The sequence below is a fragment of the Nycticebus coucang genome, chromosome 2 (genome assembly GCF_027406575.1).
Source record: "Nycticebus coucang isolate mNycCou1 chromosome 2, mNycCou1.pri, whole genome shotgun sequence".
NCBI lineage: Eukaryota > Metazoa > Chordata > Mammalia > Primates > Lorisidae > Nycticebus > Nycticebus coucang.
Window position 1 is genome coordinate 180,744,563 of NC_069781.1, and position 69,407 is coordinate 180,813,969.

General features: G+C 49.1%; 2 protein-coding genes and 1 pseudogene across 2 annotated transcripts; 1 reads left to right on the forward strand and 2 right to left on the reverse strand.

Annotated features, from left to right (window-relative positions):
- Positions 1–1,429: 1,429 nt before the first annotated feature.
- LOC128560099 (spliceosome-associated protein CWC15 homolog) lies at positions 1,430–2,236 on the reverse strand. The gene has a single exon (XM_053553598.1). The coding sequence runs from the start codon at positions 2,148–2,150 to the stop codon at positions 1,506–1,508; it is 645 nt and encodes a 214-aa protein (XP_053409573.1). The 5' UTR covers positions 2,151–2,236; the 3' UTR covers positions 1,430–1,505.
- A 12,660-nt stretch (positions 2,237–14,896) lies between these two features.
- COTL1 (coactosin like F-actin binding protein 1) lies at positions 14,897–56,903 on the reverse strand. The gene is made up of 4 exons (XM_053553674.1): positions 56,640–56,903; positions 56,326–56,408; positions 35,281–35,438; positions 14,897–16,236 (listed from the first exon to the last, which is right to left on the reverse strand). The coding sequence occupies exons 1-4, from the start codon at positions 56,714–56,716 to the stop codon at positions 16,126–16,128; spliced, it is 429 nt and encodes a 142-aa protein (XP_053409649.1). The 5' UTR covers positions 56,717–56,903; the 3' UTR covers positions 14,897–16,125.
- A 7,170-nt stretch (positions 56,904–64,073) lies between these two features.
- Positions 64,074–65,534, forward strand: LOC128560138 (ATP-dependent RNA helicase DDX39A-like; annotated as a pseudogene).
- Positions 65,535–69,407: the final 3,873 nt, after the last annotated feature.

Consider the following 69,407-nt stretch of genomic DNA (forward strand, 5'->3'; position numbering starts at 1 on the left):
GTAGTCCCCAGCTGCTCAGGAGGCTGAGGCAAGAGGCTCACTTGAGCCCAAGAGTTTGAGGTTGCTGTGATCTGTGACACCACAGTACTCTAGGGGGGTGACAGAGTGAGGAGACTCAGTCTCAAAAAAAAAAGTCAGCATGCCTCGTAACATGCCCTAATCAGGGTGTCGTCCCCCCATACTTACCGGTTCCTCCTACACCTAAGGGAAGGGGATCATACAAGGTGGGGTCACTGGGGCCATCATGGAAATTTGATGGCAGCAATGTCTGGCCATGAGTAAGTGAATGGAATAAACTATGATACCGTCATAGCCTCAAACACTAGAGCTCGTTCAAAGAAAATGAGATGCGTCTATACGAGCATTTCCCTTGATGCACTGTTGATTACCTTCAGTTAGTCCCTGCACTCACAATTATATCAATTTCCTTGGTGTGGTTGCAAAACTACGCCTACGTACACATATCGACATATATGATTTCACATATATATGTGTCTATACAAAATTTTATCAAGAGAATATAGCTACACGTGCCCGTATATGTGTATGTGTTTGTCCACAGACAAAGAAGACAGTCTGGAAGAGTTCAGACCAAGCAGTTAATATAAACAGTGAGCACCTCCAAGGAGTGGGGAGGTGGGGAGGGAAATCTTCACGGCCTGTTTTATATATAATTCTGCATTATGAAAATTAGTTACATTGACTATGTATTACTTTTACAGCTAAAAATATATTAAAACATTAAACAAGGAAAAGCTCACAATGTAACAACTACATTTGTAAGGTACATCAAGGACCTCACAGATAATGACATTGAGAGCTGTTTTCAAGCCAGACTCGTTATTTATTTATTTTTTTTATTTTGAGATAGAGTCTCAGTATGTCACCCTGGGTAGAGTGCCGTGGTGTCACAGCTCACAGCTACTTCAAACTCTTGGGCTTAAGCGATTTTCTTGCCTTAGCCTCCCAAGTAGCAGACTCGTTATTTTTAGTTTTAAAATGTTTCTTAATGACTTTTGAACTTCCTCATTGCCAAGTACAAGGTCTAGAAATCAGAGTGTGGTGAGACCCTGGAACCTGCCCCTGTGCAGCCAGCTGCAGTGTACACTGGGTTGTCTACACTGGCGGTGAGACCTGAGTCAGGCAGGCCAAGGTGCAAGTGGGGAGGGGTGGGGTGGGAGGCGCCGGGCAGGCACACACCAGAGGGCCAGCAGGCACTGGCCCAGGGAGGTGGCACTTGGGAAGCTCAGTCCAGAAAGTGGAAGCCGTTCATTTCTGCTGGAAAGTAGCAACTAGACCACCCCAAGACGTGCCATTTTGGCATAAGGATTATTTGGAGCTGAAGATAGTTGAGAAGGAATACAAAAAAAGCTCCACCCTCCCCCATTTGCCTAAAAACAGGACATGCATTTCTTTTTTTTTTTTCACATTTTACAGTCTTTAATTAAGCACATAAAACTGCACTACTTAATATATTTCTCCATGAACTTTTTGTGAAACTCAGATCACAGTGTATCATTTACAAATCTTTTGTCTTTCTTCTGATCATCTACACCTTTTGCACAGTTCTTGAAGACAACATCGTCATCCCACCTTCTTTTAACTTTGAAGTTGGCCTGAGGCTGGGATGGGCCCGTGAGATTTAAGAGAGGATTTCCACTCAGAATATTCTCCATAAGAATCCTTTCTTCTTCGGCTTTTTGCTCTTGTTCCTTCCTGGCTTGCTCCTCAGCTCTTTCTTTTTTAATTTTTTCCAGTTCTGCAAGAAGAGCTGCAGTATCATCATCATCACTTTCTTCAAAATCTGCACCTTCTTCATCTGTTAGAGGGTCATCTGCATCAAGGTTGGCAGCAGGAATCTGGTCTAACCGAGGCTTTTTGGACACTGAAGAGGAGGTTGCATGTTCTCGGGTTGGACGATCTCTTTTTTTCTCTCTTGCAGCAGCTCTCTCTCTTTCTTCCAACTCTCTCCTCAAGTCACGGTTGCGCACCTCTTCAGGAGCATCCTGAGTTGTCTGTCTGTATTTTATCTTTGTATGAGAGGGTAGGTCTCTGCTTGAATACTGCTTCGAGGGTTGGCTCAAATCACCTTCTCCTTTTCCTCTTCCACCTCTGGCAGGTTCAAAAGTTGGCCTGGCTGCTGTGGTCATCTTTTACGTTTAGCCGAGGTCCGACGCTGCAGCCCCCGCAGACCATCCAGACACAATTACCGCTTTCCAGGACATGCATTTCTAAATGTTCCCCACCACTACACCACTATCTTTCTACCAAGAAGGACAGCAATTAGTCACCAGAGACAACCCTATTAGCCCACAAGAGGAATCTACATAAACTTTGCTAACCAGCCCTTAATCATCATTAGTTTCCCAACCTAGAAACACACAGTCCTTGGTCACTTCTCTGCAGATGTATTATTCTTTTGTTAAGATGCAATATGAACCCAAGTTCTTACTTCCCCTTGAGTTACCCATCTGTGCGTGCTCCTGGGTATACTTGCAATACTCACATAAATAAATTTCTATTTGTTTTTCTCTTGTTAATATGTCTTCCATTAGTGCAATTTATAGAGCATCCGCCAAGGATCCTAAGATAAGAAAAGGAAAAAGAAAAATTCTCCTCCCCTACCTTGGTATTTCAGGCAGAAAGCAATTTAATACAGGATACCAGGTGCTTGCAAAACTGATGGGCTGACTGGGGACAGCTCCAGGCTGTGGTAATGACCCCCAGATGCTACAGAACTGACACAGCAGGGGGGCCGCCACAGTCAGGAAGGCAGAGACTCAGAAAGCTTCCTCTGGGACTGCTGAGCAAGAGCACAGGCTCAGGTGCAACCCACGGGTCAAAACCCCAACCCACGGGAGGCTGAGGCAAGAGAGTCGCTTAAGCCCAGGAGCTGGAGGTTGCTGTGAGCTGTGTGAGGCCACAGCACTCTACCAAGGGGCATAAAGTGAGACTCTGTCTCTACAAAAAGAAAAAAAAAAAAAACTCCAACCCAGGGGTCAGAGCCCTCGTGGCAGCCTCTATACCTGCCTATAGAAAGAGACTGGACACCAGTATCCCCATGATCTTACGTGCCGAGAGAAAACAGACCACGGGGAGATGGCTTCTGCCTCCCTCCTGTCTTCCAAATCTCACTTGAACTCATTTAATTGGCTCCACCAAATCTGCACCCAGCACCCCAACTCCAGGAGAGTTTGGGTAATTCATTTTTAACTTTTCAGCATTGGCAGCACTAAAAGGAGTTGGGAATGAATGCTGAGTACCAAGAGTCATTGCCCAGGACAGCAACTACACTGCAAGATGCAGACAGGGCTTGAGAGATGCAGAATCAGGCCACGAGCCCTGACACCACACCCACAGGCCCAACCATGACCCCAGGCAGAGGTCAAGGGTCTCTACTTTCACCTCCGTGCAGCCATATAACTTCACTCCTGCAAGGCTCATGCTGGGATTATTACTGATAATCAAACTGTAGTAACCCTTCTGCATAGACGGGCTGCTGTTTGCCATGCATGCTGCTGGGTACTTCATCATTACATGCATTAGATATTTTGCAGCAACCTTATAAGACGCAGGCTGTTGTTCTTATAATTATTTAACAGGTGCTACCAAGGCTCAGAGAGCCTTTGCAACTTGCCCAAGATCACACAGCAAACGAACCCTATGACTTTGGCTGACTCCCTTCACTTCGGTTTTCTTTTTACATGAAGAGACAAATCTGTGCTTCCTAAACGCAGTTTGTTTGGCAGGCAATTGTTCCAGAATATAGAATGCATGGGGAGGTGAATAAGAAAAGAAATCATTTGCGGGGGAGGAACCAGAACCTAGGGTACTAAATGAGCCCCGTGCTCCCTCTCAGAGCTAACATTCTGTTCTGCAAGCATGTCTGCTCACTCCCTAGTCAACCGAAGCTGGGAGGACACCCAGGCGGGAAGTTACTACGGGCCCAGGAGTAGGGAGTGCCGGCTGGGGTGGGGGAGGGGTGCTGCTGCTTGGAGGATGCTCTGCCATCTTCCCCAAAGCAATCTGCAATATGGTCCCAGAGTTGCCATAGCAACTCCCCATCTGGGCTATTTAAATGAAATACAGGCAGCATCCTCTGTCTCCAGACTATTGTGACTTTGGAGAATGATTCCTTCAACAAATATTTAACAGTGTCACTGAGGGGTGACAAGCTCCCATGCTTACAGGAACCAGGCAGTGAACATAAAGGACCTAATGGCAGGATGAGGGTGAGATTAAGTGCATCACTGGGGGCCAGAGGGCCCTGGAGCGTGCACCCTCCTCACCCACCGTCTGTGCAGGCAGCCATAACTCAGCCTTACCCTCTTGTTCCTCTGCAGGAAGGCAAAGCACAGGCCGGTGGATCTTCAGATTTACCAAGAATAATTGAAAGGTGGACTTTTATGTGAAAATATTTCCATCTTTGAATGTTGCAAACCAATTCAAAATTTGGGGTGGGGGTTCTGGGCACTGTTGTGCAGGTGCTGCACTGCACAACTCTGGGGTACCAGTTGCCTGTTTAATCGAGCAGCTCCCTACACTAGTGTGCAGTCCTGTCCCATCCAAAGGCCAAACCCAGCTTGCATGTCACCAGCTTGCCAATCCCAACTTTCTAAATATACAGCCATAGAGGTGTGGCTAAATAAATTATTGTATAATATGAGCCATCCAATATGAGCCAAAAAAAAAAAAAGGCAAATAGTATTCATCGATGTACAAAAGTATTCACCATACATTGCTGAGTGAAAAGAGCAGGCACAAAAATAGAGTACAATCTTGATTTTTAAAAATAAAAATGTATATACTGCATTTAAAAGTCTGCCAGGCAGGCGGTGCCTGTGGCTCAGTGGGTACGGCGCTGGCCCCATATACTGAGGGTGGCGGGTTCAAACCCAGCCCCCGCCAAACTGCAACCAAAAAAATATCCGGGAGTTGTGGTGGGCACCTGTAGTCCCAGCTACTCTGGAGGCTGAGGCAAGAGAATCGCCTAAGCCCAGGAATTCAGATTGCTGTAAGCTATGTGACGCCACGGCACTCTACCGAGGGCAATAAAGTAAGACTCTGTCTCCATAAAAAAAAAAAAAGAAAGAAACCAGAAAAGTCTTCCAGGCTGTGATGGCAGTTACCTCTGAGAGCTGGAAGATAAGATCATTTTTTACCTCCCTCTTCTTTATTTCTATTTTCTCAATATTTTTATGACGTCATGTAACACTTATTTAAAAAATTAGGCCAGCGCAGGGGTTCATGCCTGTAATCCCAGCACTTGGGAGGCCGAGGTGGTGGATTGCCTGAGCTCACAGGTTTGAGACCAGCCTGAGCCAGAGAGCGAACCCCGTCTCTAGCTGGGCTTTGTTGCGGGCACCTGTAGTCCCAACTACTTGGGAGGCTGAGGAAAGAGGATCACTTGAGCCCAAGAGTTTGAGGTTGCTGTGAGCTGTGATGCCACAGCATTCTACCAAGGGTGACCAAAAAAAAAAATTATTAAAAAAATTAAGTTCAGGGCTTAGCACCCATAGCATAGTGGTTACAGTGCAGGCCAGATGCACTGAGGGTGGCGAGTTCAAACCTGGCCCTGGCCTGCTAAACAACAATGACAACTGCAACAATAAATAAAAATAATAACTGGGCATTGTGGCGGGTGCCTGTAGTCCCAGCTACTCAGGAGGCTGAGGCAAGAGGATGGCTTGAGCCCAAGAGTTTGAGGTTGCTGGGAGCTGTGATGCCACATCACTCTACCTAGGGCAGCAAAGTAAGACTCTGTCTCAAAAAAAAAAAAAAAAACACCTAATAAAATGGAATCAAAGTTTCATTTCTATCAAGAAGGAAGAGGGTGGGGCTGTGGTCAAAAGGAAAGGTTCTCAAACATTAGCATCATCTGAGCGTGTTTTCACTACCCACCCTCCTGAGTCACCAGAGTCACGCGCTCTCCGTCCCAGGTGCACCTGGCCTAGGGTGGGACTGGTGGATTTGCCTTTCAAACAAGCTTCCATGGTGGGAATGCTGGGCCCCTCAGACTACACACTGGAGAAAGCGTGATTAGGCTCCATCATTAGAGGACCTAAGACTCCCCTGGCAAACTTGCTAATCGTGCAGATTCTGGGACCTGTCCCCAAAGATGGTGACTCACTCACTGGGTCTGGAGTGGGGCCCAGGAAATCTGCATTTTGGTAAATATGGGGGGTGGTTTGCTGCAGGAGTTCTGGGAAGAGGCTTTGAGAAGCACAGCTCTAGAAGTTATGCTGGGTTGTTGTGTTCATGGCTTTGTGGCGCGAGCCCGTTTAGGTGGCATCTACTTGTTATTTGAGCAGTAACTGGGCTTCTACCTTTGGAAGGAGCTGGGGAGCAGGACAGATGTGTGAGACATGTGCCTGTCCCCCGGCTTTCCACAGGGATGTCGGGGATCAAGGTGAGGGGCATCTGAGGAGGCCCGGGAGCTGGGTACAGGGAAGAAGGAGATGAGGGCCCCGGGCGTGGGCCCCAGGTCCTGAGGAAAGCAGGCTGGGGCCCTGGGCACCCTTGGGGACATCCTTCCTCTTGGTCTTTCAAACCAGCACTTTCGTTTACAGCAGCAACCAGCTGCATGTCAGTGTATGAATCTTCAAACACAAACCCTGCGCTGCTGAGCAGTGCCCATCCTGTCTCCTTGACTGCACTGCTGGGAGAAGCCATGTTCCTCTTTTTTTTTTTGCAGTTTTTGGCTGGGGCTGGGTTTGAACCCACCACCTCTGGCATATGGGGCCCATGCCCTGCTCCTTTGAGCCACAGGTGCTGCCCCCATGTTACCTTTAGTTTTAGCTTCCCCCGACTCTTCCACCAGCTTACTTTATTTCTTTTTCTTTTTCTTTTTCTTTTTTTTAGAGACAGAGTCTCACTTTATCACCCTTGGTAGAGTGCTGTGGTATCTTAGCTCACAGCAATCTCCAGCGCTTGGGCTTAGGCGATTTCTCTTGCCTCAGTCTCCTGAGTAGCTGGGACTACAGGCGCCCGCCACAACACCCAGCTATTTTTTGTTGCGGTTTGGCCAGGGCCGGGTTTGAACCTGCCACCCTCGGTATATGGGACCGGCACCCTACCCACTGAGCTACAGGCACCGCCCCCCACCGGATTACTTTAAATCAAGTCACCTACTCCAGGTGGGCTGGGTGCACTATGTAAATTCCCTGTTTGTCTGTTTAAAAAACATCATTTCTGTTGTGTTCTTATTTTTTTGAGGCAGAGTCTCACTTTGTCCCCCTGAGTAGAATGCTGTGGCATCATAGCTCACAGCAACCTCAAACTCCTTGGCTTAAGCAATCCTCTTGCCTCAGCCTCCAGGGCAGCTAGGGCTACAGGCACCCACCACCACACCTGGCTATTTTTTCTTTTTTTTTTTTTTTGTAGAGACAGAGTTTCACCTTATTGCCCTCGGTAGAGTGCCGTGGCGTCACACAGCTCACAGCAACCTTCAACTCCTGGGCCTAGGCAATTCTCCTGCCTCAGCCTCCCCAGTAGCGGGGACTACAGGCGCCCGCCACAACGCCCGGCTATTTTCCTGTTGCAGTTTGGCCAGGGCCGGGCCCGAACCCGCCACCCTCGGTACATGGGGCCGGCACCCCGCTCACTGAGCCACAGGCACCGCCCACCTGGCTATTTTTTAAAGATGGGGTCTTGCACTTGCTCAGGCTTGTCTCAAACTCATAAGCTCAAGCAATCCACCCACCTCAGCCTCCCACCGTGCTAGAATTACAGGTGTGAGCCACCACACCTGGCCTAAAAAAGCATTTCTAAACTTCTGTATTCCAGACAGAAGATCCTGTAATAAAATCCCACCTACTCATTACACAGACACAAACCTTTTATGGTTTCTATTTCCTTCAGCTCTTTTAAAAGTGAGTGAGCCCAGGGACACGGAAGCCCCACTGAGTGCCTGCCCACTGTCCCTCCCGAGCTCACTCGATGGACTTCTGCTCACATGTGTAAGTTCATGACCAGTATTGCGAGATCGTGTTTGAAAATTTAACCCAAGTGCTATCACTGTGCCCTTGTCGTTGTGAAAGTCTCCTTCACGGCTACCTTTATGCCTGGGACTTATCAGAAGCATCTCCACCTGTCTTGCCTGTGCACACCCTCCCTGTCTTGGCACGTCCTTGGCAGTCACCACAGACACAGGAACCGCTGGGGACAAGCCAAGGAGCAAAGAACAGCCTGTCGATGTCTACTGAGTTCTCTGGACTTACCCAACGTAACCCAGGCCAGGTTCCAGCTCCCAGCTCAAAGGGGACTGTTGATTCTCTCAGCCCCGTCCCCAGCACAGGTAGACAAGACAGCCCTCACCAGGCCCACAGGGGGCAGGGGATCCTCTCAGCACAGCCCTATGTGCCCTGAGCCTCAAGGCAGCGCCTGTCTCTCCTGCCCCGCCTGGAAGGAGCCAAAGTCCCACGCCTGCCACCTGAAGAGAGCATGGCAGAGCTCAGCCCCGCAGCATACACCGGCTTCCCCAGCCCCCCTCCTGGTGGCATCTTAAGACTTCTAGAGATGATTAAAAGAGAGGAGGAGTCAGACTAAGAGGTTCAAGCTCCCAGGGGTGGAGGAGCTGGACAGGTGGCTGCCCTCCAGGGGCAGGACTAAGGACAGAGCCTTAGGACTAAGGACAGAGGTGGGAACCTCCTGACCTCCGCCTGGTTCAGGGTATACCAGATCTGACTTCTGTCTGAGCAGGTCTGGATTCTGTGTGTGCCTTGGAGAGCTAGGCCAGGCCCCACTTCCTCCCTGCTCAGGGAAGGGGAGGAAGGAAAGCCCAACTCAGCCACCACTTAGTGAGCACCTATGACATGTGCGGCCCCATGCCAGGCACTGGGGACATGGCTCCTGCCCTGCAAAGGTGCACAGCAGTGGGGGAGGGGAGGAAGCAATGGCAGAGGGAAGAGGGCACATTAGTTCCCGGAACTGCCATGGTGAAGGACCACAGGCCGGGGCTACACAACAGAAGCTTGTTCTCTCATGATTCTGGGGGTCAGAAGCCCAAAATCAAATGTCAGCAGGGCCGTGCTCCCTCAGGAGGCTCCAGAGGAGGATCCTTCCTGCCTCCTGCAGCTCCTGGGAGTGCCAGGAATCCCTGAGCTCATAGAAGTCTCGCTGCAGTCTCTGTCCCCATTGTCACATGGTCTCCACTCCTCTTTCTCTCTCTCCCCATCTCTGTCTTGACTCTCCCTGTGATGCCTGTCATGGAATTTAAGGTCCATTTAATTACATCTGTAAAGTCTCTTTTTTCAAATAGGGTCATGCTCCAGGTTCTGGGACCTGGTCGTATCTCCTGGGAACCACCTTTCAGCTCACTTCACAGGGGTGGGCGGACACCTGCTAGAAAAGGCAGACCAGGAGGGACCAGAGTGTGGCCTTCAGAAACATGAAGGAAAGACAGCAGGATCCAGATGGGGACGTGTGAGGAGGGAGGTGGCAAAGTCCCTCCTGGAGAGACAAACAAGACTCCGTGGGAGGAGTGCAAACCTGGTCCTGGGGGCGGGAGGTGCTCCTGGTTGACATGCACCTGCTGTTTGGAGAGTGACATCCTCTCCCAAATCTAGGATACACATTTCTGATGGGCAAGAAAAGATTCAAATATAAGACACGATCCTAAAGGAATAAAAAGCTCCAAAAATGTTTTTCTCTTGGTTTCATGACTTAAGTATTTATATCCAAGCAACAATGGACTCCTACAGGCCCCTGGGCTGTTGGGGTCCAGAGCAGCTGCAGACTGTGTGGTAGGGGGAGCCAAGCCCTTCATGGGGTGAAGTTCAAGTGCATATGTGCCAGGGCCACCAGCCCCCTGTCTTGCTCTGCCCCTAAGGCAGGAACTGCCCCAGGTATGGGGTCTGTAACTCCTTCCTTCTGCACCAGAACGGAAGTTCTCAGGGGTGGCTTGGATTCCACACACAGCTGGGCCTTGTCTGACACACTGCCCAGGCTGCAGACTCAGAATTAACTTTATTTTTCTTTGAAGTTCCTAGGAAAGGTCACATTGCACCTGTTCTTTGGCCAGATTTGCATGTGGCTCTCAGCCAAACCCTGGACTTCTCTTTCTCTGAGATTCTGGCTTCTAAGGCTGTGACTCAGCACGTCTGACCAAGCCAGGGAGAATTGACTTTTGGGCAATTTCCCTGACTGAATGACACATCCAGGTCTTTCTTGGAGGGTAACCTTGCTGGGGTCCGTGAGATGCCTCTGGAACTTTCCTTTGCTGTCCTCTCAGCTGAGGGAAAGCCTGGCTGTGGCAGTCACATAGTCAGGGCACTGTGGCCACGGCGGGGGGTGGGGAAGGACTGCCTGGCCCTACTCCTCTGTGTGGACCGCAGCCCATTGCTGGAATCCCCACTCCACCTGCCTGCAGCCTAGAGGGACCACCAGCCAAGGGGCTCTTCACCCAGCTGCTCCCTCTGGCACTGCACGTTGGTGCTCACTCACTCTTCCGTTCATACCTGTGAGTCCCCTAGCAGGGGCGGGAGAGAGGCTGGAGCCCAGCACGGCCTGAGTTCAAATCCTGACTCAGCCACTCCCTAGGTGGGTGTGGGAGACTGTATTTCTGTTCACAAATATTTGGTGACTCTCCTTGCAAGCGATGTGTTGCATCCCTGCCCCAATGAACTGCTGGACTTTGCACAGCTGCCCACCTAGTCCTGGTACCCTCAGGGAGGTCAAGCATGCCACCTAAGGACATACACCCTGGAATGGTGCAGCTAGGACTCAAACCTTTTCCTTCACACCCCCACCCACTTCCCATCAGAGGTCTAAGAGCCATGTCCCCCCACCAACTCACAAGACCCACCCAAGGGTCAGCCTGCTCTGGTGTTTGCGGTTACAGGCCTGACAGTAGGAGCAGAAGGGCTCTGTCCCTGCCTTGGTGTTATGCCTGGGGCTGCTCACAGCCTCAGCCCTTTCCCAGAACAAGGACAGTCTTCTGGGACTATGCTGAGTCACTGTCCTAACATTAGCAGGTGACATCATACTGGGCTCTTTACAAGGCTCATCCCATTTAGCCCTTATGATAAATTCAGGAGGTAAATGCTGTCATCATGGTCCCACTTTACAGACCAAGAAACCAAGACTCAAACAGGTGACAGAACTGGCCAAGATCCCTTGGCTAGTAACATAGACTTCAGACTCCAGCCTGATCCAGAGCTGAGCTCTGAGGCCAGTGCAGCCACCTGGGCCTCTCCGGTTGCCTGGCAGTGACCTTTTCTATTCCTGTTTTTCCCTGTTCTGTGGCTAAGAAATGCAGAACAGGGAGCCTATACTGAGAACAGCCCATCCTAGGGGGACTGCAGGGGAACTTAGGCGACCTCCCCCCAGCCAGGGCAGTGCCCTAGATGGGCCCCTCCCTCTAGTCCCAGATAACCGCTGGGGTATAAATGCCCATGGGGGAGAAGTTGAGAAACAAAAGCATCCCCTGGGCTCAATCAGCCAGGAACAGCAGCCTCCCGGGAGGGCACAGCGTAGATACTCTAGTGATCAGTTCTTTCATCCTGTACCCCAGGCTGGTACTTGGTTTTAGTTAAGTGTGATACTTTTAAGGAAGGCCACAACATTCTTGCCACCCCTCTCATTGATAGACAGGGACCCCATCCCCTCCCCTTGACAATGGGGGGAGGCTTATGACCACTTTCCCCAAAAGTGGACAATAGGAATGTGCCACATGTAAATGGTCTGATCCACAGCCCAGCTGGGCTCACCAACCACACGAGAGGCCCAGCGTGGATGTCCAGCTCAGCCAACCTGCCCCAAACCTACCTGCTGGTGAGAGTCGCCCAGCTGAGCCCTTCCCCAGTGACTGCCCCCCAAAACCAAGGGCAAAATAGTATCATTGTTTTACAGCATTTAGTTTCATGGAGTAATTCCTTACACAGCAGTAGTGACTGGAACAGCTATCAAATGAATAAATAAATTAAGAGCGTATATAAGCAAGGCCCAAATTGGGCGGCAGCCAGACCCTAGCAGAGGTAGGGCCAGTGGAGCAGTTTCAGGCACATCACCAGGCATCTGCTAGGTGCTAGGTCCAAGAGATAAAAGGATAGAGGTGAAACCTCTCTGCCTTCTAGATCTCAAAACCCCACCAGACCTCCAGCAAAGGCCCAAACTGTCCTTTTTCAATTAAAGCCAAACTTTCGGACATACAGGAGGCCTTGGGTGGGCCACCCCTGGAAGACAGTGTCCGCACCCCCATCCCTTCCCCACTTTCACCCTCTCTCTCCTCTGCTCCCTGAGTTCTCAGCTCAGGTGCCACTCCCTCAGGGTAGCCCTCCTTGATACCTCAACCAGGTGCAGAGACTTGGAAATCTCTTACAAAACCTGAGCTTTTTTTTTTAGAGATGGGGTCTTGCTCTTGCTCAGGCTGCTCTCGAACTCATGAGCTCAAGAAATCCACCCACCTCAGCCTCCTAGCGTCTAGGATTAAAGGTGTGAGCCACCATGCCTGGCCTTTGTTTGTTTGTTTATATTTTTAAATTTATTTTTTTATTGACAAGTGATAACTATACCTATGGCGTACAGTGTGATGTTTTGGTATGTGTACACATTGTAGAAAGATCATGTTACAGTAATTAAAATATCCATAACTCACAAACTTATTTGTGTGTGTGTGGTGATAAAGTTTGAAATATATTCTTTTTTTTTAATTTCAGAATGATGGGGATATACGTGTTTTGTTTGTATACTTTGTTCTTATAGGGAACTGATTAATCTCAGGAATTTGCCTGGACTTGAGCAAACTTGGGGACCAAATAAATTTGGAGGCTTCCTCTCCCTCCCAGAGACCTGTCCTCTCCCTGCCCCAGTGAATCTCTAGCTAATTTCTTTCTTTTTTTTTTTCTTCTGAATGCTGCCTGTATCTCCTCCTTCCCACGGTTAACCTGCCTGAGGTCCCTTTCTGAGGTCCCTTCTGGATGTGCTGACTCCTGCTGCTGCTGTCAGCCTTCCTGTGAGGGGAGGTCCCGGAGCAAAGGTGTTTGCAAGTTTCTTTCCTTCAGAAATTAGCTAGGGGTGGTGCCTGTAGCTCAGTGGGTAGGGCCCCTGGGCACAGACACCAAGGCTGGTGGGTTCAAACCCTGCCTGGCCTGCTAACACAACAATGATAACTGCAACAAAAAGATAGCTGGGCATGTGGTGGGTGCCTGTAGTCCCAGCTACTTGGGAGACTGAGGCAAGAGAATCGATTAAGCCCAAGAGTTTAAGGTTGCTGTGATTTGTGACGCCAAGCACTCTACCCAAGGCGACGGCTTGAGACTCTGTCTGTTTGTTTTTTTAAAGACAGAGTCTCACTATGTTGCCCTCGGAGGAGTGCTGTGGTGTCACAGCTCACAGCAACCTCAAACTCTTGGGCTTAAGTGATTTCCTTGCCTCAGCCTCCCAAGCAGCTGGGACTATAGGCGCTAGCCACAATGCCCAGCTATTTTTTTTGTTGTAGTTGTCATTGTTGTTTAGCTGGCCGGGGCTGGGTTCAAACCCACCAGCCTGGGTGTATGTGCCTGGCTCCCTACTCACTGAGGCACGGGTGCTGCCAAAACATGGACTTTTTTTTTCTCAGAAGGGGACTTATGCTGTCCGTAACTGTGAGCCCACCGGTGGGACAAACTGATTAATAGCCCCTATCCCTGCTAGACTCAGCCTCCCTGAGGGTGGGGACCGTGTCTGAGTTTGTTCACCACTGGACCCCAGAATGGAGCCAGTGTCTGGCACACAAATGTGCTCAACAAATACCCGATCACACTCTCCCTACGCGATTCTACTGACAAGAGTCCACGGCAGGGAGACACAGGCCTTCCTTCTCATCCCGTCTGCCTGGGCTCAGACCACTTCTGCCACAGCCTTGACAGGAGAAGGTGGTGTCTACTCCTGCAGGCACCTGATTTCAGAGGGATGGAGGCCTCACCTGCACTTTCAAAACTCCAGAGACCCTAATGCACAGCCAGGGATGAGACCGTGGGCCTGGGGACAGATTTGAGAGAGCCCCTTTTTCTTTTTGGCTCACCCTATATGGGAAAGGGGTAGGGGGGTGGAAAACACAAACCCACAGAGCTGACAAGAATTGGTGGCAGGCGTGAGGCGCCAGCACGGTACACAGAATCCTCGCTGCCCCTAAGCCTTCCTGTTGTTGTCCATTTTGCAGATGAGGCTGAGAGAGGCTCAGAGAGGTTACCTGATTTGCCTAGAGCCACACAGCTGTGAACAGATGAGCAGGTGTTAGAACTCTGATGTGGCTAGAGCAGGCCGGAGGTGGGGGTGGTGACAATCTTCAGCCTCCGTGCGCCGGGCAGTGTAGCAGTGACCTCCCTCACACCTTGTAGGATCCTTTCCTCTCTGATTTTGGCCTCCACCCTCTCCCTGTAAACTGCCTGTTCCACACTCCACTGCTGGAAGCCCAGTCGTCTATGTGTTTAAAACTCCTCTGGCCTGGTTCTGAGTTCCCACCGGGTCTGGTGTGCTCAAAGTCCAGGTTTTTAGCTCGAGGACAACCTCAGAAAGGATGTCACGGCTAAGCCAAAGGAGATGCTGTCTCTCGGCTTTTCCTGAAAAGACAGAAAGGACTGTCCCAGCCTGCCAAGGGCGCTCACATCACTATCCCAGACCCAGGGCCTCCCACTCACCTCCCAAGCCCGGGCTCCAGGAGGTCTGGAGATCTGAGTTCAATTCCCGTCCTGCTGTCTCTACCTGGGTCACAATTAGTCCTTCTGAGGCTCAGCCTTCATAAAACGGGGGTGAGCACAGCACCTGTTTCTTACAGGTGTTAAGAATCAAACAAGCTCCTGCCTATGATCGTGCCTGGCCAGGCGGTCCCACCAATGCTTCTTGAATCGGAAAGTGATGACAATCGTCTATGTTTTTAAAGAAATCAGAAAAGCACACTGTGTTTTTGAAAAACAACAACAACAAAAAAAAACCATTTATTTCTGTAAACTGTTTGAGTGCGGAGATGTTCTTCACAGCCCCAATGCAGTACAGATTTTCTTCCCCAAAACGAAATGAGCAAGGAGAAAAAGAAAAAGAACTACATAAAATGTGCTCATGAACAACCAAGCCAATCTCATCTTTCTTTAAAAACAAAACAAAACAGATCCATTTGGATTTTCAGTGCAGGCCCAGGACTGACACCACAGACTTTCGGGTGGCCGTGAGTGGTGGGGCACACGGCTGGGGTGGCGGGGCAGCCTCCGGCCCGTGCTGTCCTCCCTGCTAGCCCGGGACCTCTCTGTAAGGGAGGAGCCAGTTAACGGTTCAACTTAAATTCCTATTCCCCACCCTGGGCCTCTCTCCCTCACGCCTTGTCAGTTTGGGAGCCCCTAAAATTATCCCTAAAATACTGAGTGTTAACTCTGCACTCAGACTTTTGCCTCAGTTCCAAACCACAAGGAAATTTCAGTCAAAAGGGCAGGAACAGGGTGGGTTTCAGACCATGCCTCAAGGCCCCTGCCAGGCAAGTTTTAAGGCAAATTTTATCTCATCCTATTCGGTCTGAGCCAGACCTAAACGTCTCACCACTGAGCATTTCTGCCTCTATTGCTGACCATGTAGTTTAGGCAACTCTGAATGGGGTGGAGAGGGACTCTGGCCCAGTTCTAGGAGGTCTGAGGCTGACAAATGGGATAATGTGTATGCTTATGAAGGCTGCAAGTGGTGGGGACAGCTCCTGGGCCCTGTGGCCCCTTCAATGGTAACAGGAGGGTGAGTCAGAGGAAACTGAGGTGGCAGCCCAGACACAGGCTGCGGAAGCAATGCCAGGCGGTGGCAGGTCCCACAGGGAGGCTTCATCGAGCACAGGAGAGATGCCAGGAAAAGGGGTCATCGCAGGAGGTACTGCAGATCTGGTGACATGCAGGACCTTGGCATCAAAATGATTTTTCTTTTGAACAAAAAAGGAGGGGGGGAAGAAAAAGAAGATGGAAGAAAGATGTTCCATGGGCTTCATGAGACAGGACACAACAGGGTTCATGAGGGAAGCAGGAAGAGGGGTTGGGGTGCAGACACAGGGTGGTGGGCGCTGCCTCTCGAGGCTTCTCCTCTGCCTGGTGGGCTGGTGGGCTGGTAGCTGAGGCCGGCGGGCCCCTCCCCCAGGGAGCAGGCAGATGACTTTGGCAAGGGGGGACGGGCACGGGGTTACTCTGTCTGGGCATCATAATTGGCTCCCCCCGCCTTCTTCAGCTCACTCTTGATGAAATCTTCCTCCAGCTCCTTCCGATCACTAATCACAAACTCTTTAGCGAAGTTCTGCAAGAACAAAGGGAAACACGCTGTGTTCACAGTGTTCCTACTAAGAAGAGACGGATGTGGTCTAAGTGCGGCCCAGGCAGCGCCTAGGAAGTTTTGGCACCCGAGTGATCATTTCAATGATCGCAATGAATACTCGGCAGTGGAGTTGATGGGCAGCCTGATTGTGTTTAGACGTCAGGGACTAGGTGGGGTTGAGATGCTGCGTTTTCCCATGACCACAGGGATGGGCCAGGAGAAGCCTGGGCTCACATTATGGCTCTGCCATCTTCCAGCCACATTACCTCGGGTAAGACCACTCAACTCTCTGTGCTTCAACTTCCTCATCTGTAAAAAAATATCTTGTCTAGCCATAAAGTGCAAAAATACCAAAAGACAAAAGAAAAAAATTTGTCAGGAGAACAGTAGGTTATGAGGTTAGAAAGGCAGGTGGGCGTGCTAGTAAATGTTTAACACCAGGCTTTCCAAAAAACAAGAAAAGAAAAGGAGGAGGAAAACTCTCATTTGTAGCTTTTGCCCATTTCCACAGTGTAAATATCCCCATAGTGGTGGATTTCAAACTACCAACATGGTGTCACCACCCATGAGGCTAGGACGATAGAGGCATGATTAGTTCTCCCAGCTCCCACCAGCTATGAGCATACAGGGCTTCTGGTCCCAAGTCTGAGTGATTAGTTCAGGCACTACTGGGCTTTCCAGTTGCACTTAGCTATGTGAGCGCAGGAACTTTGTTTGCATTCATTCAACAAACACCATGCTGATGGAGTTGAAACACATTCTTCTTAATAAAATATCACAAGGATGAAAAAGCAAGGCTGGGCAGGTGGCTCACGTCTGTAATCCCAGCACTGGGAGGCTGAGGCAGGTGGATTGCCTGAGCTCACAGGTTCGAGACCAGCCTAAGCCAGAGTGAGATGCCGTCTCTAAAAAATAGCCGGGTGTTGTGATGGGCGCCTGCAGTCCCAGCTACTTGGGAGCCTGAGGCAAGGGGATCACTTGAACCCAAGAGTTTGAGCTAAGACACCATGGCACCCTACCAAGGGTGACCAAGTGAGACTGTGTCTCAAAATAAAAAAAAAGAATGGAAAGTACTCAACACTAATATGAAGCCAGTAGATGAACTAATACACCCCCATAAGGAGCAAAACTCAATTCAATTCAAGTTGAGGGGATGGGGAGGGGAAAGAGGGTGGAGGACAGGGGAGGAGCAGGGGGATTGGTGAGCCATGGCGCCGTAGCTCACAGCAACCTAAGGGCACAATGTAGAGGTATCTGGCACACCTCCTGGGGACGGGACACAACTAAAACAGGGACTTTACCTAACAAATGCAAACATCGTAACCTAATCATTTGAACCTTCATAGTAATCTGAAATAAAAACAAACTCTGTGCTGGATGATGGGGCTATAGGGCTGAGCAAAATGGATGCAATCCACAATCACTTGTCCCCTTGGGGTACGCAGGTTTTCCCCATCTAACCCACAGGCCTGACACACATGAGGCACTTGGTAAATGTTTGTGACATGTATGAGTAAAGCAGCTGACCTGGCTGATCAGATAACTCTGAGCTATGAAGATAAACAGTTTTTATAACATGTGGACCTAGAACTTTCTTTTTTCTTTTTTTTTTTTTTTTTTGCAGTTTTCTGCCAGGGCTGGATTTGAACCAGCCACCTCTGGCATGTGGGGCTGGTGCCCTACTCCTTTGAGCCACAGGCGTCACTCTTTCTTCTTTTTTCAGACGGAGTCTCATCCTGTTGCCCTTGGTAGAGTACCCTGGCGTCATAGCTCACAGCAACCTCAATCTCTTGGGCTCAAGAGGTCCTCTTGCCTCGGCCTCCCCAGTAGCTGGAACTACAAGCACCTGCCACAATGCCCAGCTATCTTTTTTAGAGACAGGGTCTTGCCCTTGTTCAGGCTGGTCTCGAACTCCTGAGCTCAGGCTATCCACCCACCTTGGCCTCCCAGAGTGCTAGGATTACAGGTGTGAACCACCGCACCTGGCCTGGATCTAAGACTTTTAATAAACAAAGAAATGTCAGGATGGCGAGAGACAGGAAGCTACCAAAAATACAAAGAAAAAGGGAAATCTATAGAGACAGAAAACAGATGGGTGCTTTTGTTACCAAAGGCTAGAGATGGGAATGGTAGGTGATAAAAATGTTCTAAAACTGGGATTGGGTGATGATTGCACAATTCTGCAAATTTACTAAATATCACTGAATCGGACACTTAGGATGCATTTAATTTTGTAGTATGTAAGTTATACCTCAATAAAGTTGTTTTTTAAAAATCCTCTAAGATAATCAATATTATTTCCATTTTAAAGATGAGAAAACAAAAGACAGGCATTATAATACTTGCACAAAGTCGCACAGCTGAAAGGTCCAGTTGACTCCAAACCTCGCATCTTCGAGGAGTGACTTTCTCCTTTGGGGGCAAGGAAAATGTTCTGGAACCAAATGAAAATGTTTGGAACCAGTTTTGTGGCTATACAACACTGCCCATGAGCTAAATGGCATTGGATTGTACATTTTAAAATGGTTCATTTTATGTTCAGTGGATTTCATCTCAAAAAAAGTCGCCCTACCACCAAGAATGAGTAAACCAGAAGAACCATCAAGGTCAAGTTATAGAGTAAAAAGACAAACCATTTGGCGTGCAAAACCGCCAAGAAAGCTAAATGGGAAGGAGAAGTGGAGGTTAATATTTATCAAGCAGCTGATAAGTGCCAGGCAGCCTCACACATTCTCATTTAATCCTCCCTCAGTATATTAGCTGGGTTTTTGTTTTTTTTTTAATAAGCTCCCTGGGCTGGGTTTGGAGAGATTTCTGTTCCCTTCCACCATACCGTGTTACTCAGGGTGCATGTGTGTGATCAGTGAAAGGAGAGAACACAAGCCAAAAAGGAGAATTGAGAATTAATGCATTTCTCAGCCTGAGCCCCACCAGCATGGAGGAGGGGCAGACAGCACCCCAGAGGAGGAAGCCAATAACCTCAGATGCCTACAGAAGGAAGTCCAAAGGTCCCGGCTTGAGATAGCCATATATAGCAGTCTCAGAAGTTAGAACACTGGATGTTTGTGTAGGTTAGCCATCACAAGATTTAGATTAAGAAGAAATAAGTTTAGGCTGGGCACAGTGACTCTTGCCTGTAATCCTAACACTCTGGGAGGCCACCTCGGGAGGATCACTTGAGGTCAGAAGTGTGAGGCCAGCCTGAGCAAGAGCTAGATCCTGTCCCTACTAAAAACAGAAAAATGAGCCGATGTCATGGTGGGCACCTATAGTTCCAGCTACTCAGGAGGTTGAGGCAGGAGGATCTCTTGAGCCCAAGAGTTTGAGGTTACAGTGAGCTATGATGACACCACTGTACTCTAGCCTGGGCAACAGAGTGAGGGCCTATCTTAAAAAAAAAAAAAAAAGGGCGGCGCCTGTGGCTCAGTCGGTAAGGCGCCGGCCCCATATACCCAGGGTGACAGGTTCAAACCCAGCCCCGGCCAAACTGCAACCAAAAAATAGCCGGGCGTTGTGGCGGGCGCTTGTAGTCCCAGCTACTCGGGAGGCTGAGGCAAGAGAATCGCTTAAGCCCAGGAGTTGGAGGTTGCTGTGAGCTGTGTGAGGCCATGGCACTCTACCGAGGGCCATAAAGTGAGACTCTGTCTCTACAAAAAAAAAAAAAAAAAAAAAAGCCTTTGGGCGGCGCCTGTGGCTCAGTCGGTAAGGCGCCGGCCCCATATACCGAGGGTGGCGGGTTCAAGCCCGGCCCCGGCCAAACTGCAACCAAAAAAATAGCCGGGCGTTGTGGCGGGCGCCTGTAGTCCCAGCCACTCGGGAGGCTGAGGCAAGAGAATCGCTTAAGCCCAGGAGTTGGAGGTTGCTGTGAGCTGTGTGAGGCCACGGCACTCTACCAAGGGCCATAAAGTGAGACTCTGTCTCTACAAAAAAAAAAAAAAAAAAAAAAAAAAAGAAGGAAAAGAAGAGAAAACAGAACAAAAAAAAGAACTTTGATAAGGTCTAAGAAATCTAAAGTGAAAGGTCGATGGAGCTATGTGCAGTCCAAACAGGTACATAGGAAATCAAGTTATAACCAAAATTAGCAAAACAGGTAGCAGAATATATGAAATATAATGTAACAAAACAGGTAGCAGAATATATAAAATATAATGTAACAATAAATGTAAATGAACCAAATTATCTTCAAATGCTGTTTCAAATGACAGAAACAATCCCAAACCCTCTGCCACATACCAGAAACATGTTTAAAAACAAAATACTAGAAAGAAATAATTCCAGGTTATAAAAAAAACATATACATATATACCATTGCACTTTAACCTGGGCAATAGAATAAGACTCTGTCTCAAAAGAAAAAATAAATAACTGAATCTAATAAGATAAACAGAGTCACCATACAACGGGATAACCCTTCTGGATCAGCCAAATGTCCTTTCCTCTCTACCTCAGCAGGAAACAGAATGGAAGTTTATTCTGTCCACAGAGGCATGTTCCTATAGTCACTACTTAGGATGTCTTAAAAGATAAGTCATTCAGTTATCCAATTACTGCCAAAAAGAAAAGGGTTACAGGTCAAGTGTCTTGACACAGTCAGCTGGCTCACACCTAAGAGTCCTACATTATCCTAACATTTCATTTCCAATTTACCCTCAGAGAGTGAGATTGTGCAAAATTGAGTCCTTCCTCATTTTTTTTTTAATTAAATCATAGCTGTGTACATTAATGCAATCATGGGGTACCATGCGCTGGTTTTATATACAATTTGAAATATTTTCATCACACTGGTTAACATAGCCTTCCTGGCATTTTCTTAGTTATTGTGTTAAAACATTTATATTCTACATTTAGTAAGTTTCACATGTACCCTTGTAAGATGCACCATAGGTGTGGTCCTACCAATCACCCTTCATCCACCCATCCTCCCCTCTCCCCTCCCCTCCTTTTCCCCTTTCCCCACGTTCTTAGGCTATAATTGGGTTACAGCTTTCATATGAAAGCTATAAATTAGTTTCATAGCAGGGCTGAGTACACTGGATACTTTTTCTTCCATTCTTGAGACACTTTGCTTTGGTCTATTCTAATGACCAAGACAGGTACTTGAAAACTGACATTCACCCCTTCCTTGATAGGGACCAGCAAGAGACCCTCAGAGGGGAAGCCATTTATCCCCAGGCACAGCACCATCACAATGGGGGCCCTGGACCACCTGGCCCCAGAGGCTCCTGGAGCAGAAGCATAATAGCCCAGCAGAAGGTGCCAGGCTGGGCTCTGTCACCTGCAGTGTAGAAAGATCTTTGTTTTGTCTAAGAACCTGGTGCTCTATGACAGCTTCCAGACAAGGGGACTTTTCCTTTTTTTTTTTTTTTCTTTTGCCACAGCAGGACTTTCCACAGGAAGAAGCCTCGTGCAGTGAAGTCTGACTCCAAGAGGTTCAGCCCACATTGAAATGGTTAGGAGACATGCAACCAGCACGTTGAAGGGAAGTTTTGTTCCTGTGGCCTTTCTCAAGTGCACATATGTCTGTGCCTCAAAGATGCAAAACAAACGCCAGCCCACTGTCCGGAGGATGGCCATCTAGCCAAGGATGAGGGTTCAGAACCCACAGGGGCTCTGTACAATGTCGAGCGTCTATTTGCAAGGCTGGTTTTTAAAGTGCATAAATGTTTTCCCATCCTTGGCTCTAAGTCATCCCTTTCATTTTCAAATGGCTCCCTGAGCTTAAACCCCACAGGGGCTGGGAGTAAGTTTGGGCCAAATAGAAATAGGGACAGTTGTCCACCTGCACCTCCAGCAACCGGCCCTCCCCAGGGACTCAACCTCCCTGAGCTCAGTCTCCTCATCTGCAAAGGGGGACAGTAACAGCCCCTGTGTCCTAGGGCTGCTGTGAGGATCTTAGGAGCGAGCAAAGGGCTTGGACACCTGAGGAGTGTGCCTGGCACACAGTAAATGCTCAACAGTCATTACAAGGTGTTTTACATCTACTGGGGAATTTAAGATATGAAGAAGTTCTCTGAACTACTCAGAGCAAAGGCGGGTTCCTCTTCTCTCCATTTCCAGTGTTTCTTTTTTAACGAAGGAAAGTCCCAGGAATTCCTCTGAGTAACCCAAAAGTTGGGCCAAGGGTTGGCTGCAGGAGAGCAGGGAGGTGTTTTTTGTTTTTTTTGCAGTTTTTGGCCAGGGCCAGGTTTGAACCCTCCACCTCTGGTATATGGTGCGGCGCCCTACTCTTTGAGCCACAGGCGCTATCAAGAAAGCAGGGAGGAAGCCTGTTGGGGAGGAACCATCAGGGCTTCCACTTGGGACTCTTGGACAACTGTGGTGTCCAAAACTGTGGTGAGATTTCTTTTTTGTTTGTTTTTTTGAGACAGAGTCTCAAGCTGTCACCCTGGGTAGAGTACCGTGACGTCACAGCTCACAACAACCTCAACTCTTGGGCTTAAGGGATTTCCTTGCCACAGCCTCCCAAGTAGTTGGGACTACAGGCGCCCACCACAACATCTGGCTATTTTGGGGTTGTAGTTGTCATTGTTGTTTGGCAGGCCCGGGCTGGTTGCCAACCTGCCAACTCCAGTGTACGTGACTGGCGCCCTGGCCGCTGAGCTACAGGCGCTGAGCCTGTGGTGAGATTTCTAACCACCCCAGAGAACCTGGGTGCGGGGGAATTTCTGGGAAGAAAAGGATGAGTGGGGATCCATGTGGACAGTTAAATTTGTGTTATCAGAAACACACAATTGTATAAAGTGGGGCAAGGCAGGAAAGGGTATCTTCATTGTATCCAAAGACAAGGAAAGCTGAAACAATTCATTCTTCCCACTAACACCTGTTTACTGAACATATATTACACACTACAGACTCTCCTAGGCTCTGGGAAGTCAAAATTCTAGTATTTATGGGTCTCTCTGAGGGACTGAAAGAAGAAAAAAAGAAGTAGGGGGCTGTAAAACGCCCTAAAGGAAGCATTCGATGGCTCTGGGCCCTGGTTTCCATCCCTGTGAAAGAAGAAGGCTGCACAAAGGTCCCCCCAGGCCTTTCCCCATTAGTCATCCAGGGACCTACACTAGGCCTCTGGAGCACATGGACATGGCACAAAGTTCCACCAGAGACATCAGAATCAGAAGGAACACCGCCACAGAAAAGTCAGCTTTGGGATCAGAGCATGGCTTTCAAAGTGAAGGCTGGGTGCTGGCTTCAGGCCTGTCCCAAATCCTTGCAAAAAACTGTAGTGGATAGAATCTCACATGCATGAGATGGGACAGGGAGTAGACAGACACTTGCTGGCCACAATAATGTGTCTTTTCCCCAAGGGCATGAAGATTAATTATAAACCAAAGATCCCTGAGTGTTGAAGAAAAGCAGTCAGTCCCTAGCAGCCTGCATCTTGCTGGGAAGAAGGGTGAGCTCTGGGGAGCGTGCAAGGGCAGAGGGAGAACGCACAGCCATCACACCTGCTGGGATTCTGCTGCCAGCCCCTCCTGGCCCTGCACCACCCCTCCTACAACTGTTCTAAAGTACTTGAGAGATTAAGGTGTCTAAAATCCTACCAGCAAGGTGTAATTTACTCAAAAGGAACAGTTTCTTATAACAGGCATGAGTCATCACAGAAAAAGGAAAAAAACAAACACATGAAAATGACATGGTCTAGCATTTGACAGATTTGGGAATAAAGGCACCAGCACCACCCTTACGGCTCAGGAGTGCCATGATCCTGCTTCACTAGGGCGGGAACAAAGGACAAGACAGGGCACACTTCAGGTAGGCACAGGGTGATCACCTAATGGAGATGGAAGGCAGGAAGGCATGACGTCCTAAGAGCATGCTGTGACCAGGTTCAAGACAAAACTAAACAGAGACAGTTGTCCATATGTCCGGAATCCTGTTGCCTACAGGGCCACCCACCTCTTCAGCACTTGAGCCACTACCTCAAAGTCTAAGCATGTCCCCTCTTGTATCCATGGCAGACATCATAAATCTATCATGGCACTGAGGCCAGACTTAACCTCAGAATCCTTTTTTTTTCTTTTTTTTGGCCGGGGCTGGGTTTGAACCCGCCACCTCTGGCATATGGGACCGGCGCCCTACTTCTTGAGCCACAGGCGCCGCCCCTCTGAACCCTTCTTAACCGAGAGCTCCTCCCTCTCAACTTGCTAATCAGTTGACAAGCTAGAGATTAAATCCAGGTGTAGGTCTTCAACTTCTGCCCCGTCTAAATGTACCTATCACTTCTTGTTCCTCAGCCATCCCCATGTATGGAAAAGAAATAAGAAAATTTTTTTTTATAATGACAATACCTATGCTCAAAGATGTTCATTACCAGTAAATACCAAAGCATTTCCATTTTCCAACAAAAGCTAGTTAAGTATCTACGCTGAACCCTTCATATACACAAGGTACTGATTATATTCTGTACCTTACTTAACTTTCATAATTCCGTGAGTTAGAGATTACCATCCTGATTTGTCAGATGAGGAAATCGAGGATCAGGGAGGTGAAGCAGCCTGCAGAAGGTCCCACGATTAACTCTGTGCCAGTGTCTTCACCAGGAGAAGTAACACACACCACACACACACACATACATACACACTCACACAGCAGCAAACACACAAAGTGGGCATCAGATTTACACATGTGCTATATTCACTTACCAAATAGTGTTTGGCCATTAAAATTATGAAAACTGAAAACACACTTGTGCAATGTTAAGAGAAAGGACACAAGTTCTGTGTCTGCTATGACATAAGCTGTGTTCTAACATGTGCCACCAGGCAAGGGCCCCACAGAAATCTCCATGGGAGGTGGAGGGTAGTGGCTGCTAACTGAGTTCTTTCATTTCACCCCAGCACTTACAGAAAACCACAGGACCCACTTCGTCTTCTTGGGAGAAGAGGCAGAGTAAGAACAGAGACTTGTTTCAGTGGGTATCTCAAAAGGCAGAACATTCAGGGACAAATGTTGACAAGAAGGGAACAAAAATGTGCTTCATCTAGCTCAAGGAAAACGCGCTCTGCTCTCTCCTATTGTATCCATGGCAGACATGGAAGGGAAAGAGACACAGGGAGGAAAGGCATTCTTACAGAGTGATGAGATGTAGCCACATGGGAACACACCATTCATACACAAGGCACCCTCTAGATTCATTTCTTCTGGCCCCTTCAATTAAGACCTACCCGGTATCCTCACAGCTCACAATGTGCCACCAGGCAAGGGCCCCATGGAAATCTCCACGTGAGATCACAACTACCTATCGTACTGTGTCAGGAAGCACCATCTCACGGCACCAGGAGGCCAGCTGCTGGCAGGGGACCTGGGCAGGTATCACACACTAAGGTAGGCTGGCACCTGGCCTGGAGTTTACTGAGGGACAGACAGGCAGAGTTTAGAACTAAGCAAAATTGTTTGCATATTAAAGGGGCTTCGTTTACATGCTAGGCCCAAAGCCAGGGTATAGGATGGCTCCATCCTGCCCTTAAGAGCTTTTAACCTCTTTGGTAACAGGACCCCAAAGCTAGCTTCATCACTGTCCTGTTTAAAGTCTTCCCAGGGCTCCCCGCTGTCCTCCCGGTAAAGCTCACCCCTCCTTTAAAGTGGTCCCCAATTCTCTCTCCTCTGGCTTATGTCTCAACACTCACTGAGGCTCAAGAATTCATTTTCCCTGAGCCTCAGTTTTCTCATCTATATAGTGGGTGAGTACAGTACCTGGTTCATGGGTGGCCAAGCCTGCCTGTGCACACATGATCACTGATACTGCCATTCATGGGCTGTTTGGGAGCTTTTTGTTTTTCTTTTTTCTTTCTTTCTTTTTTTTAGAGACAGAGTCTCACTTTGTCACCTTCGGTAGAGTGCTGTGCCATCACAGCTCACAGCAACCTCCAGCTCTTGGGCTTAGGCGATTCTCTTGCCTCAGCCTCCCGAGTAGCTGGGACTACAGGCGCCCACCACACCTGGCTATTTTTTTGTTTGAACCGGCCACCCTCGGTATATGGGGCCAGCACCCTACCCACTGAGCCACAGGCGCCACCCAAACTTTTTGTTTTTCATTTAGGCAGTTTGTGTGTTTAAAATATGTGATGTCCAGGGGCCTGGGGTGCTCCCACTGAATGGGCACAATGTAGGGGTGTATGCCACACCTTTTGGGTGTAGGACATAACGATAAGAGAAACTCTACCCAATAAATTTGAATGTTGTGATTTGGTTGTTTGTACTCTCACATTAACTAAAATTAAAAAAATAAAATAACAGGGGCCGTGCCTGTGGCTCAAAGGGGTAGGGCGCTGGCCCCATATGCTGGAGGTGGCAGGTTCAAACCCAGCCCTGGCCAAAAACTGCAAAATAAATAAACAAATAATAATTAAAGAAAAAAAAAGAGAGAGAAGATTTAAAAATAAATAAATAAATAAAAATAAAATAACGGCCAGGTGCGGTGGCTCACGCCTGTAATCCCAGCACTGTGGGAGGCTGAGGCAGGTGGATTGCCTAAGCTCACAAGTTTGAGACCAGCCTGAGCAAGAGCAAGACCTTGTTTCTACAAATAGCTTGGTTTTGTGGTGGGTGCCTATAGTCCCAGCTACTCAGGAGGCTGAAACAAAAGGATTGCTTAAGTCGAACAGTTTGAGGTTGCTGTGAGCTGTGACGCCATGGCACTCTACCCAGGGCGACCAAGTGAGACTCTGTCTCAAAAAAAAAAAAATAATAAAATAAAATAAAATAAATGATACACAGCCTGAGGAAAAGCGAGACCCCATCTCTTTTAAAAGAAGGCTTTTTAAAGAGCCTAGGGAGGCTGAGGCAGGAGATCACTTGAGCCCAAGAGTTTGAGGTTGCTATGAGTTGTGACGCTATAAAAAAAAAAGTAGTTCACACTTGTAATCCTAGCACTCTGGGCGTATGAGGCAGGTAGATTACTTGAGCTCGGGAGTTCAAGACCAGCCTGAGCAAGAATAAGACCCCATCTCTAAAAGTAGCTGGGTATTGTGGCAGGTGCCTGTAGTCCCAGCTACTCGGGAGGCTGTGGCAAGAGAATCACTTGAGCCCAACAGTTTGAGGTTGCTGTGAGCCATGATGCCACAGCACTCTACCAAGGGTGTCAAAGTGAGACTCAGTCTCAAAATAAATAAATAAAATAAAATAAATTATATGAACCACAAACAGCCCTGCTGCCTGAGCACAGGCCCAGATGAAATGCATCAGGGCAAAAAGGCCCTTCTGGTTTTGAGTCTACAGGGTCCTCCCCTGAACCACTGGTTTGAAGAAGCATAGGCACTCCACATAAAAACAAATGTAAAAACAAACGCTGAAACCCTCTGAGAATGATGAAGACCTGTAGATAGTCCCCAGAGTGCTAGGAAAAGACTAAAGCTTTGCCAAGGGAACAGCAGCCACACAGACCCAGCAGGCAGGCGGGGAGGCTGCAGGTCCCTGGAGGCCCGGGCAGCAATCACTTCTGCTTTCTACTAAAACAAAAGCAAAGTCTTTGGAAATGTCAACCTGCCCCCACTCCTCCCCGATGTAACTGGCTTCCACTATTTAATTCAAACCAAACAACAGTTACTGAACGTTTTTTTTAGCATCTATCCCAGGAACACACAAAGAACCTACAGGGACAGATTCATTTCTTCATTGTTTCCACTCTGATTATGCACCAGCGCACAGCAATCTCCCAGGCACCAGAGTCCTACCTAATAGAGCAGCCCAGCTCAGCAGACCTCCTACCCTTAAGGAGACTTAGTTACAATTCCTGGAGTCTGGACCATAGTAGAAATAGATGCAGAAGCAACTAATTCTGATTGAGGCTGGTAGGAGAACAGGGGAAAAAATCAGTATCAGCTGAACAAATAATCCCAGCATTTTGGGAGGCTGAGATGGGAGGACCACTTGAGGCCAGGCGTTCAAGGCTGCAGTGAGATAAGATTATGGCACAGCACTCCAGCCTGGAAAAACAGATTAATCAGGGTTTTGAAGGATGAATAAGAGTTTACTGGGCACCAAAATTTACATTCATTTTTTTTTTCACAAGTGAGAACACAGAAATTCTAGAGATAAATTACTTGTCCGAGGTCCTACCACCATGAGCTGAGAAAGCTCAAATACGGACTTGAGTCTCCTTCCCCAAAGCCCATGATTTTTTCCATTTGACACAGCAACTCTCTTTTTAAAAGCACTGAACAAGGGGCAGTTTTCACTTGAAAAATAAAAAAGTTTCCACCATCAAGAAAGATGGAGGACCAGTGAATTTAAAAACAAACGTGCACAGGCCACACAAGCTTATACATCCCTCATAGAGAAAGGAGAGCATCCAAACTCTACTGATGGCCTCCAAATGGTTTTCTCAGGGCGGAAGACTTTGGAAATGTGTACGGTGGCTTTCAGGCCAGACTGGACAAGTTACTTACCTTCCTGGGGTCTCCAGCTCCTCATCCAGGAAAATTACAGACCCAACCTCATGATGGATAAATGATTTAATATGTGCACGGCCCTTTAAAGAGCACCAGGCACACAGTAGGGACATGAACTATTGTCACTAGTATATTTACCACATTGGTACAGAGGTCCTTAGAGGGGAGATTGGGTACATCTGACCCTGGGGAGGGTAGATGAGATCCCAGCTTCTGACCGACCCTGCATCTGGGGTTTAGAAGCCATCAGAATAGACCCGGATCTGGGAGCTCTGCACCATCTCCAGAAGGTCTATCCTTCCCACTCCACATCTCCTTGGAGCAAACAATCTCTGTCATTCTCTTTTCCCAATGCTGAGAGCTGAAATATACCCTCTGGGTACCCGACTCTGCGAACATTCATATTATGTTAACAAATAAATAAAAGGATCACAGGAATAAAACTATTCTGCAAGGCAAGCACAATGTGTCATTGACTGGGACTGGCCCAAATCGAGATACCCGGATAACCAGGCCCGGCATAGGGCAGGTCGTGTCAGCAGCCACGGCATTGTCCCAACAATCCCACAGAGACACGGGAACAAAGGGCCCAATGCTTTGTCCCAGGCACCAGCTGGGCACTTCCATGTGGCAGACAGCAGCGTGGGCTCAGCTCATTCTCTCGACTCCCAGCCCAGCTCTCCACAGCCCCTGTGACCCTGAGGCCCGGTTGGCATCTGGCTTGTCTCCACCCAGCCTCAGAAGCCCCTCAGGTTCTCAGCCTGGCTCTGAACACAGACTAAAGAGACCCAGCATCAAACCTCCCAACTCCTAATTCTCCCAGGCTCTAGCCCCAGTTCACGTGCTTGTTAGCTGTGGGTTGAAGACGGGCCTATCACTGTGCTGGCCTCAGTTTCCCTGCATGCCAATTCATCTGTGTGTCGGGCCACAGGTGACGTATGAATTATCTGAAGTCAGCACTGGCAAATGTGGGTGTGGCCAGGACCTTTCTTGTGACTTTGGTCCAAGCCATTTGCAAGACAATTAGGCAATATCAGGGAACAAGAACAAGATGCTTCCCAGTTAGCTCAGCACAGGTATCTGCCATCCCCTAAGGAAATAATCCACAACATAGGGACGTTTTCCACTCAAGCTGTGCATCACGGTGTTGTCTAAAAGGAACTACTACTACTATCTCCAGGGCCATTACCAGACACCGCTCCAAGTACTCGCTCTGCAGTTGTTACTTTAATCCACACAATGATGAGAGTCCTATGCTACATTAGATGTCAACTCCCTGAAGTCCCAGGTCAGGTAAGCAGCGGGCCTCAGGCCACACAGTAAGTGACGGAGCTGAAATGTGAGAGCCACACCATCTGGCTCAAGACACACCCTGGCCCTGCTCTGCCTCTTTGTTGAAGGTTCTATTGAGGGTAAAATGCCATCATAAAAAATTACCCCATTTTAAAAAAAGGAAAAGAGAAATCTTCATAACATGCCAAAGTCAACACAGCATGCCAACTCATGGATTCATCACTCCACAAATGAGGAAACTGAGGCCCAGGGAGGGAGACAGATTTGACTGGGGTCAAGCTGGTAGTGACACAAAGAGCTCCCGTCTTGGTCACAGTCACTCTACATCAGCGACCGTGCAATTGACTTGCATTCTGTGTTTCAGACAAGGCACAAGGATGCGTGTGCATTACCTTTACTATTACCCTGTTTCCCTGAAAATAAGACATCCTCCGAAAATAAGACCCACTTACAGGAACGATAAGACGTCCCCTGAAAATAAGACCTAGCGCATCTTTGGGAGCACACCTTAAAATAAGACACTGTCTTATTTTCGGGGAAACAGGGTGTCAGAGTCAAGGGCCTATCCACACAGTAATCTTGAAACTAAAAGTCAGGCGGCGCCTGTGGCTCAGTTGGTAAGGCGCCGGCCCCATATACCGAGGGTGACGGGTTCAAACCCGGCCCCGGCTGAACTGCAACCAAAAAATAGCCGGGCGTTGTGGTGGGCACCTGTAGTCCCAGCTGCTCGGGAGGCTGAGGCAAGAGCCCAGGAGTTGGAGGTTGCTGTGAGCTGGGTGAGGCCATGGCACTCTACCGAGGGCCATAAAGTGAGACTCTGTCTCTACAAAAAAAAAAAAAAAAAAAGAAACTAAAAGTCAGCCCACTTATTCTTCACATGGCAAATAGCAAAGGCAGCTGGACGAGTGATCCGGGACGCAAGACACGGAATCCATCTCCCATCTGGAAGCCGCCTTAGAGGACATCTGGTCTGAGTTTCCATTAAGCAGAGAGGAAGCTGATGCTCATGCCAGTCTCAGCAAGAGTTTAGAGACTGTGAAAGATCCTGTCACACAGGCAGTAACGGCCTCAACGCTCCTTGTCATCGGAATGGTTGTATCTGCAGCTATTATAGGATAAACGTGAAATCTTGCAGGAGCTTCAGATAATTAACATTTTTAAGTGTAGAGATAGAAAATGCAAATGATAGTGGTCAAGGTGTAACACTGCACCTGCAGCTCAGGACAGTGTCCCAGGTCCCCAGCGCAGTGGACATCCAGGCTGCTTCACCTACCAGCATCTGTTAACAACTTGGATGAACTGGAGCTGCCCATCATGAGGAGCTGCCCATCATGAAAACCCGCCTCCCTGCTGCACAAGGCGGGCATGTGACCCAAGCTGGGCCAATCAGGGTTCTCTTAAGGGATTGATTGACAGCAAGGGAAGAAGATGCCCTTCTTCTGGGATCCTGACCTGAAGGACCACCATAGCCTGGACCATTCCTCCTGCAGGGCAGAGGCTGCCTGAGGCCACACCCTGAGAAAAACAGAACTGAGGGATAGGAAGAAAATGCCCCTTGAGCCTTGACCGGCCACACCTAGAGCCCAACCCCCCACCCCCACCCTACACTTCCCAGTCGACAGGCCAGACAATCCCCCTTTTCACCTCACCTTATTTGAGCTCCCAAACAAAGAATGGTAACTACTCCTCCCACCTAAAGGAATCCTGGTAGAGAACCCGTTTCCTTCAATCTCCTCTGTCATGGGGCCTCTTAACCAACTGATAAAGGTTTCAGATTTGGAAGAAATTCCGCAGGCTCCTTGGAGGGTACGAGATTACAAGGTACTTTTATGACGTTTCCTTGGGGGGTGGTGAAAAAGTTCTAGAAAGACAGCAGTGATGGCCACACAAAGCTGTGAATGTGCTTAATGCCACTGAACCTTATACCTTAAAACGGTTGAGATGGTTAAGTTTTACGTTATTGTATTTTACCACAATTTTTTTAAATGGAAAGAAAAAAGGAAGGGCAAGATTCAAGAGACTGTGCCCAGTGGACGCGTCCACGCTCTCTGGGCTGGGTCCTCGGGCCACACTCAAGAGGGGGCTCTGCCTGGGGGGGGCAGAATTCAGCAGGAGACTTTTGGCCAGGCAACAGGCATGCCTTGCGGCCACACATACACACACGTGACCCCGCAAAGCTAGTTAACCATTAAAACCCAACTGGCCTGGAGAAAAAAAAATACCCTGTAGGTTAAGAAAGTGACTTTCCAAAGGAAGGTTTCCAGGACCAGACAGTGCGCAGACAGAGGTGTTAACCAGTCACACAGATTAGGACTTGAAATAAATGATGTTTACTGGGCATTTCTTAGGTCCCAGCAACTGCTAACCCTTTAAAAAGGCAATCTGATAACCAGGCACAGTGGCTCATGCAGAGGCAGGAGGATCACTTGAGACCAGCATGGGCAACACAGCAAGACCCATCCATACAAAAAAATAGAAAAACCAGCTGGGCATAGAAGCATGTACCTGTAGTCCCAGCTACAGGAGGCTAAGGCAGGAAGATTGCCTGTGCCCAGGAGTTTGAGGTTGCCGTGAGCTAAGCTGAGGCCATAGCAGTCGTAATCTGACAACTAAGACCTTCTAAAAATGATTATCACTGGTGGTGCCCATAGCTCACTGGGTAGGGCGCCGGCCACATACACCAATGCTGGCGGTTTTGAACCTGGCCTCGGTCAGCGAAACAACGACAACTGCAAAAAAAAAAAAAAAAATAGCTGAGTGCTGTGGTAGCTCCAGTAGTCTCAGCCACTTGGGAGGCTGAGGCAAAAGAATCGCTTAAGCCCAGGAGTTTGAGGTTGCTGTGAGCTGTGATGGCACAGCACTCTACTGAAGGCAACATAGTGAGACTCTGTCTCAAAAAATAAATAAATAAATAAATAAATAAATAATAAAAATGATTACCACGACTGCTAACTCCAGAAGCCTACCTCCTCAGAATGTGTTCTAAAGAAACAATTCAATGGAAGAGAAAAAGGAGCTGTGTGTATGAAAATGTGGGTTGGAACAATATTTATAAAAATAAAAACTGGAAACAACTCAAGAGGCCAAGAACAGGGGAACATTTAGTACATCACAGTACACTTGTGAGATGGGACACTCTGCTCCCAGAAAAACATTAATTACAAAGACTGTGCAATCATAGAATTTATCAAATTATATTAATTAAAAAAATAAATAAAAAGCAGCCGCAGACCGCAGGGCGATCCTGGGCTATGACTGCAGCAATGCAGAAAGGCAGGAGGTGAGTCTGTTTGAGAGAGGTGGCAGGGAAAGCAAAAACCAGGCGGTGGCCATGCAAAGACAGAAATTTATTATTTCCTATGATTATTTGTTAAATAAATTTTTTTTTTAGTCTGGGCGTGGTGACTCACACTTGTAATCCCAGCCCTCTGGGAGGTCAAGGCAGGAGGATCCCTTGAGCTCAGGAGTTGGAGACCAGCCTGAGCAAGAGTGAGACCCAGTCTCTACTAAAAATAGAAAAATTAGCTGGACATGGTGGTGGGCACTTATAGTCCTAGCTACTTGAGATGCTGAGGCAGGAGGATCTGAGTCCAGGAGTTTGAGGTTGCTGTGAGCTATGATGACGCCACAGCACTCTACCCAGAGTGACAGAGCGAGACTCTGTCTCAAAAAAAAAAAAATTATTTTGGAAGAATTTTGGATTTACAGAGAAGTTGTAAGGGATACTACCTCAAGTCTCCCATCCTCACGGCACACAAACACCCACTCTATTTCCCCAACTGCTAACACCACATTTACATTAATTTGATACATTTGTCACTGTGAAAAAGGCAACACTGGTATGTTATAATTAGTTAAGCTCCAGATTTTATTCATATTTCACCAGTTTTTCTGTTTTAGGGTCTAGTCCAAGACATTACATTGGATACAGCCTATTTTTTTTTTTTTTTGAGACAGAGTCTCAAGCTGTCACCCTGGGTAGAGTACAGTGGTGTCATAGCTCACAGCAACCTCCAACTTGGGCTCAAGGGATCCTTTTGCCTCAGTGTTTCTATGTTTATTAGAGATGGGGTCTCGATTTTTTGCTCAGGCTGGTCTCGAACTCATGAGCTCAAGCAATCCACCCACCTCAGCCTCTCAGACTGCTAGGATTACAGGCAGGAGCCACCACACCCAGCCGATACAGCCTATTTTTTGTTTGATTTTGTTTTTTACAATTCAATGGTTTGGGGTACACTCACAGATATGTGTAACGATTGTGACAATTTTAGGGTCTTTCCAGCACCTCACAAAGTAACCCTGCACCCCCATCATTAGCCTATTACTTTTATTTTATTTATTTATTTATTTATTTATTTATTTCAGAGACAGAGTCTCAATTTTGTCCCCCTTGGTAGAGTGCCGTGGCATCACAGCTCATAGCAACCTCCAGCTCTTGGGCTTAGTTGATTCTCTCACCTCAGCCTCCCGAGTAGCTGGGACTACAGGTGCCTGCCACAATGCCCAGCTATTTTTTTGTTGTTGTGGCAGTTTGGCTGGGGCTGGGTTTGAACCCTCCATCCTTGGTATATAGGGCCAGTGTCCTACTCACTGAGCCACAGGCACCACCCTACCCTATTGCTTTTAAACATTCATTTAAAGGGAACCAGTTTAATGTTATATTGTTTTGTATCTTTGAAACAATGTGTATGGAGTGGGGATGATGGATGGTGCCCTTGGCCCTCTGCTGCAGACAGGCTGCGGCAGGCACCTGCCACACAGTGCTTCTGGTGACTTCAACAACAGTTTAAGGCACTGAAATATGGGGGATTCCTTGGTTCATAGGGTCTGAGAAATCCCTTTGGTAGAGACAGAGCTCTTCCCCTCACCCACCCCTTCCTCTGGTTTACCTTTTTGGAATTCGAATTTCCTCTTCTCAACCTGACCCCACACCCTAAGCCCAAAATGAAAAACCTTTAAAAGTTTCCAACATCGAAAGTGTCCAGAATGTTCTTTAGTTGCCAGAATGTTAAAGTGCTATTCAGAAAGGGCACACGTGGGTCCCACAGCCACCACCTGGCGTCATCCCCCTTCTCTGTGAGCAATATGTCCCACCCAGAGAGGGCGTCCAGCTGCCACGTTGTCATTGTGTGATGCAAGACCTCAAGCACAGTCCCTCCTCCAAGCCTAGTCCCGAGATGGTGTTAGTGCCAGCCCACCAGGAGCTCTACGGGTCCAGAGAGGCAGCTGGGCTGGTTCAAAGTTACAGCTAAGTCACAGACCCAGGAGTCAGACCCTCTCTGGCCCTGCTGTGCGGAGTGACCTCCCCAGATCCCCAGGCCCTGAAGGAACGTAGGAGAGTTACCTGTACGACCTCCTTCACCAGGGTCTTGTCCGTCCCGGTTTTAGCGCGCTGCAGCCCGCTGACATTCTCACCGATCCACGTAATAAGGGCGAACTTGGACCTCCTGCTCATCGCGTCCCCCGTGGTGAAGCGCACGAAAGCGAACAACCGGACGTCATCTGTGGCCAACGGCAAAATGACAATATGGCACCCGGTTAAAACACCCCAAAACCATGTCCTCAGGGAGAGGAAACAAGCCCTGAGTGAGCCCAGGATCGCACGGCAGGAGCCGACACTGAAGCACCAGGGCAGAAAGTGGAAGGAAGCATGGACCGTGGCCAACACTCCCTCCTTTAATCCAGACAGTAGCACGCTGGGCCTTGAAGCCCGCTTCCCAATGGGAAACAGAGGTTGGGCAAGGCCTCGTGACACACCCAGGGTGGTGCGGGCAGCTTGAGGTTCTGCTGTGATGTGAATCCAGGCCTCTCTGGCTGCAGCGCCCACCACCTTCCTACACAGTCGAGCCCCAACCGACAGGTCCTATTTAGGGGACAGGAATGCCTCAGGTTTTCTTATTCTCAATCTTTGAGGTCCTACTTGGAATGGGAGGTGTAGAGATAGGAACCAAGAAGGGGCAGGGCTGGGGTGAAAGTGGCTCTTAGTCTGGCCTGGGACATTGCTCCACGCACAGCAGGGATGCTCAGCTTACGGTCAGAGAATTCAACCAGTAACAAATCCTGCTTGTTATACAGCCGCTTTCACTGAAATGGCTTTGGTGCTATTTTGTCCCACGGAGTTTTGTGTCAGTGCCGCACTGATCTCATTACCACTACCTTCATTATGCTCAGCTCCATCCTCCACGTGGGCTATTGTTTATTTTTTATTTTATCTTTTTTAGACAGAGTCTCACTCTGTTGCCCTGGGTAGAGTGCCGTGGCATTATCACAGCTCACAGCAACCTCCAACTCTTGGGCTCAAGTGATCCTCCTGACTCAGCCTCCCGAGTAGCTGGGCCTACAGGTGCCCACCACAGCACCCAGCTAGTTTTTCTGTTTATGGCAGAGACAGGGGGTCTACCTCTTATTCAGGCTGGTCTCTAACTCTAATGCTGAAGTAATTTCCCTGCCTCAGCCACTGAGAGTGCTAGGATTATGGGCTGAGCCCCCCACCATGCCTAATCATTCCTGAGCTTTTAGAGTGATATGTGCCTGTGCCCCCTGGGACAGACATAGACTGCTCATGTGAGCGCTGTGGACATTTGGGGCCCCCATTCTCTGTGGTGGGGACCGCTCTAGACTTTGTAGGGTGCTGAGCAGCATCTCTTGGCTTTGCCCACTAGATGCCTGGACCGTCCCCCAGTTGTGACAACCAAACACCCCTCCAGGTGTTGCCAGATGTCCCCTGAGGGACAGAACACCCTGACTGAGAACCTCTGGTCTAGACTTAGTTTGTGTCTCCGTTTCACCAGGACCCACTTTAGGTTTCCCAACAAAGTTCTGTGCTTCAAGGAAGAAATCACACAGCTTTACTCAGCGTAACTCCTAAGTAGGTCGTATTTTGATGATCTCATGGTGATTTCCCATCGCCATGAGATCTCTGCACAAGTCCTCCCTGGTGATCACTGGTACAGGAACGCTGCTGGTTTGGAGGTGCTCACGTCAGCCTCCATGAGGAGCTCTGTGTTCTCAAGGGGCTTTTAGTTTCCGGCTGTAGGACTTCTCAGGGACCCGATGACACCATGCAGATAGTAATGCGTTTGCTTTTTAAACATGGTAGGAGTTTGAATCACAAGGGATCTTCCCAAAATTTAGATTCTGACTCCACAGGTCTGTGATGGAGGCCCAGGCTCTGTACATCTAAGAAACTTCCAAGTGACGCTGATCCTGGTCAAAGGACCAGGCTCCGAGTTTGAAAAAACAAAACAAAACAAGATGCCTTTCTGCCTAAGTACCTCCAAGCAGATCCCACACCAAGCATTAAGTTAATACCAAGACTCAAGGCCAGAAACCATCTGTCTAAAGGAGACGCAGGCCCTGAGCAGGTAAAGTTCACTTTCTGGCTTTCATCTCAAAACCTGGGGAGTCTCCAGCACCGAGCCTCTCTGTATCCCAGGTAATTGATCTGTCTCAGTGAGCTCAGCAGACCACAGACATGTGATTCAGATTCCCCAGCAAGGGTCAGAGGACTCCGCGACATTTATTTCTCAAGGAAAGCATCCCAGTCACCCCTCGTGTTGTCATGGCACTTTCCAGTTCTCAAAACACATTTATTTCATCTTCTCATTTGGTCCTCATAACGATGACACAGGGGAGATGAGGTAGGGATATCCTTGTCACCGCTGTCAACACCCAAATACCCACTTGCTGGTGAGAACAGGTGTGGGGGTCATTTGAGGTGGTTAAGGGAACCCACTACTGACAAAGAGAGGTGAGCCAAGGGCCAGATGTCTTCCGCATGTGAGCCCAGCCCCCACCTGGCTGTGTCGATCTGGGGGACCCCCACGGGGGAGGGAGTTGGGCCTGGGGGTCAGTGGGTGACAAGGCACAGGTGACAGAAAAAAGGATGGTCTCAGAGACATGACAAGGGCCAGATGACAAGAGCACAGAGGAGTCTACAGGAGACTGCACGGGTGACAGCTCCCCCATCCCCACCTGGCCTCTGCCTTCGCGTGGCTGCCTCGCCTGTGAAGCAGGGTGATTCTTTTCATCCTCCTCACTTTTTTCCTTTATTGCGATAAAAGTCGTAACATCAAATTCGCTCTTTTAACAATTTTAAAGCACACGATTCAGCGGATTTAAGTACATGCACGGTGTTATGTGACCTTTGCCCCCTGTCTCATTCCAGGACGCTGACATCACCCCAAAAAGAACCCATGTCCCCAGAAGCAGTCACTCCCCATTCTCCATCCGCCCCCGGCAGTCACTAATGTACTTTCTGTGTCTATGGATTTGCCTATTCTGGACATTTCATAGAAATGTAATCATCAATGCGCGGCCTTTGTGACCGGGCTCTTTCACCCAAGGTCCGTCCGTGTGTCAGCACTTCCTTCCTATCAGCAGCCGAATAACAATCCATTGTACAGACAGACCACTTTTGGCAGATCCATTCTTCAGTTGATAGACATTGGGTTGGTTCCAAAAGGGGGTGCTCTCACCCTTCCCCCATCAATCCACCATGGAGATTAAATGTGAAAGCTACAAAACTCACCTGGCCCAACGAGACGGAACCTTCTACCTAAAGCCACCGCCACAGGGCAGAGCTGCCAGGTGGTCACTGCGCTGGGAAAGGCTGCACATCGACTGAAATGTGCACAGCCCCTGTGGCAGGTGCAGGCAGAGGGCACAGGGGAGAAGCCCTTTTGCTCCAAAAGATTTCTCAGCAGCCCCAGTGGTGTTTTCAGCAGTTTTATCAGGCACCAACACCAAAGTGTTTAATTAAATTGCAGCCTGGACCTGAGGGGGAGGAGGAGAGGCCCAGCATGGTCCAGATGCCTCCCCACCACCCCCAGACACTGGATTTCACAAAAGAACACAGTGAGTCTGTTTCCATGGAAACCACTCTACAGTTCCCATTTCCACACTGGTCAGCCCAGACACGCGGGTTCCAGTGGCTGCATTTGGAGGGGAGCTGCCCAACTCCGGCCAGAGCCTCCATGTGGGAAAGTTATTGGCCCTGCTCTGGGCCAGCATAGTTTTTAGAGACTTTGATTATCTGTCCAGCCAGTGCAGGGCCTTCTGGTCCAGCCAGCTCTCCCAGCCTTGCTCTCTCTCTCTCTCCCCAATGTCACCCACTCCCACAGCCCTGGCCAGCTTCTTTGGGCAACATCATGCCTTTTCCAAGGTGCGTCCTCCCTGCTGGCCCCTGGCTGTCTCCTCATGGCCGTCCTCTGCGCAGCCCCACCTCTGCAAGTCCGTTCCTCCCTCTTTCAGACCTCCCCACTCTCACTTGGGCAGGACCTTCTCCCTCAAGAGTCATTCTCCCAGTCAAATGCTATGTCCCAAGTGCAGAACCTGGCCCTAGGGGAAGCACAGTAAGTCAGTCACACACACTCCCAAGAGCATTGGGAACCTTCCAGAACCACAGGCTAATGTCATTGAAATTATCACGGGTGGGGGTAAAGAGGGACGTGGGCTCCTGGGTGACTGCTCGGTGCTTATCGGACAATGGTTTGGTCAACAAGACTGCTGACCATGTGTTTGTGGAAATCCCTAAGTCACATTGTGCTTACAAATGTGGTCATGACAGGGCAGAGTCGGCCGAGTCTGGGGCAGAGAACCTGTCGGTCTGACCTGAGGTCTCTCTCTCTGCTCACCCCGAAGGAGGTTCCAGCCCCTTCACTCCTTCCAGCCCCTCCTTGGTCAGGGCAGCAGCTGCAGCCCCCAGAACTTACTAGAAAAGTGAATTTTCAGGGTCCTTTCAGACCTACTGATTCAGAAAGTCTGGGGATGGGACCTGGAAATTGTACTTGAACAAGGCCCCAGGGTGATTTTGATGTGCCAGAGATTGGGAAGCACTGACTTAGAGAAAGAGTTAAGAAGAGGAAATGGGAAGGGGGCAAGGGGGAGGAAGGTCTCCAGGGCACAAAAGCTGCAGAGCGCAAAGCCCAGCCCCACCCCCTCTTCCTGCCCGCGCCCCTTTAATTTTAAGGAAGTGATAGTGTAAAGATGCTTCCGGAATGGTCCAGTCGGTCTTCTCAACACCATGATTTACGGGATTAGAAGCATCTGGGTGTGGTTCCTGAGTGTTACCCATCCCAGACCACCAGCCCTCTCCCTCCCCACAAATCTCATGCCCTGGTACTAAGAGGCCTGCAGTCTTTCTGTTGGTGCTACCTCTAGCTCACCACGATTAATTAGCAATAATTTAGACATGCATCGTAGAGCCCCGTCTCGGAGGAGAGGTCCCCAGTGACAAAGCAAGGCCAGGAGCCCAATCCTGAGGACCATCATGTCTTTCTGGCCAATGCTATGTGCTCAAAGCCCAGTCTGACTACTCAGGACAACCTTGATTCAGGGGCTATGGACACCCTCCCCTTCCCACCCACTGAGAATCTTCTTCATGAAAAGACAGTTCTGGCTGGGTGCCACGGTTAGTGTGCCAGGCCCGTGCACTGGGACTGGCAGGTTCGACTCCAGCCCAGGCCTGCTAAACAAACAAAAGAGACAGTCCTCACACAACATTAATAAAACTCTACTTTCAAAAGAACTTGGCCCTTTGGTTAGTCTATGACGCCTCACCACAGGCCAGTGAAGGGCTATCTTTGTGAAATGGCTCCTGGTGAGGACCCCTTCACACCTGGAAGGCCCAGGCAGGGCCCACAGGTAGGTAAAGGGAACCTTAGTGCAAAGCTGGGTTCACCTCTTCAAGCCTCTCTTCCTTCATTTACTAAGTAAGTTCACATGAACCAGGGAGTCATCACGCATAAGGACTATAGGACGCTGCCCCGCACCAAGCAGGGCCCCACAGGGTCGGCACTCACGATTTTATACTCTGTCCTCCGGCCCATCCTCCCGTGGCTGTCCTCTGACCCCCGCTGGACCCTCCACTTCCTTCTTTCTCTGCTACCTGCTGCCTTTACCACCACCTCTGTGGCTTTCTCCCATCTGTGTCTCCCCTTGCTATTTCTTCCCTCCTCCTGACCTCCCTGGGAGAGAGAGAAAGAGAGAGAGGCAGAAAGGAAAGGCCCAGCATAAGAGGAGAAAAGGCCAGGAAAGAAAGACGGTAGGAACGCAGCAGGGTGCTGAGCATTTACAGCAATGGGCACCTTGGAGAAGACAGTGACAGCAGAGAGGGAGGACCACAACACCCGCAGATGGGAAGAAGAAGGGGGCAGGGGCAGTGGGGACTCACTAGAATCACCAAAGCCACCAGAATGAGCTGCTCTCATAATTTCCCCGAATTATAAATGGCAGACTCTCTACCAAGTGCTCCCGGACTGCCTCTGTCCTCCTTTTCTCCCTCCCATCCAAACTTGAACTCCCCTAAGGCTCAGGTCATCACCAAGGAGCACATTCTGACCAATCCCACCCAGCTTCTCACCAGGGTATCCCCAACATGGAATCCACATTGACCGAGGGGCCCTGCCTTCCCCCAACAAAAGGGATTGAGTCTCTCCTGTTCCCCAAACCAGTCCTGGACAGAGGATCAAATCCCAGGAGCTGCCATGGGCCAGGCACTGTTTTGCTTTGAACAATGTTTTTCGTTACACACAAAACCCATAGTAGGTGTAGAATGATAAGAAATACAAATAAGCAAAAGTGAGGGCCTAACCACCTAAGTAACCCAAAAAATGTTTTGGCACAAGTCCTTCTGATCTTTTTAGCTACTTTCCTCTCTGTCCAGTTCCTGTTCTAGCCCCAGCACCCATCACAGCACCAGGCACCTCATGGGCACCCTATAAAATATCTGTGGGCCAACAGAAGAAAAGAGAGAATAATTTCATAATAGTCCAGCCAACACTAAACTTCAGCAAGATAAAAGAAAGGAGGAAGGTGAAGACAGGAGGAAATTGCCCCAGAGTGTGACAAGATTGCAGCTCAGTCTAACTCTGACCTTACCTTATATAGACTCCTAAGAGGTTATGCAAACAAGGCTCAGTAAGGGAAAAAACAACCCACACACCAAAAAGCTGAGCTGTCAGCTTAGTGAGTGAGCTCCCTGGAGCAAGTCTGAAAGGAAGTGGGAAAGAATTCTAACGTCCTGCTGCCCGGGGCAAGGACAGTAGTCATAGCAGCGCCTGGCTTCCAGCTGGCTAATGGGCGGTGAGAGGCCAAGGCCAGGAGGAGGGGGACATGTCCTCTCTGCACCAGGGAGGAAGGGGGGCTCAGTGGGTACCCATGTCTATAAGAGGCAGGGGACTGGGGCCCAGGCTGGAAGGAGCTGTCTTTGACCTTTGAAATTGAAAGGGGAACTCTAATGTCTAAAATACCCCATGTCACCCACTCTCTTTTTTTTCAGTGTGACTTTATGCTTTCTCTGGATTGATTAAAACAAACAAAAACAAGAAAACCCCTTCTGTACCACTCAAAAGATTGCTAGAAAATATTAAAAGGTATTAAAAAATAAAAATAAAAAATATTACCCCAGAAATAAAAGCCCTGTTTACATTTTGGCTTGGTCCTTACAGAGGACAAAGGGACGTCCTTTTTATTTATAGGGCCTATAGCATGCATCACAGTTTTTTTTGTTGTTGTTTTTTGTTTTTGAGACAGAGCCTCAAGCTGTCGCCCTGGGTAGAGTGCAGTGGCATCACAGCTCACAGCAACCTCCAACTCCTGGGCTCAAGCGATTCTCCTGCCTCTGCCTCCCAAGTAGCTGGGACTACTGGCGCCCACCACCACGCTCGGCTATTTTTTTGTGTTTGTTTGCAGCCATCATTGTTGTTTGGCGGGCCCAGGCTGAATTCGAACCCACCAGCTCAGGTGTATGTGGCCGGCACCTTAGCTGCTTGAGCCACAGGCGCCGAGCCGGCATCATAGTTTTTGCACTGAAGCCCCCAGTGCAAACACTGTTGGATATTTTGTTCCACTCGGCTCCCACAGAAGCAGACTTAACTTCTCAAGTGATTCCTAATTGAGTTTTCATTAGATGTGAATGACCCAGCTTTCCTGTTTGACACAACACAGAAAATGGAGTAGAAGATAGCCAGAGGGAAAAAAAGATGATGACTTCGGCAGAACCCCCAGGGGACAGGCGATCTGGATACCCATATTATTGCCCTTACCTCCATGACAGAGCACCAGCATTCAGTAAAAAATGACTATATTTTACTTCCTTAAATGGAAGTTAGTGTGTTATACCCAACTCCACCTCTGAACAGAGAAGCGTTCCCCGGGGGCTCTGAGTACCTCTTGACGACACCAGGAGATGCTCAGTGAGCTGGCGTCTCTCTGCGTGGTCACGGTCAGGCCCCAGCACGCGCAGCACATGCAGCTTTGTGGTCTTGGATCTGCTTTTTACAGTTATGCTATGTCTCCCTTTGCTGTTAGTTGGTTACTTGACAAATGCTAACTGGTGACTTGTGATCAAGGACTTCGCTGAATAAGACACAATCCCTACTCTCAAAAAATATACACGCTAGCATGGCACGGAAAAATTCCCGGGGTGCGAATATAATGAAATTATTGCTGGGGCAAAGAGTTGTTATTGGGTATCGTGGGAACATGAAAGAAAGAAGGGAATTTGACTCTGTCTGGGCAGGTGTGGGCAGGCTTCATGGAGGAGGTGATGTCTGATCAGGGTCTTAAAGGATGACTTAGAGTTTACCCAGCATCACCTGGAGGAGATGTGTTAACCATTCAAGGGACAGATCCTGACCAGGACAGACACGGACAGAAGCAACAGCTCCTGCTGGCAGGTTCAAAGCACCTTCCCCCATCAGCCCTTCTCTATTCCTGACTTCCCACAGGCCAGAAGGCAGATAATTAAGCTTGTTATGACTGTGGGTAAAATAAGAGTTTAAAGGCTCAGGAAAACTTCTCTGAGGACTCCCGTAGCTTGTGCTTCCCCCCAGGCGCCTGGATGGTGCCTGACGCAGGTGCCTGACACACTGCACGTGCTCAGTGAATATTTCCTGAATAAACGAGGGGGCTCTGCTCTGACCGGCACCCTTGGCGTCTCAGAGGCTTGCAGCTCCCAGCTCTCGGCTGTGTCAGTGCAGTGGAAGCTGCCGTTTTATAAGAATAAAAGCAATCCCCTCCTTGGGGTTTTAGAAGCACCACGTCCACCCCCAGAGAGCAGGAATGAATAGATGGCCAGAAATGACCAACATGGACAGATAGAACAGCTGACTGGTTTTGACAAATTCGCCCTTTATAAAAGCGCATGGACAGGGTGATGCCTGTGCCACGAGGGAGCTTTTCTACCTTCTCTGCACATCACAAAGTGTGGGGCTACGAGGAGAGGAGCTGGTTCCAAACCTCAGCAGCGTGAGAGCTGGGAGGCCAGGGTTCAAGTCCTGGCTCTGCCTCTTTCCTATTGTGTGAAGGCCACCCAGCGGCTACCCCTCTCTGATCCCCAGTTCCCAGGCCAGGAAATGGCCCCTCCATCTCTGTTTCAAAGCCCTGGGTGGTGGCGGTTTCCCTCCCCAGGGACATTAACAACACTGTCAGCCCACACACTGACGCTGAGTCATTTCACTCTTTTGTTGATTCATTAATTTGTTAACCCATATAGACACCCAAGGCAGAGCCTCCACTTTTCTCAAAGTCCTGAACAGCACAGCATAGTCCCCGCCAGGCTCTGAGAGGAAAGCTGCAAACAGCCTTGGGCACAGTGCCGCTGTGTCCCTGCCTTCCTGCATCCCGTCCTCACTCTGAGGGGCAGAGGGATCAACTGGAAGCCAAGGAGGATGACAAGCTCCCCTTGCAAGCCTCCTGTCACTAACATGCACATCTGTCCTCGTTAGAACTAGCAGATAGTACAAGGCTCCCGGCATCTTGCTGGGCACAGCACATAGCAAGGGTGAGACGGCAGGAGGAGGAGCAGCAGGCCATGAGGCTGACCACCCAGGCCACCTGCTAGGAAGCAGAGGGCAGCAATGGGGGATACAGGCACACAGGGCTCGGTGCCACAGGGTCACGGGACGGTGGCTGGCGGGTGGTCCCTGGGGACCTACAGGGAACAGTGGCAGAACCAAACATGCAGGGCTGGGAATGAGCCACACAAAGGCCCAGGGCAAAGTCCTGGGAGGACCAAGAACAAAAATGGTGAGAATAAAGTGCACACTGCTCAAGTGGGTCCAGTGTCCACTCTGCAGCCCTGTCCCCCACCCATAGCCTGCTCCACACCTGTCCTCCCCCTTTTCCTCCACATTTTGGACCTGAGATATAAAAGAAAAAAAAAAAACCTGCCATATCATTTACACACCGTAAGTGTACCCTCAACAAGGCTGTCTCTCCACTGAACCCTCCCAGCACGGGGTGCCCAGCACACAGCGGGCCTTTAATTCATATTTGCTGGGCAGGTGCCAGCAAATCACCGAGGAAGAGAGTCTATTCACTCCCAGAATCAGAACCACAGTCATCAAGTTTGGCCAAGTTAAGAACAGAGCAAGTGGCATCCCAGGAAGGGCTGTGAGGGCTCAGGGGTGGACACAGGCCCTTCTCTGTCCCTTGGGAGGGGACGCGCCTGCCAGGGTCACACAAGGGCTGCCAAGAGCCCAGTTCTTTGCATCTCCTGCCAGGTCCTTCCCGTCCCTCCCCCAGCCCCAGCCGACCCCTGACCTGCCTGGGGCAGCAGCACTTGCAAACCATGAACAATATACCCCATTTTATAAGCGGGGCCACAAAAAGAGAAGAAAATGACCTGCAAGGGACATTTATTCAGGCAAAAGTAGCCAGGACAGAATTTTACCCCAGAGAAAGATAGAACTTTTAAATGAAACCCCTCCCAGGTGGCCAGGAAGGCTTGGCCAGGTCTGTCCCTCAGGGTTCAAGATAAACTCATTCTGACATCTTCCCTCCTAGTTTCACAAAGACTTTAACTTGCAGATTTTAAGCAGCAAAGGGTGTCGGGCTGGGGATCTGCAGCCCAGGGAAGGTACCAGGGAAGACTCTCAGCCTCTGCACCGCTTCAGGGAAGGGCCTTCCTGTATCTGAGCCTCAGTTTCCTTATCTGTGAAACAAGGACCAGCAGGGCTGTGAGTCTGGGTCATGGTGCAGATGAAATGAAATCATGGGTGGATGACAATGGCACACAAAACAAGGTCCCCAGGATGTCCCCGTCCTAACCCCGGAGTCTGTGAGTACACCACCTCCCAAGGCAAAAGGGATTTTGCAGATGGGCTTAAGTTAAGGACCTTGAAATAGGGAGATTATCCTGGATTATCTGTGTGTACCCAGTGTCATCACAGGGGTCCTTATATGGGACAGAGGGAGGCAGGAGAGTCAGCAGATGGCATTGAGAGAAAGGCTCGCGCAGCCATTACCGGCTTTGCAGACGGAGGGAGAGGCCACCAGCCAAGGAATGTAGGCAACCTCTAGAAGCTGAAAAGGAAAGAAACAGATTCTCCCTGAGCCTCCAGAAAGAACCGGCCTGCCAACACCTTGATTTTATCCCCCTGAAACCCGGGTCAGGCTCCTGACCTCCAGAACTGTATGATGATAAACTTATGTTGCTTTAAGTCACTAGGAAATTAATACAATGGCTTTAGCACAATGTCTGGAATGATATAGGTCCACTCTCAGCCACTATCATTATGATTATCAACTTATTTATTAATGACTGGCAAAGAAGCTTACCTAAATGCCATGACCACAGATTGAGAACAGAACTAAAAACAGTATCTTTGGCCCATTAATTTCAAAATGCATAGATGAAACAAAATATAACATAGCGAGGTGACATCCCAGCCTTCAGAAGCTGGCCTGTAGGGACCTGCTGCTGCTGAGGCACTGAGCTGGTCTGAAAAGCCAAAGGCACACTGTTCAGTAAGAGGAATGCCCTGCAGGGGCTCGAGGAAGAGGCTGGACCTGGGCCAGTGCAGTCCTGCGGCCTCGCTGGAGGAGGGGACAGCAGCCTTCCCGGCAAGCTCAGCTGCCAAACATCTCAGGGGATGATTGTGCAGAGTGCCGGGTACTCTGCAGGTGCTGACAACACAGCAGGAGAGTAAACGACCCGGTTTCTGCTAGGTCTAGGCTCAGGGTCTAGCTGGAAAGTCACCTGATAAACAGTTACATGAACGTGCATGAGGGGCACTGCTGAATGCGGCAAGGGGACGCTTCTCACCCCGTGTCATTGTCTCACTGCCCACTTCTGATTTCAGTGCTGTGACATCTGGCCTCAGCTGGCCTCTGCTTTTCCGCCTGTGGCCTTTCTCTGAAACCTTGAAAGCTGCTTGACCCCACAGAGGGACCACCCATAGTGCAGGGGCCCTAAAGCCCCTGGGTAACCCCTCAGCAAATTTGTAGCTGCGTGCCTGGGCTCCTGGGGCTGGATTCCACATGTGTCTTGGAGGAGGATTTCATCGCTGCTCCTCCTGCCACACACCCCCTCCACGTGCCCTCACTCCTGCTTCCTGGGTTTAGGTGCCCTCCCCATACTCAAGTTCTGGCCTCAGGGTAGACTTTGGGAAGGCCCCAACCCAAGACCAATGCCTGGAAGAAAAACAGAGCAGAGGACAGAGAGGGTGGCTGGGCCACGCTTTCAGAGCTTTGCAGGTCTGTCCTCGCTACAGGGACACTTTCCATTTGCTAGGTGAGAACACCGAGGCAGAGAGGTTAAATGACCTGCCCAAGGACACACAGCTCATAAGCAGCAGAGCTAAGATTTGAACTCGAGGAGTATGTGTCATCTTCTCAGAGGGTGGAGACCCAGCCCTTGCTGGCAGAGCCTGTCGCTTGGATGACTGTCTGTGACTTGGGCCCATTTAAGAGAGCAATACATCCCTGGGGAAAAGGAGAGGGGGAGCTAACTAACTGTAAAGGGCAGGGAGTCTCCACTGCGGACACCACTACTAAACGGACAAAGTCCCTCTCTCCAGGACCTTGCTGTGGCGTTGAAGAGACAGACGTATACCATGCGGTGAGCACCACAAAGACAAGGAGGGCATCTGAGCAGAGGGGATATTTACACTGGGCTTTGATGGGTATGTAGAAGTTCTCCAGGAAAGCAAAATGGATGAAGACCATGCAGGCAGAGAAAAGACCATCTGGAGGCACAGGGCTAGGGCAGGTCAGCACAGGCAGGGACAAAGCTGGGAGCCTCAGATATAGACCTGGGCTCAAAGTGCAGTTGGCACCGCTTACTGCACCATCTCAAGCAAGTGACTCCGGCTCTCCAAGGAAAACAGCAGGTTCCTCGTTAGTAATATGGGGACACCTCCTACTGACAGGTGTCACTGGGCTCATGAGTCCCTCATAAGTAGGAGAAATTAGATGAGCTAGCAGATGCAAGACCCCCACGTAGTCCCTGGGTCTGAGTATCCATGAGGTCAGAGTCACATGTGTTGGAGAGGTGTACTAGAGAGTTAGCTGGCAAGCACCTGTCATAAAGGGCATCCCATGTCACATTCAAGCATCTGGACCTTATAGGCAAATGATACAAAACGTGGGTGGGGGGGGCATGACCTGAAGTGAAGCTCAGACAGCCACCTCCGGGCTGGACTGCAGGCTCACTGGGATCAGGGAAGTGACCCAGTTCAGTATTTGGCACGGAGCAGCAACTTGAGAAACGTCCTAGAGAAGACAAGCCACAAGCCAGGGTGGAGCCCTAGGAAATGCCTAGATTTACGGGGCAGGAAGGGGAGCAGAACCACCAGAAAGAAGTGAGAACAAGGGAAGATGACATAAAAGGGGAACCGAGCAAGCTTCGCCATGCAGAGCAGAGCAGGGGCAGTACATTTCCAGGAGACGGTGGCCACTGACAGATGCTGGAGGGAGGTCAAGTAGAATACAGAGAAATGGCCGCTAGACCTGTCAACCACAAGGTCACTGAGGACTTGGGCACCGGGTTCCGTGCTCAGCATGTGGGAGGGCACCAGAATGTAATGGAGGAAGGGCAGGAAGGGACAAGGCGTTTATAGCATCTATAAAATCCATAAGCAATGCTTTCAAAAAGTTTGCATTAATTCTTGAGGTTTTTCTTTTTTCTTTTGTACAGACAGAGTCTCCCTGTACCGCCCTCGGGTAGAGTGCCGTGGCGTCACACGGCTCACAGCAACCTCTAACTCTTGGGCTTATGCAATTCTCTTGCCTCAGCCTCCCGAGCAGCTGGGACTACAGGCACCCGCCACAACGCCCGGCTATTTTTTTTGTTGTTGTTGCAGTTTGGCCGGAGCTGGGTTTGAACCCGCCACCCTCGGCATATGGGGCCGGTGCCCTACTCACTGAGCCACAGGTGCCACCCAATTCTTGAGGTTTTTCAAGGAGCAAAAACCTTAATGCCATTCAACTAATATTGATGGAACATCTTTTCCAAATAAAAGATACCCTACTTATGAGGAAAAATGTCTTCATCCTGGGAGACATGCTACAAACACAAAAACAAGCACAACTGTCACCCCACAGGAGGCCAAAAGAGCTGTCCTCAAACCCATGCACCTTAGGGTATGAAAAAAAGCCATGCCCTGTGGCTTGCAGCCTCCCAGCAACAGATGTGTGGGCAATAGAAGACTTGGTGTTGCAGAGAACTACAAAGGTAAGGATGCCTCAATAGCCCATCACTTAAAAATAAAAATTCAATATTGTTGCTAGAGCAAAGTAGGTGCTTAATAAATGTTTGCTGAATGCGTGACCATCAGACGGGTTAGCACTTTAAAATGTTCAAAGGCCTGTCACAGATTCAAAGCTTCCTTTTGATTTCATATTCTGTATGACCTACTGGGAAATTTCTCTCCTTCCTTTCTCTCCCAAATGTCTAAAATCCACGTGTGTATGCACAGGTAGGGAAAAGATATTCAAAGGTAAACAGCATGACAGACAGACTGGTGACTGTAATGTGAGCCACTGTTGATGAACAAGCTGTAGCCAGCGAGCGTTTTAGTCTCTTGCATTCCACCTCCCTCTTCTTGGTAACCACACAGCAGTCTTCCTTGGGAACCACCTCTCTATGGTTTCAGTCCTTATCACCCAGGTAGGGCTGAGCCCGCTATAGACAGGCTATGCTAACAATCCACACTTGTTCAGCCTGAATTCATCTCCTCTCTGAGCCTTCCTAGTTGCCTAACCTAGAGACTATGGTCAGGACTCTTATATGGAAATAACAGAGAACTCACACAAGCTGGCTTAAGAAAAAAAAAAAAATTAATCGGCTCATGAAAGTGAACAGTCTAAGGAGAAGACTTAAAGCATGGCCAGATGACTCTGTCATCTGGTCTCCAGTCCCCACTGTTGCCTGTTCCTGATTTTCAGACAGGTTCTCTACACATAGGGTAGATATGCCCTCTGAGGTCCAAGCCTTCATTATTCTCACCAGTCTTAATCCCAGAGAAAGATAAAAGGACTCCTTGGCAACAGCTCAGTACAAAGTCTCAGCGATGAACCTCATTGGCTTGACTTGAGTCACATGAGCCCGAAGTTTGGACCAATCACTTAACAGAGGGGATGACTTACTCTGATTGGCCAGGTCTAAGCATGTGCCCATCCAGTGAAGAAGGGCAGGGTCAGCCTTACTGTAACAATATTGGCAGAGTAGAATTCTCATGAGATGGAAGGGAGAGGTTCTCTCAAAGGATGGGTTGCTAGACCCACAAAAACATCAATCCCTATAGCTCTCTGTGAGTCAGCTTTGGGCTGAATGCTACAGGCTGACCAGAGCATCATGGGAATATCACCTGCACCCAGACCATCACCCAGACAATGTTTCAGGGCACCTACCTCCAGTCAAGCTGATGTTGCCCTCTATGAATGCACCTTTTCTGGTAACTATCCCACCCCTCGAATTTATTTCGACCTATCTGTTCATGTGCAACACCTTCTAAGAAGGTGCTACTTGAACAACCACATTTGTTGAGCATATACCAGGCAGTACCCTACAAGCTTTATATGTATTAGGTCAATTCATCCTTACAATAACCTATGCGTTATGGGTCATTATCCCCAACTTACAGATGAGGAAACAGAATCTGGGAGCCCTGCCCAAGGGCACACAGCATAGCAAGGCTACAGTTCAAAACAATACACTCCGGCTCCACCATAGATGCTCTTAACCCATCTCCTGTAAAATCTGCACCAAGAGAAAACTGGATTCATTCCCAGATACCTGGATTCTTTCCAAAATAAAACTGCTGGCAACAGGGTAATTTGAGGTCCATCAGTAGAGGATTGGTTAAACAATGTTACATTTATATGAGTACTATGTAGCCGTTTTAAAGGGTGCAGCAGAAAAAGAGTGGGAGTTGGCCCCAAAATATCTATACATCTATAGTATGATCCCTTTTTGTAACAGAAAATGCATATAGAAAAGTATTTCAACATAGATGAATAGAACAGCAGTCCATGGGGTGACGACAATAAAATGTCAGCTCTGTGAGGAGAGGGGCCTTCCCTGCTTCTATATTTATCCTCTGTTCATAGAATAGGGCCCCGCAAGTAGCTGCTCTGTACACTGAATGAATGAATGAATAAACCAGAGAATGAATGAATGATCCAAGGAACACATCTCTGAGGGGTTAAACGATATTGGGGTTTTCTTCTCTTCTTTTTGTTTAGTCCTAGTTTCTGAATATTCCATGAGAAATCTGCACTATTTATATACAAAAACAAACGTGATTTCATGAACAGCCTGTGCTATTGCCTCGTCACATACACACGCTGTGTAAGACCTTTGCGCTGAAATCAGACGCTTCATCCAGGCTTCCCCTCCACCTCCACAGGCTGAGCCCTGGTTCCTCCTGACTCCCAGTGGTTCTGTTGAGTAACCCAGACACACCCCAGCCCAGCTTAGCATCACTTCTCCCGGTCACCTCTCCCTCACCCACCTTTCTAATGCTCTCAGATGATGTACTCAATTTCCATGTCACTTAAATTCTGCAAACAAAAGGACAGTCACAGTAATTGGCATTACGGAGTACTTACTATGTCCCAGGCACCAGGTGCTTGCTTTCTTAACCTTCCTAACAACCACACTATAGAGTTACCGATGGCAGCTCACCTGTGCCAGGTCACATGACTGGCAGGTATTTGAACTCAGGCCATCTAACACAGCCCAAACCCTTAACCGCTATGCTGACCACCTCTCACCATGTACTGAACAGCCACTGCATGTGGACTAGGCCATGGTCTAACATGCCCACGTAGGACCTGATGCCTACTGTGCCTGCCTGGGGCTGCTGTCTACTGTGCACTGAGCTGGGGCACACTTGCTTCAGAATAGAAGGTACTCAGCACTACCTGAGTAAAAATAATTGTATACAAAGTAATGGTAAGGGCAGCCAGGGCATATCAGGGCCTGTGCTTGTTTCAGATGTATTATTTCAGTTGACCTTCCCAGGAACCCTCAGAGCCAGCCACTGTCAGGAACCTCCTTTTTTTTTTTTTTTTTTTGTAGAGTCAGAGTCTTACTTTATGGCCCTCGGTAGAGTGCCATGGCCTCACACAGCTCACAGCAACCTCCAGCTCCTGGGCTTAAGCGATTCTCTTGCCTCAGCCTCCAGAGTAGCTGGAACTACAGGCGCCCGCCACAACGCCCCGCTGTTTTTTGGTTGCAGTTTGGCCAGGGCCGGGTTTGAACCCGCCACCCTCGGTATATGGGGCCGGCGCCTTACCGACTGAGCCACAGGTGCCGCCCAGGAACCTCCTTTCACAGACCCAAAACCAGGCACAGAGAGAGGGATGCCCTTGCCCAAGGCCACACAGTGAGTGGGAGGCACAGTCAGGGTGAGAATCCAAAATAGTTCTGATTCCAAAGTGTCCTGACAGCTGAAAAAAGGGGATCATTAAGCTAGGTGAGTGGCTGAGTCTGAGATGGGCTGAAATGGGGAAGAGGAATTCCTCATGGAGGTAACCTCCAAAACTAAAGGCACCGAGGCTGGGAGTGTTACTGAGTCAGGCTGCAGGGCACGAACAGGGTGTGGAGCTACTCTGTGTGTGTCCCCAAGAGATGTGGGTGGGGACAAACCATTAGAAAGCCAAGCAGAATGTCTGGGAATTATTCAATGGGCAGAGAGCACCACAGATGGTTAACAAGCAGAAGAGTGACTTGCTTAGAGAAGTGCCCTAGGAAGACTTATTCCAGCAATGGGGGACAGCTTTGGGAGGAAAGACCCCCAAAGCTAGCTGTTATTCCAACTTTTCACACAATAGACACAAGACAAGGAAAACCAAGGGCTGAGAGACTGCTGTAATCCAGAGGAAGCGATGGCGGGTAGGCCTGGTTTCGGTTTGTCCCTCTTTGGAAGGCAATGCCCCACTCTGCCCTCAGGAAGGTGCCCTCCCTCAGTGTGTCTCCTGTCTTGGGTGGGCCTTCCACCTCCCCACCCAGGGGTGGGCATGTGACCCAGGACAGGCCACCCAGAGTCCAGTGATCAGTTCAGAGATGGGCATGAGCCCTCAGCTAGGACAGTCCGTCTGGGATCCCCAAAATTATCGGCAAGGAGACTCGCTCTGTCTCTCACAGGATGGCTCAGCCCATGGGCTGAAGCTGGAGCAGTTGATGATCATCCTCACCACCACTCAAGGAGAACCTTCCCCACCGCCCCCAAGCAGGGCGATGGGGCACAGATAGGGACAGGCTAGCCTAGAGTTTGGTGGCCTCCCCTGCAGCTAGGACTTTTCCTGGAGTTGCCAAGTTTATAAGGTACATATGGATTTTTTTTGCCCAAATGACACTGTGTTTGGTTTCTCTCACTGCACCTGACAGATAACTGACCATCCTATGTGAGTGAACTATGGGGTGAGCAGCACCAGCGAGGAAGGAAGGCAGCCAGGCATGCCCAGCATTAGGCAAGAGTCCAAACAGGGCCCAGAGGGCTCCAGCTCCTGCCAGCAAAAAGACTGGGGAGATGAGGGAAAGGGAGCTGGCGGGGCAGCCCAGATGCCCTGTGACCTTCCAGAAAACAGGTCCAGGAGCGGAGAAGCCAGGCTGGGGACTGGGGAGTAAGCAGAGGAGGAAGAGGGGAGATAGACAATAGCCTGAGGAGGGGGGAGGAAGAATGTGTTTCAGAGACAGAGAGTGCCTGATCACCAAGGGACAAGTGTCAGAGAGAAGGGGAAGCCCCCCAAGGAGGCCCCCAGTTTATGGAGGAAGACACTGGGTGACATTTCTGGGCTTCCAACTTGGCTGCACACTTGTGAGATATTTGGACACTAAGTCTGAGGCAGACTAGGAGCCTCTCTTCTCAGGCCTATCCCAGTGGGGAATTAGAGCCACCAAAGAGCCCTCCCTCCCTGCATCGCAAGTGAGCAAATGAGTATATTATTTGTAACCAGCAAACAATCCCACAAAAGGTGAGAATCTCAACTATTTCTTTAGAATAGAATAGAAGCCAAGAGCACAGGCCCTGAGGCCAACCTTCCTGGGTTCAAGACCCTGTTCTGCCTCTTCCCAGCTGTGTGGTCTCAGGCATGTCACTTAACCTCTCTGGGCCTCAGTTTCCCAGAGAAGAAATGAATGGAAAAAATCTCAGTACCTGTCGCACAGGGCTGTTTTAAGATGTAGCCAAGATAAGGCATATCTCACGCAGTGACTGGTATACAGCAAGTGCCGGAAAGTCACTAGTCAGTGTTCTGTGTCCACTGTCACTAGGCTATGAGGACACACCTGTGGGAAGGAACAAGCTCTCCCAAGGGGAACAAGCACAGACGGTGACTATTACTTGCCCGTGCGTGTGTCTGACAGATGGCTGAACAAGCAAGCAGACTTCAGCTGAGGCAGACAGAGGCTTCAGCTCCCACGGCCCATTCATAAGGATCAACAAGCAGCGGGGAGAGCATTTTTAGCTCTCCTGCCAGACACACCACTCCTCACTCCCATGCCTGATCAGAAAACCACAAAGCCCTCTGCGGGAAGGAAGTGTCCTCTGACTGCACCAGAGTGGGTGGAGAGCCCAAAGGCCAGAGCATCTGTTAGGAATCCAGGGACAGGATGCAGCCTTTCTTCTGCGGTCACCATCTCCTTGGTGGGGAGAACAATAGCTTCAGAGACAGAACACTGGCTGATGGGGGAGGGGGCAGCAAAGTGACCAGCAGGAAGAAAGAAGCCAAATTATAAGGAAGGGAGCTGGCTGGCAAAGCACAGCCTCAGAGCCTGGTCATGCACTAATCTGGGGGGTGGGAGGGAGTTGAGAGTTTGCACTACTCTACTCACAAACGCATCTAATCTATCACAGAGGCCTCCTGAGTCAGAGGCCTGGATTCAAATCCTGACCCCACCAACTCTCCACATTGTTGAGGTACTTATGTGTCTCATATTTTAAGCCGATTATTTACAAAAGTGATGAATGAATGAATGCCTAGAGGTAGCTCTCAAGGATATATTTTAGTTGGGAGTGTGTATGTGTGTGTGTGTGATCTTAGTACCACCCAGCCCAGACACTTCCCAAATACCCTTTGAATTAAAACAAATGCAAAATACAATTCAATTAAGGAAGCAGTTATGGAAAGAAGTGCCCAAATGAGCCCGGCATAATTTTGTACTTTTTATTTATTTCACAAATGATCATGTGGCTTGGACAGATGCTTTCTGGAGCATCTTACACACTGACCCACTCACCCTCCTGAGAGCCCTATGAGATTACAGGTGAGGAAACTAAGCCCCTCCCCCCACCCAGTTCCCTGGAATTAAGTAACTTGCCCCAAACCACACAGCCAGGAAGGAGCCACTTGGGATTCAAACCCTCAAGGTCTGGCTCAGTGTCCACGCCCTACCAGGCCTTTGTCTGAAAGTTTGCTTCCAAGCTAAAGACCAGAGATTGGGAGGGAGTCAAGTTCTCCCATCTGCTTAAAGGGCCCTATTATCAATATGCCAAGATACCGGCTACATCTTCTTGTGGCTCACACACCACAGCAAGTGCAAAAAGAACACAAATCTTAAATACAGTGTGATGATATTTTACTTGTGCTCACACCTATGTAATCCCCCCCACTCCCAGATCAAAATATCAGACATTTCCAGCTCCCTGCAACCTCTTACATAGCCCCTCCCCATCAGCATCTATCTGCCCCCAAAGCTAGCTGTTATTCCAACTTTTCACACAATACACTTTGCCTTTTCTAGAATTTCATATAAATGGAATCATAGGATGCATACCCTTTTGTATTTGGCTCCATTCTTCAAATTAAAAAACCCATATCTGCTCACAGTGATTGTGGGAGGAGGAAGGGTGCAGCTGACAGCTTCTCTCTCTCCCAAACAGCCACCAGCTTGTTTTTATTTTTGCTCACTGATCTGTCAAAGGACTGAACACTGGAATTTGGAACTGCAGTTGACCTTGGAAAAACCAGCGATCCACAGGGGGCAAAGGAGCTGTCCCTCCCGGACAGGGTATTGTGGGAGTGAGAAGGCCAGTGGGTCACTTCTACTGCTTTGGGTGTGCAAAGGGGAAAGGCTCCAAGAGGCTTTAAAACGCTCAAATATTGTTCCTCTAAAGCCCAGCGCCAGAGTCCCCCCAGGCGGCCACCGGTTCCCTACCTGTGCACTGCTGGATGAACTGCTGGTATTCCGCTCCCTGCTCGCCGGGGACGATGGTGGAGCCGTCATATTTAAAAGTCACCCTTTGGATTGGAAGAAGAAAAAAACACACACACACACATCAGCGTTGGTGGGCGCAGCGCTCCCGCAGGACAAGCGAACCGCTGCTCTGGCTACGGAGCAGCCAGCGGAGCTTTCCACGCGGTTGGTCCTGGGACAAGGATGCAGAAGACAGCACGGGATGCCCCTTAATCCATCCCCTGTGGAAAGCGGCTCGGGGAGCCGGGCGTGGAGAGCAAGGAAAAGTTCCTCACCAGATGACCGCCGAGCTGTCGTCGCGCACCAGGTTGTACGCCTCCCGGCAAGCCTCTTTGTCGATCTTGGTGGCCATCGCCGCTGGGGCGCAGCGGGGACACTACCCGCAGCGACCGATCGCACGTGGGAGTGCTGCAAGGGTCTGAGCGCGGCGGGGATGCGCCAAGGCGGACGAACGCGCAGGCGACGGTGACCGCGACAGCAACGCTGCACCGCGAGCTCTCAGCGCAGCTGCGCCTTGGACTGCGGACCCGGCACTCGCCGGGACCCGAGGCCGCGGCCCGTCCCGCCCCCTCCGGCCATTGGCCGCTCAGACCGCGGCCCGCCTCTCCATTGGCCGTGGGGACTAGGGGGCGGGGCTTCTTCGCTCTTGCACTGCCAATCCCAGATCAGAAGGGTTGCGCAACTCCTTGGCAGGGGCTAGAGGAGGCTTCTTCCTCCTCCGGATTCCTCCTCCCTCTGGCTCTCTTCTCCGCCCTCCCACTCTCCCTCCTTGACGCCCCCACTCTCCCTACTCCTTTTCCCTCCTACTTCCTACTCCCCAACCCTTCTCTCTTCTTTCCCTCTCGCGCTCCTTCCTCCCGCTCCCGTTTGTTCCTTCCCTTCTCCCTCCCTCTCCTTGCTTCTCACGCTCCCACCCCCTTCTCCCTCCTCCTGGTTCCCTTCTCCAGGCTCTCTTCCTTCCTCCTCCCCTCCGCTCCTCTTCCCTTCCCCCTCCTCGCATCCCCTCCTTCCCTAGCCCTTCCTCCCTTACCTCATCCTCTCACTTTTTCCTCCCCTCCCCCCTCATTCTCTCCACCCCTGCCCACCAGGCTGCGAGGCTCAGGGCTCCACAGTGGACCTCCAAGAGGATGATGTAATGCCTCAAGCAGCGGCCCCCACCCCAGGGTTTGCTTCCCTGGCTTCTAGGTGGGGAGGAATTGGAAAGAATGCAGCATTTCAAATAGGAGGGCGTAGAAAGTGGACTGCTTCCAAAATACTAGTGGGATCACTGTTTACTTGTATTCTAGTTATTTACATTCACATCTTACCTCGCCTTTGGGCTCCTCTGAGAGCAAGAGCTGACTCACTCCATCCTCCTCATTCCTTCCCTGACTCATTCATTCATTCCCTCATCCAGTCACTCCACAGAGACCAGTGACAGGGAGGGAATCAGGCTATTGAATCTTGTCTAGCCCTGCCACTTTCCACCTGGGGACCACTGGGCCTCTCCGAGATTACTTCCTTCAAATGGGAAAATAATACAATGGACATCACTAGTTCAAGTTTAATTGAAATGAAACATAAAAACAAACACATTCAATGAAAGGTCATTGTTGTGGGTTATCAAGCAATAAAAAATGAATACTAAATAGAAGCCCAAAGGGTTAAGAGCAATGTCCAATTAATATTAGAATTAGAATTATGAGGCGGGAGGATTGTTCGAGATCAGGAATTTGAGACCAACTTAAGCAACACAGCAAGATCCATCTCTAAAAAAATGAAAAGAGTTAGCTGAGCATGGTGGCAAAAGCGGGTAGCTCCAGCTACTCAGAAGCAGAGGCAGAAGGATTGCTTAAGCCCAGGAGTTCAAGGCTGCAGTGAGCTATGGTTGTGCCACTGTGCTCCAGCCTGGATGACAGAGCAAGACCCCATCTCTTTAAAAAAAAAAAAAATTTTTTTTTAAAGAAAGAAAAGAAAAAGAAAAAAGTTAAAGTTCTCAGCAAGCAAAAAACAGAAAGATGGATGGATGAATCAATGGACAGTCGAATAGGTGATGGATAGGCAGGACCACAGTTTCAGAAAAACAGGAGCAGATGTTGCTATAAAGAAAAAGAAAAAGAGATTCCCATTTATGGCTTGGTGCCTGTAGCACAGTGGTTATTGCACCAGCTACATACACTGAGGCTGGCAGGTTCGAACCCGGCCCAGGCCAGCTAAACAACAATGACCACTACAACAAAAAAATAGCCGCGCATTGTGGCAGGCACCTGTAGTCCCAGCTACTTGGGAGCCTGAGTGAAGAGAATCGCTGAAGCCCAAGAGTTTGAGGTTGTTGTGAACTGTGACGCCATGGCACTCCACCAAGGGCGATATAGTGAGACTCTGTCTCTAAAAAAAAAAAGAAATCTAGCAGTTTAACAAAAAATCAATTTGACAAGCCTACATTGCTAGAGAGATTATGAAGACTCAGGCCCTCTTATATATTACTGGTGGAGGTGTAAGTTGACATAGCCCCCTTGGCAATATCTAGCAAATGTACAAATCTGTGTGGCTTGACCAATCAATCCATTTACCTTACAGAACCAGAAGTACTCAACCCTGACTGGCCACTGGAGTTAACAGGATGCTCTGATCCTACACTCGGAGACTCTGATGTAATTGGTCTGAGGTATGCATACCTCAGAGTCCTGGGATTTTTAAAAGCACCCTGGGTGATTCTCATGTCCAATTACAGCTGAAAGTCACTGCTGTAGATACCCAGGGTTATTCACTGAGCTTTATTTTTAACACCAGAAGGTTAGGAATAACCTGAGTCCCCATCAAGAGGGGCTGGATGAGCAGATAATGATGCTGGTCAGCCATTAAGGACCACCCAGCTGTAACAGAAAGGCGGACCCTCTCTGTATGCTGAAAGGGTGTGTTCTACAAGATACATCATGAATAAGCACAGCTGGGTACAGAAGAGTGTGCTCAGAACAATACTCCTGGGGGAGGGGTGTAAAAATATACTTGCATTTATTTGTATGTATCTAAGAAAAAAAGAACGGTGATGAGGGGGAAAAGCAGACAAGCCAAGGAGTTGGGGTAGGAGATTTCACTGTATACCTTTTTAGTTTATTTCACTTTATTTCTAAACCTTTTAAATGCCTTCTTTACTCAGAATACTAAATTACCACCAAAAACAGGGGCTCCCATATTTATTTGGCTGCCTGTCTCCACGGTGTCCAAATGTGCTGAGGTTGTGGAAACCTTGCGTTCCTTCCGCCTTTGATTGATCCCTTTCTATTCGTTGTTGCGATCGCCCTCTACTGGAATGAAAACAAAATTAGGTTTTTAAAAAAAATCCCTAATTTTGAGCCCCTTGCTGCCCATTTGCACAGCTAAAGCAAAAACAAGAAAAAAAAAAAAACCTGAAGACCAGACAGAGGTAAATATTGTGTGTAAATATTTGTTTAAATTGAGACCCACATGATATTAGAAGCAATCTAATTCAACTTACGCCTCTTTAAGAGAAATTAAAATATGTGGCAATTAGCACTTGTATGTGGTAGGTGCTGTTACGAATTAGGGGAATGGGCTGGGTGCAGTGCCTCACACCTATAATTCCAGCACTTTGGGAGTTTGAGACCAGCCTGGACAACATAACGAGACCTCCATCTCTACACAAAATATTTTTTTTAATTAGCCAGGTGTAGTGGTGGGCACCTGTATTCCCAGCTACTTGGAAGGCTGAAGCAGGAGGATCCCTTGAGTTCAGGGGTTGGAAGCTGTAGTGAGCTACATCACTGCACTGCAGTCCTGGTAATAGAGGAGACCCTGTCTCAAACAAACAAAAAAAAGAATTCGGGGACTGGTACAAGTTTATTTATTCCTTCATTTATTCATTCCTGGCACTGTGCCTATTGTATCCGCAGGGGCCATAATCTCACTTGCCTGTAGGGGGCAGGCATGTAACATAAATGAACCAAGTGCGCTGCGTGTAGGAAAATGTTTTCTGGAGAAGGCGGTGTTTTCTGTTCCACCTTCCTCTGGGTGTCAGTTTCATCTTCAGAACAACTTCTCCACCGAAAAAGGCCACGGTTCTCAGCTCCACCCTAGTGCTGTGTGTAAGACTCCCATGCCTCTATTTGTTTGCACCAAGCAAAAAAATCTGGATTTCTTGGAGAAATCTCTTATTCTTAACCTTTGGCAATAAAAGTGTGACATTTAAGAGCTGCCTGGGTGCGAATGTGAACTAGACAAATGTCTCCTAGCCCTCTTGAGGTTAAAGTCTAGTATAAGCGACAAGCACTTGCCCCAATATGGACTCAATTCAAATAGGCTTGAACAGTGAGGGAAACTCTATCTCAAAAAAAAAAAAAGAAAGAAAGAAAGAAAAGAAATACTCTTACAACTCAACAATAAAAAGGCAGGGTGGTGCCTGTGGCTCAAAGGAGTAGGGCACCGGCCTCATATGCTGGAGGTGGTGGGTTCAAACCCAGCCCTGGCCAAAAAAAAACAAAAAAAAGGCAAGTAACCCAGGCCTGGCGTCGTGGTTCTCTCATCGTCCCAGCTTCTCAGGAGGCTCAGGCAGAAGGTTGCTTTAGCCTAGGAGCTCAAGGTTACAATGACCTCTGATCATGCCACTGCACTCCAGCCTGAGCAACAGAGCTAAACACCATCCCTAAAAAAATGAAGATAAAAAACTAAAAATGGCAAATAATCCAATTAAAAAATAGGCAAAGGATTTGAAGAGATATTTCTCCAAAGAAGTTACACAAATGGCCAAAAAGTACATGAAAAGATGTTCCACGTCACCAGGGAAATGCCAGTCAGAGCCACAATGAGGTATCACTTCACACTGCAAGACAGACAGTAATAAGCACTGGTGAGCCTGTGGGGAAACGGGAGCCTTCCTAGGCTACTGGTGGGGGTGGAAAATTGTGCTGCTGCTCTGAAAAACGATCTGGCAGCTTTTCAAAATGTTAAACATAGAATTATTATAGGGCCAATAATTCCACGCCTAGGAATATACCCCCCAAAATGAAAACATATGTCCGTATAAAAACTGGGTATGAATGTTCACAGCAGCATTATTCATAATGGCCAGAAAGTGAAAACCGAAACGTCTTTCAGCTGATAATGGGTAAACACAAGGGTTTCCACACAGCAGAATATTATCCACCTGTAGAAAGGAAGTACCGATTCATGCTAAAATGTAAACCTCCAAAATAATGCTGGAGGCTGGGCATGCTGGCTCACATCTGTAATCCTAGCACTCTGAGAGGCTGAGGTGGGTGGATCACCTGAGCTCAGGAGTTCAAGACCAGCCTGAGCAAGAGTGAGACCCTGTCTGTACTAAAAATAGAAAAACGGGCCAGGCATCGTGGTAGACATCTGTGGTCCCAGCTAGTTGGGAGGCTGAAGCAGGACGATCCCTAGACCTAAGAGACTAGGGTTCCTGTGAGCTACGATGCCACGGCACTCTACCCAGGGCAACAGAATGAGACTGTCCCAAAGACAAAAACAAGAACAACAACAACAAAAAAATTATGCTAAGTGAAAACATCTGTCACAAAAGACCACGAGTATGTAGAACAAATATTAGAAATGTCCTCCCGTACAGTATCCTGTGAGCTGGGCATCACGCTGAGTGCTCTGCAGCTATTTTCTCAGTTAATTCTCACATAAATCTGAGGAGGGACTGAGACTATTCCTCCCACGTGGATAAGGGAACTGAGGCACTGAGCTGTGACACTAGATCCACAAGTCTGAACTCTGTGGAGACACTATTTGAACCCAGGCAGTTTGATTTCAAAAGTCTCAGCCTCTATACCGAGAATCAGAGTTTGGAGACTTGACCTGGACCCAGAGTAGCTCAACTGCAGGTGCTTTAAGGCAACTAGAAAAATCTGTGCTGGCTTTTTAAGAACGTCCTTTTTGCCTGGGATTTATTTCATTCATTGCAAAAACTTTACTGACTCTTTAAGGTCAGTATCCCAATTTCCACATTTTCCTTTGGACTACAAATAAAAAAAAAAAAAAAAATTCCCACCTCAGCTGTAATTAGAGGCTGGGAATAAAACGTAACCCTGAAACTTGCTTTCCTCAGCAAGGTGGTTGTCATCCCCAAGCAGGTGCCTTACACAGAGTGGATATTTATAGAAAATGTTATTTATGGAATCTGTGCTTATCTCACTCATTGTCAAATCTCTGAAAAGAGGCTCCCAGAAACATTTGAAAAGAAAGTCTCAGAGCCACTGACAAAGTGTAAAACAGAGCTGTTGGAGGGTCCTTCCTGAGGCACAGGGGGCCAGGCTGCTGCACCAGGCAGCGTGGTCCCATGGCTAGGGGTTTGGCTCTGCCACGCCCTTCCTGAGCTTCAGTCTCATCTTCTGTGAGATGAGGGATCTCCCATGGAAGGTTGTTTTCTTTTCTTTTCTTTTTTTTTTTTTTTTTTGAGACAAAGTCTCACTATGTCACTTTTGGTAAAGTGCCATGGCATCACAGCCCACAGCAACCTCAAACTCTTGGGCTTAAGTGATTCGCTTGCCTCAGCCTCCCATGTAGTTGGGACTACAGGCACCTACCACAACGTCCAGCTATTTTTTTGTTGTAGTTGCCATTGTTGTTTGGCAGGCCCGGCTGGATTTGAACCCACCAGCCCCAGTGTATGTGGCTGGCACCCTAGGCGCTGAGCTATAGGCTCTGAGCCTCATGGAGGGTTTTTGAGGATCTCGTGGAATATAGAATGGCAGCTGGTATTTTCAGGGCTAGCCCCCAAATCTATATAACTGTGTGTGATCTTAACTTGCACTACCAGAGTAGTGCACAGGGCTGGACTCCACCTTGCAAAAGGAATCTAGCAAGTGTACATAATAAAAGCATGAAGAAATCAACACAGAGCCGTGGCTACACCTGGGTGACTGAGCTGAGAAGCTGAGCAGGTTGGTGAGGCATCTCAAGATTGGCTGCAAGCTAAACCCCAACCCTGGGTAACTACCCTCACATTTAAGTCTGTCTTGGCAACAGCTTCTCAGAGGGCCCAAACTAATACAACCCTTTGAGTGTGGAAGGTGGAAAGATATAAAAATATATACAATTATATTTGCTTGTATTTATACAAAGAAAATGCTGGAAGGATATAGAAGAAAAAAATTATGAGAAGCAATAGAAGTGGGGTGGTTTTATGGGTTAGGTGGAAAAAGAGAGGGCAAGACTTTTGGAATCATGTGAATGTATTATGTATGCAAACCATAAATTTAAAGTACTCCTATGATAACCTCTGAAGAAAGTTTTTTTTTTTTTTTTTTTTTTTTTTTGCAGCAGTGAGCAGGCATTTTATTCTGGATCCTACCTGCCTAAATCTTTGTTCCCTCAAGTCTTAGACATTTCCTTACCCTAATTTTCTTTTTTTTTTCCCCACCTGCGGTTTTTGGCAGGGGACCAGGTTTGAACCCGCCACCTCCAGTATATGGACCCTACTCCTTTGAGCCACAGGTGCCGCCCTTCTTACCCTAATTGAAGAAAGATTTTTTAAAATCATCCTACTATGGAGTCACGGGACAGCGCGCAACCGGCTTGCGTCAGCTCACTCCTAAATGCCTGCTTTTTAGCTTAACAAATGAACCCGAGGCGTAAGGCACGCCCCCTTTCCTCTCTCCACCAATAGCGTCTCGATGCCTCCTGAACAATCCAATCACCACTTCCGCCTCCCTTGAATGAAAAGGCAGCGGTCCAGTGGGCAGAGCTGCAATCAGAAGCAGGCGCCTGAAGCGTGGCAGGTTGTGTCCCAACGCTGGGCAGTGAACTAGAGTTGGGCGGCTCTTCTCAGCACCCGAGGACGAGCAGGGAACCAGCATCATGGCAGAGCAGGACGTAGAAAACAAACTTTTGGATTATGAGGAAGATGAAGAACCCCAGGCTCCTCCGGAGAGCACTCCAGCTCCCCCCAAGAAAGACGTCAAGGGATCCTGTTTCCATCCATAGCTCTGGCTTCCAGGAGTTTCTGCTGAAACCAGACCTCCTGAGGGCCATCGTGGACTGTGGCTTTGAGCATCCGTCTGCACGAGTGCATTCCACAGGCCATCCTGGGCATGGACGTCCTGTGCCAGGCCAAGTCTGGGATGGGCAAGACAGCAGTTTTTGTGCTGGCCACCCTGCAGCAGATCAAGCCTGTCCACAGAGAGGTGACAGTCTTGGTCATGAGCCATACAAGGGAGCTGGCCTTCCAGATCAGCTGGAAGGAATATGAGCGCTTCTCCAAGTACATGCCCAGTGTCAAGGTGTCTGTCTTCTTCAGTGGCCTCTCCATCAAGAAAGATGAAGTATTGAAGAAACACTGTCCCCATGTTGTGGTGGGGACCCGGGGCCGAATTCTGGCCCTCGTGCAGAATAGGAGCCTCCACCCGAAGAATGTGAAGCACTTTGTGCTGGACGAGTGTGACAAGATGCTGGGGCAGCTGCACGTGCGGCGGGATGTGCAGGAGATCTTCCGCCTGGCGCCCCACGAGAAGCAGTGCGTGATGCTCAGCGCCACCCTGAGCAGGGAGGCCGCCCTGTCCGCAGGAAGTTCACGCAGGATCCATGACGAGACCACGCTCAGGCTGCATGGACTGCAGCAGTGTGACGTCAAGCTCAAGGGAAGTGAGAAGAACCACAAACTCTTTGATCTCTTGGATGTGCTAGAGTTTAACCAGGTGGTCATCTTTGTCAAGTCCATGCAGCGCTGCATGGCCCTGGCCCAGCTCCTCATGGAACAGATCTTCCCAGCCATTGCCATCCACCGGGGCATGGCCCAGGAGGAGCGTCTGTCACGCTACCAGCAGGATTTGCAGCACAGGTCCTGGTGGCCACCAATCTGTTTGGCCAAGGGATGGATATTGAGCGAGTCAACATCGTCTTCAACTATGACATGCCTGAGGACTCTGACACCTACCTCCACCGGATGGCCCGGGCGGGTCGCTTTGGCACCAAAGGACTGGCCATCACTTTTGTGTCTGACGAGAATGATGCCAAAATACTCAATGATGTTCAGGACCGGTTAGAGGTGAATGTGGCAGAACTTCCAGAGGAAATTGATATCTCCACGCACATTGAGCAGAGCCGGTAACCACATGCCTCCACGGCCTGCAGCTGCCCAAGTGCTGCTTCATGTCTTCTTCACACCAGATGGGTCTCTCTTTTTATTGTTCAAAAGCTGTAGATTTGTGTAAGAATACATTTTTACTATGGAAAAAAAAATTTTTTTAAATAAAAAGATTGGCTGCAAGCTGGGCACTGTAGCTCAGTGGTTAGCCTGCTGCCCTGTATGCCAGGGGCAGTGAGTTTAAACTTTGCCTGGGCCTGATTAGCTACATAAAATAAAATAGTTCTCAAGATTGGTTGCAGCACAGAGATTAGCCACCAGCCCTGGGCTGGAGGGACAGGGCAGAGAGAGAGAATACTGAGTCCAGGGACTGGGGTCACCCAGGAAAGGCTGGAGAGCTGCCACAGAGGATAGACATGCCTCAGCCCTTTCTTCCCTCTTACTGTCCAGACCCAGTGAGGAGCCCCCCTAACTGGGAAGCCTGGGCAACCCAGCCTGCACTTGCAGGGGGACCTTCTCTACCCCTGGCACCCCCCACTGCCCTACCCCAGCCCCTCAACAACTCAGAACACAGCAGGCAGGGTGAGGAGGGAGCAGATCTAACAGATCCCAGAGCAGGACTCCCACCCAGAACAAGGGGAGAAAAGGTGTGGTCTGCCCTGAGTTCGGGACTATGTTCTAACATGGAGAACCACATTCCAACAGGCCTGGATGAGGAAGTCACGGGAACAAAGCAGCACCTAGGAAAGTTAAGAAGCAGAGGGGAGAAGCTTCCTGAGGACAAGAGATGGGAGAACTGTCTCTCATTGCAGGTGGTGATTGCACGCGAACCTCCAGAGAACAGAGCAAAACTAGTTACAAGGACACAGCGTTGGGTTATAGGAAGAAGTGCTTTCTAATGGAGGTAGAAGGGGCCTTCTGCAAGGTACTCTGTGAGACTATCTGTTCTATTTCCCCTTCACAGCCTGCAGATTCCTCCCAGACAGGAACTAATTTGTGTGTCTGCCTGGGTTTAAGCAAACGTAACATACCAAAAACAAGCAAACAAACAAGAGTACCACGGAAGTCCTTTAAATAGTAATTTTTCCTAGAACATTTGAAATATAATTTCAGGTTCACATATGACATTTTCTGAAACATTTATTACATGCTAGAGAAAGAATTACACTGGGGAGGCCCACACAGAAGAAGAAAGAAATGGTGGACAGTGTGCAAATAAAAGGCCCTGGTTATCCCCAGTTTTGGCTTATGCCCTTAACAGCAGCAGGTAGTAAAATAAAAATTATGTCAGTTGATTAACAGAGAATACCCTATTGAGTTCAATAAATGTAGAGAAATCTCTAGTTCCCCACCCCCTCTTGGGGGAGATAGCCTTACTTTGTCACCTGTGCTAAAATGCAATGGCATCATAGCTCACAACAACCTCAGCTCTTGAGCTGAAATGATCCTTCTGCCTCAGCCTCCCAAGTAGCTGGGACTATAGGCGCCTGCCACAAAGCCCAGCTAATTTTATTCTGTTTTTAACAGAGACAAGGTTTTGCTCTTGCTCAATCTAAGCAATCCTTCTGCCTTATTCCCAGAGTGGTTAAGATTACAGGTGAGAGCCACCACATCCAGCCTCTAGCTCTGTACTTGAACATATAATGGGTAGAGAAAAAGGAAGGGAAGGTGAAGAAAAGAGAAGTGAAATTGAAAGAATGGGGGGGAAAGAGAACTTCAAGAAAATATAGAAGCATTCCAAGTAGCTGGGACTGCAGAAGCCCACCACTACACCTGGCTATTTTGTGTTGCAGTCGTCATTGTTGTTTAGCTGGCCTAGGCCAGGTGCAAACCCGCCAGCCTCCATGTATGTGGCTGGCGCTTTAACCATTGTGCTACGGGCACCGAGCCTGTTATTATTTTTTGAGACAGAGTCCCATTTCTTGCCCCCAGTAAAGTACCGTGGCATTATAGTACAGCAACCTCAAACTCTTGGGCTCAAGTGATCCTCTTGCCTCAGCCTCCCAAGTAGCTGAGCCCACAGGCATCTACTACAATATCAGGCTGTTTTTTAGAGACAGAGCTCTCACTCTTACTCAGGCTGGTCTTGAACTTCTGAGCTCAGGCAATCCACCTGCCTCTGCCTGCCAGATTGCTGGCATTACAGGCGTGAGCTACTGCACCCAGCCCAGAATCCTGTTTTAGCAAACAATCTTGCTAAGTCAGTTAGGGAGGATCCCCCCCTCCCTGGCATCTGATCCAAGTCCTCATCATCCTCACCCACCTCGGTATACCTAAGTCCTTGGCCTGTCTAGGGCAAGAACCCTGTTAGTTTAATCTAGCCAGATGCCCTCCCCGATGTCTTCTCTCAGGACTCACTGTCCATTGCCCCTCACTCTGCCATCAGCCCTCCATCCCCAGCTGTATGGCAGTGTTCAGACTGGAGCTCAGTCTCTCCCCTCCTCCAACAGCCTTGCAGACAGTGTCATCAGAATCATTTCTCTGGGCTGGGTGCAGTGGCTCACACCTATAATCCCAGCACTCTGAGAGGCAGAGGCAAGAGAATCACTTGAGCTCAGGAGTTGAAGACCCGCCTGAGCAAGAGCGAGACCCCATCTCTACTAAAAATAGAAAAAGTAGAGGGTCATCATGGTGGGCAGTAGTCCCAGCTACTCAGGAGGTTGAAGCAAGAGGGTCAATTGAGCCCAGGAACATATATGTATATTTTTTTGAGACAGAGCCTCAAGCTATCGCCTTGGGCAGAGTGCCATAGTGTGACAGCTCACAGCAACCTCAAACTCTTGGTCTCAAGCAATTCTCTTGCCTTAGCCTCCCCAGTAGCTGGGATTATATGTGCCCGCCACAATGCCGGCTATTTTTTTTGTTTGTTTGTTTAACAGACTCAGTTGGGCTTCAGGTTTGAACCCACTAACCCTGGTGACTGTGGCTGGTGCCCTAACGCTAAACTACCAGTGCCAAGCTTAAGCCGAGGAATTTGAGGCCACTATGAGCTATGATGATGCCATGGCACTCTACCCAGGGTGATAGAGTAAGACTGTCTCAAAAGAAAAAAAAAAAATCAGTGAATAGGGCACCAGCCCCATATACCAAGGGGGGTGGGTTCGAACCTGACCCCGGCCAAACTCCAACAAAAAAATAGCCAGGCATGGTGGCAGTCGCCTCTAATCCCAGCTACTTGGGAGGCTGAGACAAGAGAATCGCCTAAGCCCAGGAGCTGGAGGCTGCTGTGAGCTGTGACACCATGGCACTCTACCGAGGGTGAAAAAGTGAGACTCTGTCTCTAAAAAAAAAAAAAAAAATCTGGGTGGTGTCTGTGGGTCAGTGGGTAGGGCACCAGCCCCATATACCAAGGGTGGCAGGTTCAAACCCGGCCCTGGCCAAATTGCAACAAAAAAAATAGCTGGGAGTTCTGGCTGGTGCCTGTAGTCCCAGTTACTTGGGAGGCTAAAGCAAGAGAATCGCTTAAGCCCAGGAGTTGGAGGTTGCTGTGGGCTGTGACACCACGGCACTCTACTGAGGGCGACACAGTGAAACTCTGTCTCAAAAAAAAAAAAAAGTCATAGGGAAGAAGACAGTGATGCCATTCAAGGTCAGACAAGCTCAGAGAAAATAGAAAAGGGATCTGGGGAGCAAACGGAACCAGCAGCCCAACCTCACTTGCCAATGGACAGCATAAGTTGTGTTTAATTAAGAGGGTGAGAAGTCTTTTTTGCTTTAAAATGTTAAGAAATCTCTCAGACTGGCCCAAGAGGACATGGCAGGGCCAGGGGGAAGATGTACCAGCCAGGGCAAGATTGGTGCGGCCCACCAGTCAGAGGGAGGAGGCAAGGTCAGGACATGCCCACTAACTTTCTTACTGCCTGGAAAGGGACAATAGCACAGAAAGAGGATTTTACAAGAGACTGAAGGTCAAGAGGGCAGTCGAAGGAGTGGCAGAGACAACTTTGTGTTCTCATCGGGAGTCAAGGCAGTCCCAGGAAGGGTGGTTCTGTGATCT

Bases quoted from the DNA above. Each gene is read 5' to 3' on its own strand.
- LOC128560099 (XM_053553598.1), bottom strand. From the start codon at position 2,150: ATGACCACAGCAGCCAGGCCAACTTTTGAACCTGCCAGAGGTGGAAGA.
- COTL1 (XM_053553674.1), bottom strand. From the start codon at position 56,716: ATGGCCACCAAGATCGACAAAGAGGCTTGCCGGGAGGCGTACAACCTG. The intron at 56,409-56,639 runs GTGAGGAACTTT...TCCAATCCAAAG, and splicing joins GACAGCTCGGCGGTCATCTG to GGTGACTTTTAAATATGACG. The intron at 16,237-35,280 runs GTAACTCTCCTA...TTGTTCTTGCAG, and splicing joins TGGTGAAGGAGGTCGTACAG to AACTTCGCTAAAGAGTTTGT.